This window comes from Phascolarctos cinereus, unplaced genomic scaffold, assembly GCF_003287225.1.
Source record: "Phascolarctos cinereus isolate Bilbo 61053 unplaced genomic scaffold, phaCin_HiC Scaffold_1;HRSCAF=81, whole genome shotgun sequence".
Lineage (NCBI taxonomy): Eukaryota > Metazoa > Chordata > Mammalia > Diprotodontia > Phascolarctidae > Phascolarctos > Phascolarctos cinereus.
Genome location: NW_027555514.1, coordinates 214,577,525 through 214,649,613, shown reverse-complemented (window position 1 = coordinate 214,649,613; position 72,089 = coordinate 214,577,525). Strand labels below are relative to the sequence as shown.

General features: G+C 42.3%; 2 protein-coding genes and 1 pseudogene across 2 annotated transcripts; 2 read left to right on the top strand and 1 right to left on the bottom strand.

The window, feature by feature from the left end:
* Positions 1–9,882: 9,882 nt before the first annotated feature.
* On the top strand, positions 9,883–20,994 carry LOC110194147 (keratin, type II microfibrillar, component 7C). Its single transcript, XM_020966325.2, has 9 exons — positions 9,883–10,266; positions 14,782–14,990; positions 15,846–15,906; positions 16,049–16,144; positions 17,290–17,454; positions 17,683–17,808; positions 18,132–18,352; positions 19,847–19,878; positions 20,496–20,994. The coding sequence occupies exons 1-9, from the start codon at positions 9,883–9,885 to the stop codon at positions 20,660–20,662; spliced, it is 1,461 nt and encodes a 486-aa protein (XP_020821984.1). The 3' UTR covers positions 20,663–20,994.
* Positions 20,995–39,549: 18,555 nt separating this feature from the next.
* On the bottom strand, positions 39,550–46,758 carry LOC110194114 (keratin, type II cuticular Hb6-like). Its single transcript, XM_020966278.2, is given in 10 exon segments — positions 39,550–40,497; positions 40,647–40,678; positions 42,009–42,229; positions 42,593–42,718; positions 42,896–43,060; positions 43,473–43,568; positions 44,284–44,344; positions 45,198–45,406; positions 46,368–46,549; positions 46,552–46,758. Coding segments are annotated over 10 exon segments (1,503 nt in total). The 5' UTR covers positions 46,739–46,758; the 3' UTR covers positions 39,550–40,273.
* An 11,079-nt stretch (positions 46,759–57,837) lies between these two features.
* LOC110194116 (keratin, type II cuticular Hb1-like) lies at positions 57,838–65,740 on the top strand (annotated as a pseudogene).
* The last annotated feature ends 6,349 nt before the right edge of the window (positions 65,741–72,089 follow it).

Below are 72,089 nucleotides of genomic sequence, written 5' to 3'. Positions count from 1 at the left end.
AACACCTTTCATCATAAGTCCTTCAGAATTGTCTTGACTGAAGAATTGTATTGTTGAGAATAGCTTAACAATATATTCACAGTAGATCAGGACTGCAATTATTTTCCAGTGGATTTTTTGCAAATACTTATCATGAGTACTGCAATATCAGATAACCAAATGTTTCATGAAAAGATGTTTCTTTTTACCTTTGGTTATATGGTAAAACCAACTAACCATTGCTTTTCTTTGCCTCTCCAAGGAGTACCTGTGAGGCATCCTTCCATTCCCCCCTTTTGATGTTTATAGTGAGAATGTTGAGATGGATATGATTCAGTTCATCCAGTAGTATGTCCATTCATTGAGTGTTGGATAATAAGCTCACATTTAGAGGAACAACAGCTAAGGAAAAGTTTATTGGATGGTCTAAAAGCTCGGTGATTCTTCTCACCCTCAATTCCCTTTTCTACCATACTGCCACTGTTATTGAAGAAACGAAAGGATATTGCATAGGACTGTGGCCATTTTGTATTTTGCTTTTTTTATTGAATTGCTGTGGCTGAAGAATCCTTCACCATGTATCTGCCATGCTGGTGATGAAACTCCATATTTATCTTAGATGGTCCTTATATTTGATGGTCCCATATTTGAACTGCCACCTAATTGCTACATAAAACCTTTCCAGTAGGGGGTAAAGATCCAGAGTTTACATTTTGCAGGCATAGCCTTGGAGAACCCAAGCATTGGAGGAGGGCTTGGTGGAAGGGAAAGATATTTACAGAGTAATTAAGTAAGAAGGAGTGGTTGAAACACAAAAATAACAAATCATTGAACAGACTTCCTTACTGGCTAAGAAGAGCCTGTAGGACTGACTAATGAGTTGCGTACATTATATCTTGCTAGGTGGATCCTAAACAGGTGGGTGGGAGTGGGGAGGAAAGGAAGGTGTTCAGGGAATGCCTAAATTCTTCCAGGGGCCGGCCCAGATAGCTCTGGAGGGGAAAGCGAGGCTGGTAACTTTTGCTCATCCTCCCTCACTTAAATCCAATTCACTTGCATGTCATGGCATCGCCTCCATGATGTCATGATCCTCTTCAAGAACAAAGGACAAACTATTAAACACCATATGGCAGGTACTGTGCTAATAAAAAACAGTCCTTGCCCTCAAGGAGATTGCATTCTCAATCAATAAACATTTATTAAGTGCCTACTGTATGCCAAGAACTATGCTAAACATTGGAGACACAAAAAGAGGCAAAAGACAGTCCTTGCCCTCAGGAAGCTTACAGTCTAATGACTTACAATTTTAATAACTTGCCCAAGTTCTCACATCTAGTTAGTCAATGGAAGACCTAGAGCAGATTTCCAGAACTCTAGTCTATAGCTATTTCCACTGTATGGCACTGCCACACCATCCTGGTTTGTTGGGTTTTGTTGTTTTGATGGGGGATAAGGAAAGGAGAATAGACCAGGGGTGGGGAACCTGCAGCCTTGAGGCCACATGTGGCCTTCTAGGTCCTTGGGTGCAGCTTTTGACTAAGTTCAAGTTTTATAGAACAAATCCTTTTATTGAGGGGATTTGTTCTGTGAAGTGTGGCTTCAGTCAAAGGGCTGCACTTGAGGACTTAGAGGGCCACACGTGGCCTTAGGCCACAGGTTCCCCACCCTTGGAGGGCCAAGCACTCTAGGGCCCTAGGGAGAACTCATGGAAGTTTTAAGGATTTGGTAGATATAGATTGGGATAGACTAGTAAATCCACCTTTTAATTATCTTACTCTCTTATCTCAGAAGGGACCTCTGAGACTGTGTACTCAGATAGGAATCTATCTTCTCAACACCCACAAGTAGTCATCACAAAGAACTCCAGGGACTAAGAGGATCTCTATGCCCCAAGGCAACCCCTTTCCCTTTTAGGCAACTCTAATTGTTAAGAAGTGTTTTCTTCTATCAAGATCAATCTGCCTCTGTATCTTCAGCTTATCAGGTTTAGTTCTACCCTCTGGGGACAAGCAGAACAGGTCTAATTCCTTTAGCTTCTGCTTCATGTAGTTGAAGACAGCTGTTATGGCCCATGTATATGATTTGTATACTTTTTTCTGCACCAACTGCACTTGTCTCCTGGAGTCTGGGAAATGTGAAAGCTGAAGGGAGAGAGAGACAGAGAGACAGAGACAGAGAGAGACAAAGAGGGAGACAGAGAGAAACAGAGAGAAAGAGGGAGACAGAGAGACAGAGAGACAGAGAAAGAAGGAGACACAGGAAGAGAGAGAGAGAGAGAGAGAGAGAGAGAGAGAGAGAGAGAGAGAGATAATGTGTATGTGTGTGTGTGTGTGTGTGTGTGTGTGTGTGTGTGTGTGTGTGTGTGTCCTCTCCAGGGCACAGAGCCAAGGAGGAAGCAGCAGAAGAGACTCAGGCAATCAGTGCTATAGCACAGAAAATCAGGGACGAAAAGAGCCAAGCAGACTCAGGGACCAAGGAGGACTGCTACCAGGTGAGGTTTCAGGAGCTGTGACACACAGATTGTTGTGATAAGGAATCTTCAGGCTAAGGGCAGCTTTCCCCAGATCAGTTTGTGAAAATAGCTACATCCCCCTGAGAAGATAATTGTGTACTACCCTTCAGGCCTGAGGCATAGGGCAGATCCAGACCTATAGAGAGAAGATCACTATCCAGAGGTAGCCTCCAAGATACAGCCTGGTCTTTTTATCTCCTTGCCTACCTATCATCACCTCCCTAGTCATGAGACATGGTGTCTCTCCTAATGTAGCTTAAAATCGCAATAGCTTTTTTGGCCGCCATGTTATTGGGAAGGGAAGGGAAGGAAATGGAGGGAAAAGAAAAGAAGGAAAGGGAAGGAAAGGGAGGGAAAGGAAGGGAAGGGAAAGGAGAGGAATGGAAGAGAAGGGAAGAAAAAAAGGGAAGGGAAGAGAATATGCATTTATTAAGCACCTACTGGGCACTGTGCTAAGTGCTTTACAAATATTTTCTCATTTTGATTCGTATTTAGCTTGTAATCTACTGTAACGCCATTGCTTTCACATATGAATTACTATCTAGTTATGCCTTCCTCATCTTGTACTAATGAGGTTGAATATTTGCCTTTATACTCATCCCTATTATATTCCATCTTATGAAACGTGGCCCAACATTCTAACCCATGAAGAGCTTTTTGAATCATGGCCTTGTGATGGCTCTCTTAGCTTTATGTCATCTGTAAATTTGATAAGCATACCATCTATGCTCTAATTCAAATGTAAGGGGGAAGATTTCATTTTCTGCCATCATCCCTCTGCCCCCAGCTCAGTTGTTGTAGTCATAGGATATAATCATAGATGATGAAGTAGTTTTTAATTAAGTTTTCTTCAGATCCAAATTATCTCCCTCCCATCCTCCTCACCTCCTTCAAAAATAGAGAAAACAAGAAAATCAAAATCCTACTATAAACGTGTATAGGCAAGAAAGACAAATTACTGCATTGCCTATGACCAAAAAAAATCTGATTCTGTACTCTGAGTCTGTCAACTCTCTATCAGGAGGTCAGTAACTTAATTCATCTTGAGTCCCCTAGAATTATGGTTTTGTGTTGAGATGATGAGATATTAATATAGTATAACAAGGTTTTACTTGGTGAACCCTTATTCACTTATTTGAACCCCCTTCTCTGATGGAATAAAAAGGAGCCTGGCCACTGGACAAGCGAAAAATTGGCCATTCTTGGGGACTTGAAATAGCTATGCCCTGAAGACAGCCCAGCCATTCAAGCAAGATGCAGCAGTAATCGAAAAACCCAGCTTTCTACCTCTGGGAGGAAGGAGATTTTCTCTCCTAACTCCCTTCCCCCAGTTGGAGGCAATAACCTCTAATAATAGCGCTACCCACACAGAGGAAGAAATTGCCACCAACAGCCAGAGAGACCATTTGAGAGAATTCAGTTGAAAGGAGGCACAGGTAAGGGAGCAGAGACACATACTCTGAAGACAAACAGGTATAATGAGGAAGGCATTGAAGGCTGGAGGCACTTAGAAGAACATGACCCTTGGCAGCAAAGAATAGAGTCATCGTATCACCATAAGAGAATTAGCCTTGGAAATTGAGACTTGTTCCTATGTTATCTTTACACATGTTTATCACTACCGTTGTACTCTTTCCCCGCTCTTCCTACAGATGCTATGTACATCTGTAGGAAGGTGCATCCCAGGTTGATGGGGGAAATGTTCTGTAGTTACTATTCTAACCACACTGTCTTGGAATAACTTTGTGAAGAGCAAATTGTGTCTACTGGTGATTATTAGCAGGAAGTAAACAAGTGGACTATAGTGTTAGGAGTGGATACCCACAGAGTACCCCTAGAATGCAAGGGTAGTTATCCTCCTAGGGAACCCAAACCTCCATTGTGAGTGTGAATTGGAGAAATATTCCCACGAGAGGTGCTGCAGAAATGTTATAAAGTAGAGTAACAAGCACAGATCTTTGGATAACTCCACTAGAAATCTCCTTTCACACTGACATCAAGTTATCTTTGAATCTGAATAAGTATTTCTGAATCCATCAGTCCCTGTCAGAGAACTAATACCTGTATGTAGGTAGGTAAATATATGCATGTATTATATATACATAAACATATGTTAGTATATGTATATGTGGATACACATGTATATTGTACATATATGCACACACACACTCTCTATATATATATATAGATAGATAGATACATACATACATACATACATACATATATATTTCTATCTTTCTCCCTACATTTCTCAATATGGCTTTAAAATATTCTTTTTGTTTCCTTAGCTTCAGGTCATTGTGAGCTTTAGTGTTCTGACACTATTCTTGTATGGCCCAAGTTCTTATATGAGATGATATATGTAAAGTGCTTCACAAACACTGAAGTTCTATATAAAGGTTAGCTGTTATTATTATTGCTGTGATTTGAGTTCATGGTTCATTGCCCGCTCTTGCTCCTATCTTTGGTAAATATCTAAGTCATCAGTGATTTACCCAGAGATTCAAATTAGTCTCCTTAGACAATTCCCCCCCTTTCTTCTTTGTTGGAAATATTTCTCTTTGTGTCTTCATAATTCTTCTTACTCCTCTTGGTCAGAGTTGCCCAGCACCGCTTTAGGCCACTGAATCCCACCCTTTGGAACCCTTTGAAATCCCACTTTCCTAAAATCTACAATTTATGTCAAAGTAGGCCTAGATGCTCTGTCAGAAATTCTAATGAGATATTTCACATTGTTTTCTATTTTTCATTCTTTCAGATCTGTTTTACAGTGTCTTGATTGCTCATAAAGTCACTAGCTTCCAATTGCTCCACTCTAATTTTTAAGGAAGTATTTTCTTCAGTAAAGCTTTTGGACTTCCTTTTCCATTTGGCCAATTTTGCTTTTCAGGGCATTCTTCTCCTCCTTGGCTCTTTGGACCTCTTTTGCCATTTGGGTCAGGCTATTTTTAAGGTGTTATTTTCTTCAGTGTTTCTGGGGGTACTGTCACAAATTCTAAGACCAAGTAATAAATTCCACCCAAAGTTCCCATCATTTCCACCCCATCAACCAGTTGTTACTTTCTGGTAAGAACCAGATACATAATAGAAATTTCCTTCATTGATTCTTCTACCTTTTAAAATATGAAATGAGCATGAAGGCAAATCAAACTATTGCTAGTTCCTCTTCTTTGGAAAGAGAGTGAGCTTCAGCAAATGTTCAGATAATTGAAATCTCCAATCGCCACTGTATCATGTCTCTGTGACAGAATCCTGATATCTATCTCCCAATTGCCATTTTTTCTATTTCTGTCTCTACTAACTTTCAGCCAAACATACTCTACCATGTATCACTCCTCTGGTCCCTATATTTCCTTTCATAAGTATATAATATATGTGGAAATATATTCCCACATAGACATATACAAACACATCCCTTCTCTCTTTAGGTTACATATTACAAAATCCTATTAGAATAGTACTTTTTTTCTGAAGTTTTTGGTCTAATTTGTATGAGAAACTCTTATTTGTCTTTCTTTAACTATCAGTTCTCAAAATGTCGCAGTCTGAGATAATTTTTAACATCCTTTTCTAATCTACTTCTGAAACTAAATCAGGATTTCTGAACTGCAGTATGTATTAAGGATCCTCAAAAAGTCTGGCACCAATAGAGTAAAACCCCATTAGGTGTGGATGAGGGTGGGGAGATGCACCTGGCTGTTTAAAGTGGCATGAATTGTCCTAGATGGGAAACCAGGTGGGCCAAAGCCAATGAGTACCAGAGGCTGCATCTTCAGACTGGGAAAGATAGGAAAACCCAGTCTAAAAACATATTTAGAGAAGAGGTCTGTAGGCTTCACCAGACTGTGTCAGTGGTAACCATGACACAGAAACGTATTAGGAACCCCTGTTTAGCAGGTCACAAAGTTACTATTCTGGTTTGTTTGTTTGTTTTTTAATAGGTTCTGTTGTCAATTTTCACCTAAAGTCTGTGACTATGTTATATCATGTCTTGAAGTTTTGGCTTTATTTGGGAATACTATAAATTGCAATTCCAAAATGTCTGGCAACTGAGAAATTTTCAGAGGTGTGGGGAAATTGTACCCCCTTGGACTTCTCCTTAAACAGAGGTGCTTAGAATTAGAATAATTGAATTAAGAAAAATTATCTCTGTCAGGCTTGTGAACAAAAAGCATAGGTTTTTTTTTTTAATCTTACATAGTGTTACTTAACTTCCACCCCAATCCATCCTACTCCTACCTACCTATCCTGTGCTTTTGAATAAGGCTTACTCTTCTGAAGCCACTCTAAGCATTCCTCTCAACCCACTAAATCCCAAAGATAGCCAGGATATAAGATATACCTCCTTGGATTGTTATCTATAGTTCATATTGTTGTTACCCATACTTGGTATGTTCACATATGGATATTATGAAGGTTCTTTTCTTGTATTTTGTCTCCTGTGAGTTGCAGGGCATATTTACCTCCTGCTAACCCAATTAATCTCAGAATGAACTGGAAACTCAAGCAAGCTAAAATCCTATACTCATTCTCCCATAGAATAATTCTCCAAAATGGGGGCAGATACACAATCCTATTTAGTCGTTCTGTAGGCATTACTGTGAATCCACATTCCCACTTGACACATCCTTCCCTTGCTCTCTGTTGCCTCACTGCTTCCCCAGACTTCCGTATCTACAGATGATGCCCTGGGGCCCCACGGACCCTGACTCAACACCCTTGGAAGGTTAACATACAGATACCAAAGAAGAGGGGTTGGGGAGACTCCATCCCTCTTAGGTTTGCTTCCCGGTTTCTTTTAAAGTCACTGCTTAATGTTTTTAATTTTGCGTTTAAGGCCTTTCAGGTTCCATAGAACATTGTGGAGCGTTCCTCTGTCCCAAGCCTCTCATTCGCTCCCCTCTTTGTCTGGAGAACCTCTTAACATGAGAGGAAAGAGAGAGAGTCAGAGCTTAGGCACCAGGCCAGATGGCTTCTGGTGGCTACACAGGATCCATGGTGGAGAAGTATTTTCAGTCCAAAGCACAATTGGAATGTGACAGTGACTGGTCCAGGAAACCCAGCAGTCAGCAACATCCCAAAACGTACAGGAGGCAAGAGAGACATAAACCAGAGGAGGTTTGTAGAGGAAGAATTTATAGGCTCAGACACTCAAGACAGAGAAGCTCTGATGATGATGATGACCAAAGAAAAACCTCCAGGCACGCTTCCATTGTCTGCATATCAAAGCTTGCTCCTCCCCTGGGCCCGTAAAGATAATTGGATGCAGAGCACTAGTTGACATCGAGGGCTAAAGAAGAGGCCCTGGAAAATAACTCTGAACATCTCAACCTATATTTGGGTTCAAATCTGCTGCTTAATTATGTGTGTGCCTTTAGATAAGTCCTTTAAGTCCTCTGGGCTGCCATTTTGTCCCCTAAAAAATTAAGCAGCCAGACTAAGTAATCTCTAAGGTTCGTTCCATCACTATATCCTATTGTCTATGATTCCTCATCCTAGATTTTCTTCATTTGGGGGAGGGGGAAGAGGAATAATCAGTTCCTCAAGGCCCTCAAATTCTTCACCCTTCTACTCCATCAAAGTCTTTGGGAACCAAAGTGCACCCCCACATGGGCCAATGGAGTAAGGTTTTAGCAGAGAAGGACCAACTTGGTTGTTAGGCATAGGGCTTGATCAAGGAGAGCTACTCTCCCCAAAGAAGTCTAGGTCCCTCTCTAGGAGGTTAGGACACAGTTTACATTTTTTCCCACCTGAGAAGAGTGAAAATATCTGGTTTTCAAAGCTAATGCAACCAAGATTAGAAGGGAAGCAGAAAGCTAGGAAACAATTTTTTACAGCCAATGTTTCTGGTAAAGGCCTCATTTCTAAAATATGTGGAGAACTGAATCGAATTATAAGAAATACAAGTCATTCCCCAGCTATTAAATGGTCAAAGGATATGAATAGGCAGTTTTCAGAGGAAGAAATTAATGCTATCTATAGTCATATGAAAAAATGCTCTAAATCACTATTGATTAGAGAAATGCAAATCAAAATGACTCTGAGATACCTATCAGATTGGCTAACATGATAAAACAGGGAAATGATAGATGTTGGAGAAGATGTGGGAAAATTGGAACACTAATGCATTACTGGTGGAGTTGTGAACTGATCCAGCCATTTTGGAGAGCAATTTGGAACTATGCCCAAAGAGCAATAAAATTGTGCATACCCTTTGACCCAACAATAGCACTTCCAGGGCTCTATCCCAAAGATATCATAAAAATGGGGAAAGGACCTACATGTACAAAAATATTTATAGCAGCTCTTATTGTGGTGGCAAAGAATTGAAATTGAGGGGATGCCCATCAGTTGAGGAATGGCTGAACAAGTTGTGGTATATGAATGTAATGGAATACTCTTGTGCTATAAGAAAGGATAAGCAGGCAGACTTCAGAAAAACCTAGAAAGATGTATATGAATTGATGCTGAGTGAAATGAGCAGAACCAGGAGAACATTGTACATAATAACAGCCACACTGTGTGATGACTGCCTTTGATAGACTTGGTTCTTCTCAGCAATGCAAAGGATCTAAGACAACTCCAGAAGACTCGCAATGGAAAATGCTATCCACATCCAGAGAAAGAACTATGGAGTCTGAATGCAAATGGAAGCATGCTATTGCTCTCCTTTTCTTTTGTTGTTGTTTTATTTCTTCTTTCGCGTGGTCCCTCTCATTAGTTCTAATTCTTCTTTACATCATGACTAATGTGAAAATATGCTTAATATGAATATGTAAGTAGAGCTATATCAGATTGCACGCCATGTTGAGGAAAAGGGAGGAGAGGAAGGGGGAGAAAATTTTAAACTCAAAATCTTACAGGAGTGAATGTTGAAAACGAAAAATAAATCATTTTTTAAAAAGAAAAAAAAAGAAACTAAAAAAAAAAAGAAAACATCCATTTTTCTCCCTCATGGGAGGGAGAAATCCTTATTCCTGGATGGGGGTGGTACTGATCCTAGTAATGGAGGGAGAAAGAAGAAGAGGGAAGGGTGGGGGAGCCAACTACAATTTCCAACTACTAGGAAGGCTTTTGCCTTTTGCACTTAGGTAGAAGAGAAAGTGTGACAGGGGAGGGGGGAAGCTTATAAAGGCTTTGAAGATGAAATGGGATCTGTGGGTCCATGAACAGTGATTGTTGACACAGCTGTACCAGAGAGGCAAGCTAAGTTGGTTTTTAAGAAGACAGGAGTGATGCCAAGCCAATAAAATGCACCTATCATCACCTTTTTGCTGCCCCCTTTAATGCAGCTCTCCCTGACAAATAAAAAGGCAGAGCCACTGCCTAGATCTCAGAAGCATTTGCTGGATTCTCATCCATCAGCACCAGGACCTTCTGCTACCTTCGCCATGACTTGTGGAATTAGCACTGTGGGCTGTGGATTCCGCCCCAGAAATTTTAGCTGCGTCTCGGCCTTCGTGCCTAGGTTGGGTGACCGCTGCTGCATCAGTGCTGCTCCCTACCGAGGAGTGTCCTGCTACAGGGGACTGACCGGCTTTGGCAGCCGCAGCATCTGCGGAGGCTACAGGGCTGGCTCCTGCGGCCGGAGCTTCGGCTACCGCTCTGGGGGAGTGTGTGGACCCAGCCCTCCCTGCATCACCACCGTGTCTGTCAACGAGAGCCTCCTGACCCCCCTCAACCTGGAGGTTGACCCCAATGCCCAGTGTGTGAAGCATGAGGAGAAGGAACAGATCAAGTGTCTCAACAGCAAGTTTGCTGCCTTCATTGATAAGGTCAGTGTCAGAGGCCCTTGGGTTCCCAAGCTTTCTGTGTGCTGGGCATTAAGGGAAGACCCAGATCAAGAAGGGAAGATGGCTGCTACCCTTGGGATACTTTTGGTCTGGTTGCAGAAGAGGTGAGAGTGAAGGTAGCATGGCGTAGCGTGGACAGGGACTTGTGTCTGACATCAAGGAAACCTGAATTCAACTCCTTTCCCCAGAAACTTAGGAGCTGCGTGCTGCTGGACAAGATACTTGTCCTCTTTGTGCCCATTTCTTCATCTGTCAAATGACTCAATTGCTTCAATGCCCTCTAAGATTCCTCCCAACACTAAATCTCTGATCCTAAAATACAGAGATGAGAGAGCAGGACAGAATGAGGTGCAGCTGGACAGAGCTCTAGATCTCAATGCCTTAGGCGGAGACAGAGAAAGAGGGGGATGGAGTTAGGATGCTAAGAAGCCTGGAGATCTGGAGAGTATGCTCTATGAGTTTGGGTTGGGAAGTGGAAATATCTGGTTTGAAGAAGAAAAGAATGGATGGGGGTGAACTGAGATGGTACGTGACTATGGACAAGTCACTTAACTCATGTAAGCCTCAGATTCCCCATCTGTAAAAATTAGGGGGTTGGCCATCTGAAAGTCCTTCCAGCTCTGGGCTTATGAGCCCATGAACCTCATTAGAGATTGGCATGGGAAAGAGGAACGAGATGTGTTTTGCTTGACCCCAGAAAGCAGAACGAGGAATAGTGGGTGGAAGCTGATGAGGGACATATTTCCGCTATGAAAAACGTCCTAGTGATCAGATCTGTTCCAAAGTCGAATTTTTGGCCTTTGGAAGGTAGTGAGTTTCCCATTTCTGGAGCTCTTCACAGAGAGGCTGAATGACCACCCATGGAGGAAGAGGGTATTGTAGAAGGCACTCTGAACTGGATATAAACTAGACAAGATGATCTCTAAGGCCCTTCCACTCCTCTGTCTATTGCGTTGTGCTTCAACCTTCCTGGGGGTGGTCACTTTCATCCTAGAGTTTACCTTTTATAAATCAGGAAGTGAAGTTTAGTGGTCATGTAGAAGGCAGCTAAGGCGGCTCAGTGGTTAGTCAGGAAGATTTGAAATCTGGCCTTAGATACTTTCTAGCTGGGTGACCCTGGGCTTAACCTCTGTGTGCCTCAGTTTCCTTATGTGTAAAATGAACTGGAGAAGGAAATAGCAAACCTCTCCAGTAACTTTGCCAAGAAAACCCCATGGATAGTATTGCCATGCTATGATCCATGGGGTCATGAAAGGTCAGACATGACTGAACAAGAACAAAACAACCATAGTGTTCCTGTGGAATCGAACTTCGGTTCATGACCTTGGGACGATCCTCAAAGCTCTCTTTAAGAGAGGTACCACTCACCTTGGCCATTTGAATGTGGGTCAAAAAATGTTTGATCCAAATATCTTTAAGCCAAATCAGAATGATGACAGAATGAGGAGGGGATCTATCCTTAAAGGAATCAGATGTCAAGAACCCTAGAAGCTTTGCAGGTCATCTAGTCCAATGTCTTCATCTTGCAGCTGAAGAAACTGAGTCCTAGTAAAGTGGAATAATAGCTAACATTTATATAGGGCTTTAAGGTTTGTTAAGTGCTATTATCTCATTTGATCCTTTTATTACCCCCTGTTTTACAGAGGAGGAAACTGAGATAGACAGAGGTTAAGTGACTTGCTCAGAGTCACACAGCTAGTAAGTGTCTGAGGCTGGATTTGAACTCAGGTCGACCTGACTCCAAATCTGGCACTCAAGCCACCATATGATTTAGCTAGGAATGACTTTCCCACACAGCCAATTAAATGGCTGAGTGGAGGTTCAGACCCAGATCTCCTCTCATACACAGTCCAGTACTGGAGCATCTTTCCCCTATACCTTGACTTCCTTGACAGCCTTTGGCCAGACCCATATTGAATTTCACTCTAGAGAGGAAGAGACTGCCATCTTTTGTCTCCACTGAGGACCAAAAGAAATAGCCTGAAACTGCAACATGAGGGTTTTAGAATAGATGAAAGGAAAGAAAAATTTACCAGAAGGGAGGATCATTAGACAACGGGACAGGTTGCTGTGAATCCCCTTCTCTGCAACAAGAGAGATTGTTATGTATTCAATGACTTAAATGGAATTCCATCTGGAACCAGGGGAGGAGGTGGGAGGAGCTGCTTTCAAATTTTTCATTCTACGGTTATTAAATGTAATGTTCTGGGAGTCTGGAGAACTGGGTTGTAGTTCTTCTTTCACTAAGGTGCTGTGTGACCTAAGGCATGTTGCTCAACCCCTCTGAGCCTCCCTTTCCAGCTCTGTCAAATGAAGGAGTTGGACTGAATCATCTTTGATGTCCCTTTCAAGTCTCACATTCAGTGGCTGCTGATTCTAATTGCATTATTATGAAAGAACCAAATGTTTTGTGCATTATGCAGCCTTATTATTCACCTTTTTGGCGTGGGTATGGGAGGAAGTTTACTCTTTGGTTTAATTGAACGGCATTATGTCAGCTCTGTGCTGGATGCTGGACATGCAAAGATGAAAAAAAAAAAACCTGACAGAGTTCCTCCTCCTTCTTCTCTCCTCCCCTCAGCTCTGATTGGTTGTTATATCTTGCTGATTCTGTCTTAACAATAAATCCCATTTAATAGAGCTTTAGGATATAAACCAAAATAGGATACCACAAATTGTCTTCTTCACAACAAGCCAGTGAAGCCCTGTGATGCCCATTTTACAGATGAGTAAACTAAGGCACAGGGAGCAATCTGCTCAGCATCAGACGTTTTAGACGTAGATTCTTCTCAAACCCAGGTCTCCTGACTCCACAATATGCTTTCCATCACTCTAGGCTGCCTTCTTCCTCGTGAGTATTTCTTAAATTCCTCTCTGTCTTTCTACTTTCTACCGGTGCATCTTAGCTCAAGCTCTTGTCAAGAGTCCCTGATTAGTGTTATATAGTGTCATATAGTCTAACAGCATTATATAGTCTTATAGTTATATAGGGTTACATAGTCTGCTAACAGTTTTATCTCCAGCAGTCCTCTCCCCTCTCCGAGTCAAGTGAACAAGCATTTATACATCACCTGCTGTGTGCTAGGCAGTCTGCTAAGCACCGGGGATACCAAAAATGAAGAAAACAATCCTTGCTCTCAAGAAGTTTGCAGACTAATGGGGGAAGACCACATGTAAACAACTATGTACAAATAAGATGCATATGGGATAATTGGAGATCTGAGAGGGAAAGCAATGGCATTAAGGGGACCAGGAATAAACTTCTTGCAGAAGGTAGGCTTTTACCTGAGAGTTGAAGGAAGCCAGGGAAATTAGGAAGTCTAGCTGAGGAGGGAGAGAATTCCAGGCACAGGGGGCAATCAGAGAAAACTTCTGGAGTCAAGAGACTGAGTGTCTTGTTGGAGGAACAGAAAGTCTCCAACTCATACCTTGTAGACCAACCAGCACAAGTCTGATCGTGTCACTTTTCATTCAGAAATCTTCCATGGCTCCCTATTGCCTAGAGGGCAAAATACAATCCACATCCTGGTATTTGAGAAGTGCCACAATTTGGCACTGTCTTACCTTTATATATTCTATACTGCAGCCAGAATGGATTAGGAGCTCTTCTCCAATCTCATTCTGGTTCCTTCTATCTCCTCACACTCTCAGGGACCAATCCCTCGTGCCTGTGATGTAGGAACAAGCTGCTAACCTCCACCTGTTGAAATCTTTCTCTATTTTTTGAGACTCAGTTCAGTTAGCACTTCTCTTAGGAATTTTCATACATCCCCAGTTGAAAAACTCTCCCTCCTGACACTTCTTTGGGTCCTTTACCTGGATCTCTCTTTCATGTCTACCATATTCTACCTTGTAACGTATTAATTTGTGTGCCTGTCCTGGCCCCCCCACCCCCAATCAGGTTGCACGTTTCCAGGCAGCAAGGATTGTGTAATGTTCAGCAACTACCTAGCACAGTGCCTTGCATGCAGTAGGCACTTTATAAGTGTTTCTTGAAGACTATCAGATGGCATAATGGATAAAGTGCTGGACTTGGAGTCAGGAAGACCTGCATTTGAATCTTGTCTCAGTTGCTTTCTGGCTGATGACTCTGGGCCAACGACTTGCCTCCTCTCAGCCTCAGTATCTTCATCTATAAAATGGAAATAATAATAATAATAATGTGAACTACCTCATCAGGTTGTTTTGAAAATCAAATGAGATACAAAGCATTTTGCAAACATTAAAATGCTATATAAATGTTAGCTATTATTAAACTCTGTGACCTCTAAGGATGACTTAGGCTTTAGATGCAGAAGCTGTCTCATTTCTCTTTTGAAGTAGCTGATGCTCTGAGATGCTAAAAGAGTTACCCAGGTCTACAGAGGCAAAAAGAATTGGGACCCAGATGCTCTAACACCAGATACAGTGCTCTTTCCATTACTTTTATCCGTGGTGCAATCACACAGATCAGCTCCCCAAAGGCACACGCTCAGACTTTTTGCATTGGCATCATAGGTACGATTCCTGGAGCAGCAGAACAAGCTTCTGGAGACCAAGTGGCAATTCTACCAGAACCGGAAATGCTGCGAGAGCAACTTGGAGCCCCTGTTTCAGGGCTACATCGAGACCCTGAGGCGGGAGCTGGAGTGCGTGGAGGCTGACAGTGGTCGCCTGGCTTCTGAGCTCAATCACGTGCAGGAAGTGCTGGAGGGCTACAAGAAAAAGTGAGTAATTCGTGAGAGGTGGGAAAGGTTCCTGGTATCTGATAAGAATGCGCCCCTAAATCAGGCTTGTAAATACTGCCTACATGCTCATTCCAGGCTTTACTAGAATTGGGGATATATAAGGGAATCTTAGAGTATCTGCTTCCAGAGAAGCACCTCCCTGGGGAATAGAAATGAGCCAACTTTTGGGGGCAGCTAGGTGGCACAGTGGATAGAGCACCGGCCCTGGATTCAGGAGGACCTGAGTTCAAATCTGGCCTCAGACACATAACACTTACTATCTGTGTGACCCTGGACAAGTCACTTAACCCCCATTACCCAACCAAAAAAAAAAACCCAAAAACAAACAAACAAAAAAAAGAAATGAGCCAATTTTTGTGATGTGCCCAGATCTGGACAAAAGGTTCCCAGGGCTATGATACCTATGTATGTGTTATCCTGGCTCCTTTCTTCTTTTTTGCCCTTCCAAACCACTCTACCCTGGTTCCATGGCTCAGCCAAAGGAAAAGCTGCATTGGGAATCAATGGATTTGAACCATCCTCCAGGCTCAGTGGCTCCTTACAAGCCACAATTCTGGGAATGAACGGAGGTGCCCTGGGAGATTGGGCCAACAGTCTTCTGAGGACTGGTCTTATCTGTTTAGACCAGGGGTGGGGGAACCTATGCCCATGAGGCCACATGTGGCCCTCTAGGTCCTCAAGTACTGCCCTTTGACTGAATCTAAACTTGATGGAACAAAGCCCTTAATAAAAGGATTTGTTCTGTAAAACTTGGACATCTAGACTCCAGGTGCTTTAAAGCCATTTTTTGAGATTTGTTCAGACAAAGCCTGAGCCTCTTCTCTCTCACCTCAGGTATGAGGAAGAAGTCGCTCTTCGGGCTACAGCTGAGAACGAGTTTGTGGCACTGAAGAAGGTGAGTGATTAAGAACCAGGGACGAGATCCTGATCCTTCCTGCTCCCAGCCTCTAGGGTCCAGGGGCCTGCCTCCATCTTTCCAGTCTTTTGAAAAAGTAGATAGACTTTGCTCAGTTATCTCCCCTACAATCTCTCAACAGGAAGTAGACTGTGCCTACCTACGAAAGTCAGACCTGGAAGCCAATGCTGAGGCACTGACAGAAGAGATCAACTTCTTGAGAGCCCTGTATGAGGAGGTGAGGGAAGCTGGTCATTGAAGGTCAGGGTAACCAGAGTATCATTGTAGCAGAAGGCTTGGCAAGCCAAGACAATGGGTGGCTGTTTTGGTGATAGGCACCCTACTGCTCCCCATTGTGTTCCCTACTGATCTTCTGCTCAGCCCTATCCCCCTCCTCAATCTCTACCCCTTTCCTCTCTCTCTCTCTCCTTCCCCTCCCTGCCCCACTTTCTCTCTTCCTCCCTTTTCCTCCCTTATTCTCTCTGTTTCTCCATGTCCCCATCTTCCTCTTCTTTCTTCCCTTCCCTCTCTTTCCTCTCTGGTTTCTCCTCCCTTATCTGTGGTCACCTCAGTCCTGCCCAGGCTACCCAAGGTCATTACAGCTATGACTGATGACCAGGTTCGAGATTGAAATATGGGTAGAAGTAGTGGGTGAAAATGTGGGTAGGGAGGGGAGAGAGTATTTCACTCTCTGGATCTAGTAACAAAAAGTCTAGGGCCAAGCAAGGACATTTCTCCCAAAGTATCAGAGACTGACACAAGCAAAACATTCTCTCTGGGCTAGAGCTAACTTCTTTCTCTGTGCTGACAGATAGGAGGAATAGCACGTATAATCTCATGCCATGGAAAATCTCCAGAGTAATTCGGTTGTGTTTAGGGAAAGTTAACCTGATTTCTCTGACAGTTTTTGCCCTTCCTAATTCTTTTGGGCTAAGAGAAGGTTAAGATGGGCCCATGAACACTGGCCTAGATGAAAGCAGTGGCTAAATCTAGAAAAGGTGTAGGGACAGAAAGAGAGAGAGAAAAATACAGAGAGACAGACAGACAGACAGACAGACAGACAGACAAACAGAGACAGAGAGATACAGAGAGAGAGAGAGAGAGAGAGAGAGAGAGAGAGAGAGAGAGAGAGAGCCAGTCTAAAATCAAACAACGCCAAGAAATAATTGGGATGAAACAAGGTCCAGAATAGAGATAATTGCTAACGAATGTTATTTGACCCGAAGAAAGTTTTCATTCTATGAAGAATGTTATATTGTTTCACAGAGATGCATCCCCCCCAGACATAGGTTGTTGGGCTCCGATGAGATAAGAGCAGTCTGGACCATGAACATGAAGCCCAAATAAATTGTTTGTCCTCTTCTCTCCCAATCCACTTTACAGGAGATCCGAATCCTCCACACCCACATCTCAGACACCTCCGTCGTGGTAAAGATGGACAACAGCCGAGAACTCAACATGGACTGTGTCATTGCCGAGATCAAGGCTCAGTACGATGACATCGCCAGCCGCAGCCGGGCTGAGGCCGAGTCCTGGTACCGAAGCAAGGTGAGTGGGTCTGGCTCCCTCAGGTCCTAGAAACTGCAGTGGGAGGAATCTGATGCATGGGGAGTAGATGTCAGAATGGACTGGACCTCTGTCTGTAGACACATCCCCAGAGTGGTTTATAGTCTTCTCTGGGGGTATTTGAAGGAGGCACAGATGCCTTCTTTAACTGAGATAGCATAGAGGCAAAGGCATGAATGTGATGACACATAAACTCCCTGCCTCCCGCAGTGTGAGGAGATGAAGGCCACAGTGATCCGCCATGGGGAGAGTCTACGCAGGACGAAGGAGGAGATTAATGAGCTGAACCGCATGATCCAGAGGCTGACTGCTGAGGTGGAGAATGCCAAGTGCCAGGTATGAACCCAACATTTCTCTTCTGTCCCCCCATCACCAGAAATGTGAAAAATTGAAGCCAGAGGGTTTCAAGTCAAGCACCATAAAGCTTTTTACAAAAACAGAGAGGTAGACTTTCTGTGGATTGTCCTAGGACAGTTGACAGACCACCAGACACTATGAAACCTTCTTTCTTGGAGTAGTCCTGCATGGACAGCCCAGGGGGATGGGGGAATAATTGGATTGTCTCTGCTGGTGTCATAGACTCTAGGTGTCCATGAGTCCAAGACAGTTCAATAATTCTCTTTTCACATCCTACCTATGACACCCCCACACCCCACCAGAATTCCAAGCTGGAGGTTGCTGTGACCCAGTCTGAACAACAGGGTGAGACTGCCCTCAATGATGCCCGCTGCAAGCTGGCAGGCCTGGAGGAGGCTCTGCAGAAAGCCAAGCAGGACATGGCTTGTCTACTGAGGGAGTACCAGGAGGTCATGAATTCCAAGCTGGGGCTGGACATTGAGATCGCCACCTACAAACGGCTGCTGGAGGGCGAGGAATACAGGTAGGAACCCCTAAACCAAGTTCCAAGGAATTTCCAAGTGTTGGCAAGAAAGAAATTTCTTTATTAATAATTAATATCAATATAATTAACACAACTACGTTTAAATGTAATTAATAATAATTAATTTAAATGTAATTAATAATGATAAAATTAAGTTAAATTTACCGTAATTAGAATAACAAGCCCTTAAAAAGAGAAGAGTGAGGGGAGAAGTGGTATCACCACAGATAGTAAATAGTCAAGTTAAAAATGGAGCCAGGTGAAGGGGGAAATCTCTGGTCACCGTTCTCTATGACCTTAAAGAGTAAAAGGACATTCCTCACAATAACTCTGTGCAGATAACAGCATCTTCATTTTTCCAGATGAAACTAAAGGTCAGAGACTGTGACTTTCCAAGGGTCAGACAGTTAGCAAATGGCAGTGTTTGAACCCAGATTTCTCTTGCCTCTATATCTAGTGCTGTCTGGGCATGTTAAGCATAAGGAGCTGGTAGGCTATCCAAGCAGGGACATGCAGGTCCTCACCCACAGTGAAGGTGATCCCCTTACAGAAGAACACTGACTTTGATGGCCTTTTTCTTGAAGCATCAAAGCCAGGATTGTAGCCCAGGCCTTGAATTCAAATCCTGTGTTCTGCCTACTATACCACCATGTTTTCCTCCTGAAAATGGTATTATTTTTATGAGCTGCTTAGGGGAAAAGATTGCCAGAGCTCAAAACTAGGCTTCCAATTCCAGTGCTCTTTGGACTACACTGGCCTGCCTCACTTAAAGATAGGGGCCTTATATCAGACTTCAGAGTGGTCTGCAGGCCTGGGTACAGGAGACATTAAAGACAGGTATACCAGTGATTGGGACAGGTAAATTAAGGTGGCTTATTATAGCTAATTTAACTCAGAGAATTATATCTTTCCCCTACCCCAGGTAAACATCAGAGAATACTAAGTCAGTGCTAGGGTATGGGAGAAGAGATAAAACCCAGGTTCCCAGAATACCCTAGTGAGGTCTTGACCATGCACTAAAATGACCCCCTAACTCGCACCAGCCAGGAAACACTAATCTAGAAAGCAATCAGAAAGGAGAGCAGGGTTTCAAACATCCCTGACATCAGCAGAGTTAATCAATCAATCAGTAAACATATATTAAGTGCCTACTATGTGCCAGGCATTGTGCTAAGTGCTAGGAACACAAAAAGAGGCAAAAAAAACACTCCCTATATTCAAGGAGCTTACAGTCTAATAAAGTTAAACTACTTATTTGCCCAAGGTCCCACAGGTAGTAAAAAGCAGTGTCAAGATTTGAGCCCAGGCCTAGTGACCCACAGATTCAGGGCTCTTTCCACTATGTGTACCCAGGTATCCTCCCCATCCCCCCAGCCCCATCTCTCTAGCTTCATCTAACTTTTTCCACATTCCTGGAAATTTATCAACTGAGACTGAGTGAGTTGGGATCCTATTCTGACATTTCTTTTCTCTCCTTTTCTCTCCCCTCTTCAGGCTATGTGAAGGTGTTGGTGCTGTGAATGTCTGTAAGTAATTTTGACTTTGAAAGAAGAGATTGAGGTTACATAGCAGGGAGGACTTCTTGCCTGGGAGAGTAGAGAGGCCCTGTAAGAGGCGCTTCCTCTAAGACCATGACAAGAGGGCAAGGGCCAACTCCAGTCAACCTGATCTATATCTTGCCACAGGACCCAGATGGCTCTGGAGGAGAAAGTGACGCTGGTGACTTGGCATAGCCCTCCCTCACTTAAATCCAATTTACTTGCAAGTCATGGAATCATCTTTGTGATGCCATGGTCCTCTTCCAGAATAGAAGGATAAACAACAATAATGACAAGAGGGAGTGCTCTGATCTACCATAGGAGACCAGACAAGCCCATGGAAGGGAAGTCCCATGGGGTTAGTCTCAGGAAGGACTTCTCAGATGGGAAAATGGGAAGACAACTGAAACAGGGCAGTGAGGAACCAGATACCATTTCCTTCCTGGGAAGTCTGGTCAAATTAGAGAGATTGTTACCAGAATGGCTTGAGACAAGAAATGACTGGTCTTGCTTGGAGTTGGGAGCTTGAAAATGTTGGCTTCACAAGCAGGAAATCTAATATTGCCCTGAACCCTCTTCCTTCTCCTCCTCTCTTACTTCTGCAGGTGTGAGTAGCTCCCGGGGTGGTGTCTCTTGTGGTGACCTTTGCCAGTCCGGCTCTCGACCCATCACCGGCAGTGTCTGTAGTGCCCCTTGCAGTGGGAACCTGGTGGTGAGCACCGGAACCTGTGCTCCCTGTGGACCCCTCAGCACCAGCTGTGGAAGATTCTAGAAGGAGCCAGAGAACCAGAGGTGCCCTTTCCATCATCTCCAGATGTGTTCTATTCCCTAACAGCCCCCCCCCAGATCTCAGCCTCCTAAAACAGCTGTTTTCCTACCTCGTGTTCTGAGAATACACCAAACTCCCCATTCCCTTACACCCATGATCTGGAAACATATCTCTGATGGTAGGGAAATAGATCCCATTTACAGCTCCTTCTTGGATCCTGGACCCAAAAGGGGTTTGTATACAGGGCATTGCTAATCTGCCTCAATCCTTCTCAATGCATATTGTCTTATGTTTATCCAATAAACTTTGGAAGCCATTTTTGGCCCTGAAATGTATGGCTTTCTTGTGGTTTCTCATCCAGGTGATGTCCATTGGGAATGGAACATTCCCACTGGGATAGCAAGCCCTCCTGAAGAACAAGACAAAGCAGAGGGTGTCACTGGTACGAGCACTAGTGCAGATTTTAGGGTTATAGATTCCAATAACAGAGAACTTAGAGATAATCTAGTCTGACTTCCTCAAAGATGAAGAAATCAAGGAACAGAAAAATAAAGTGAAGTGACTTGCCCAACATCACACGTAATTAGGAGCAAGGCTGAGATTCAACCCCAGGTTTTCTGGGTTCCAAATCCAGAGTCATTTCTGCTACACTCTTGCTGGGTTAAGAGCAACCTAGATACCAAGATGAGAGCTCATGGATCTTGTCCTGACCCACTCTCAGGAACATATAAAGTCTCACTTACAAGGCTTACACTTATATACACTATACAAGTTTTGTTGGGGAGGTGAGGGAGAGAAGAGGGTGGTCTTAGAGTGGCAAACAGCTATTGAAAGGCAACATAGCTCTTTACAAATTATCTTTCTTTATTCAACAAAAATTTATCAAGTGCTTACTACGTACAGATTGTGTAAAGTGCTAAGGAGAATAAAACCATTTTTCATAAAATGCAGCCCCTTCAACCAAGGAGCAAAAGAACAAGGGACATGATACCAAAACAGATCATGATAACTTACAAAGACTTGAGCCCTAATCCTCTGAGCTTTCCCTCCCTTTAAGGAAAAAATTATATCAGCCTATCACATCTCACGCCTTGGCAGAAGGTCCTAATGGTCTTCTAAAAGAATTTCTACCACTTAAATAGATTTAGGATCCTTACAGAATAGCCCTGACCTTAGGGATTTAAGAAGCCTAGCCTAGATAGCACTGAAGAAAGAACTTAGTGAAGGTCAACAAAAAAGTCATGTAACTGGGTGTTGAAGGGAGCATTATAGAGATGCACTTTCTTATTTTACCTCCTGACTTGGCACTAAAGGACTCTTGCACTTTGACATAATGAAGTAATACCTTCATTGGTTACTGAGAAGGAAGAAGTGATGACTCAGTAGGCCTTTAAAAAGAGAGTGACTTCATCTTTGGCTCACTCTTTCTTCCCTTCCCAACTATGGGGCTATTTTGAGGCAGCTTGCCATAGCCCTAACCTCAGTCCCCATGAGCTTGTGAGCAGCTGACAGCTCTAACCCAAAGATCCAGTTCTTCTCAGAAGGACGTGGGCTTTAACTAACAAGGCTAAGCAAGCCATCTAACTAACTCTTTCTACCATGTTCAAGGCACTGTTCTGGAAATACAGAAATAAATGTTTGTAGTCTAGGAAAGAGATAAAGCATGAATGCCAATAAGAAGACAGAAAATGAAAAGTACTGAGGAGAGATACATACTAAGTACTATGAAATCCTTCAAGAGGCAGATCATTCCTAGTAATCTCGGCAGTTAACTCCGCACCCTGGGCTTCTGGGCCTCCCTGCCCTCCTGAGCCTTATTCTTCATATCTCTTTGGTTTCCCAACTCGGACTCTCAGTTCTATCCAAGGAACTTGCTCCCTTCCTCCTACCACCACTATTGCAGCATACCTCCCACTTCTGAATCTTCCCACAGGCTATTCTCCCCTTGCCAGGCATAGGATATTCTGATCCAAACTCTACTAACCCCCACCCAGTTCAGCTTTCATCCTATTCCCCCCCATCACTGAGGTCCATCTACTCTCAGCTCTGTCTTTGTTTCTCTGTGACCTACATATAGTAGGACCTTAATAAATGTTTGCTAGATTGTTTTGTTTTGTTTTGTTTTGTTTTGTTTTTTCCTGATTCATGTCCCATCTCCCCCACTAGATGGAGAACTCTCTGAGGACAGAGACTGGCCTTCCTCCTTCCAGATTTCCCTCCCTCCCCAGTTTATCTCATTTTTCTCAGTCAGTCCTTATTTCTTTATCTCTAGCTCTGTTCTTCCCTCCCTCACATGCTCTCTCACCTCAAACAGGGATGTTCAGAATACTTTCTTCTTGCTTCTGCCTGGCTATAGAGTTATGTGTCAGAAACTATAACTCCCTTAGCATCTTTTCCATTTCTCACTGTCCTGAACCTTGTGGTTTGGGATAATCCAGAGAATTTAGAGAGGCAAGAAAAAGAGTGACCACAGAATATTAAAGATGAAAGGAATTTTAGATCATCCAATCCAATCTAATCATTTTAGAGATGAGGAAACTGAGGTCAAGTGACTTTCCCAGGTCACATAGATAGTAAGCAGCAGAGTTGGGATACAAATCTAGATCCTCTGACTACAAACACAGCTCTCTTCCAGCAGTCCCATATTGTTTTTTGCAAAGCAGTTTGCTCAAATTCCATAGTTAATAAGTGATAGATGGTTAGTAAGTAGTAAAATTGGAATTTGGCATGAGAGCTCCCCACCCCTAGTCTACTACTGTGCTATGCCAGATAAGTAGACTCTGGTCACAGTTGGCAATGTTGCTTTTTCCTTCTTGTCCCTTCACCTCAATTATCTAGCTTGCTGAGAGTCAGAAGAGGGGGTGGTGAGAAAAGCAGAGCAGTTCCTGACCATCCAGAGTCAAAAAGCCCCATCTCATCCATGGACTGTCTCTATAATCTTCCTCCTTCTTACCTGCCACATTTTCCCTACACTGGGAAATGACTCCTTCTTCCCCCACCCATTTCTAGTTCCCTTTTATGTTTTGTCTTCTACTCTTAAAATATAAGCTTTTTAAGGGCAGACACTATCTTGGCTGACACATGTAAGCTCTCGCTCTCTCTCTCTCTCTCCCCATCCATCCATCTATTCATTCATCCATCTATCTATCTGTCTGTCTGTCTGTCTGTCTGTCTATCCATATGTCTAATATCTAGATATCTTTCTATCCATCTTCACCAGAGTGGATCTGAATCTTGTATTCAAGCCCCTGAGGCATGAGCTAACTTCTTTTTTCTGAACCCTACCCCTAGGTCCAGCCATACAAACTCATTTTTCCAGACTCTGGTGGCAATTCACAAGTACTTTTGCTCCTCAACGGTGAACAATTCAGATGAGTTGTACAGAGAGTTGATGACAGGGAATAGAAGTAAGTCATTGGAATGCTATAGACACAGCTTCAAAGGACTCATCTTCTGGCCTCCATCATGAGGTCACCATGCAATATCAGCTCTTTGCCATTCTAGCAGCTCCTGAAATTCAACCTCACCCTCACTCTTTCCTCCAGGAAATCATTACAGATTTGTTAAAAGAATGCTGACTCAAGCTGTCCTTTGCCTAACCTATGATGGAGGACTCTTCTTTACCTCAATGATGTCTTGTCCTCTGACCTTTCCATGATTAGTGGTCCCCTGTCTGTTTTAATATTGACAGTTTCTATTCTATCTGGAAGTCAAGCACATATAGCCTTCAGAAAACAAGACTTGGTAGGAGAAGTATCAATGAATCATTAAAAAAAATAAACAGAAAAGCATAGTTCATTCAGAAGGGGACAGACAGAGTAGTGTTGGAAGTACCATGCTAAATTTGTATATTACAAAAAAAAAAACAACCAAAACCAAAAAACCTAAGCTGAGCTTAATGAAAAAAAGAACAACAAATGAGCAATTCACAGTTTTCATCCTTTTATATTATTCTTTGCATATTAAAATGTTCCTGTTTGTTGATATTTATTAAGTTCATTAAAAAATAGAAAATGTAATAAACTAAAGATTAAAATAAGCAGACAAAGGGCATACCTTAATGTCTTCCAATAGCAGAAGAGCAATCATGTGAAAGAATTAAATTTGCCTCAGGGAATAAACCCAAAAGGCAAGGGCAGAAAATGCAGAAAGTCAGATTTAGTCTTAAGGTAAGGAAGCTAACAACTAGAACCTAACCAAAGGGGTATGGACTGCCTTGAAGGTCAGTGAGCTCTCCAAAATTGGAGGTCCACGAGTAGAGATATTGTAGGTAATCTTGAGTGATTTGTGTTCAGGTTAAGATTGATGTAAATGACTTTTAAGAACTCTCTTAACTCTGAGATTCTGTGCTTCTGTGCCCCTTCCACATCCACCTATGACCATGTGTCTATGTCTGTCTTAGACTAGGGGATTCTAAAGGAAAATGTCCCTGGGTGTATAAGTAGGACCAGTCATGGGTGATATTTTAAAGCAGGCAAAGTTCCTTCCCACTGCCATGAACCACCACCACCTTACATCAGTGCTCTAATCAATGTATGATTTTTAAGGAAGAGACTCTTTCCAATAGTGAAAATTACAATTCCCAATGCCTTCTCATCCTTTATCCATTGGCAGAAGTCCACTCCATTGTGAAGGACAGGAGATCTTCTTTTGACATTGCCTGGATACCAATGAAGCACATGGGCTGTCCATCAGTTATTCTTTAATTCTCTACATACCCAGCATGGCTCATTTTCTGATCATACATTTGTTAAGTGGCGTCCTTCACGCCATTTTTGTGACAAATCTTTGGCAACGTTCTGAAGTCTACTCACCTCAACTATGTATCTCCTCACTGGCCTTTAGGTAACACTTATAATTTTAATTCTCCAGAGAGTGGCATATGACTCACAGCCGCATAGCATCACTGCAAAAAAATTTGTGTTAAAAGAAGAGGCCCTTTGTTTCAGAGAGAAACTTGAGCTCATTAAAACATTATGTAATTTCCCAAGTATAACCAAGCTTGATTTCCTCCTCTAATTCATTTCTTAAGACAGCATACCTCAAAGATATTGCAGGGTCAGTTCCAGACCACCACAATAAAGTAAATTCACAATAAAGAGAGTCACATGAATTTTCTGGTTTCCCAGTACATGTAAAGTTATGTTTATATTATATTGTAGTCTATTAAGTATGTAATAGTATTATGTCTCTTTTTAAAAAAAAAAAAAGAAAGCAATGTGCATGCCTTAGTTAAAAAATATTTTATTGATTAAAAAATGCTAGCCATTGTCTGAGCTTTCAGAGAGTTGTAATCATTTTCCTGGGGGAGCGTCTTGCCTCCGTGTTGATGGCTGCTGACTGATCAGGATAGTGGTTGCTGAAAGCTGGGGTAGCTGCAGAAATTTCTTAAAATAAGACAACAATGCAGTTTGTTGACTCTTCCTTTCATGTAGGGAGCCCAGTCCTCTAATTGAATGCTTAGAGGTCATTGTAGGGTTATTAATTAGCCTAATTTCAATATACTTGTGTCTCAGGGAATAGGGAGGCCCGAGGAGAGGAAAAGCGATAAGGGAACAGTCAGTCAGTTGGTGGACCAGTCAGAACACACACCCAACATTTCTTGATTAAGTTCACCATCTTTTATAAGCATGGTTTATAGCACCCCAAAACAATTACAATAGCAATGTCAAAGATCACTGATCACAGATTACCTTAACAGATATAATAATAATGAAAAAAAGTTTGAAATACCTCAAGAATTACCAAAATGTGACACAGAGACATGATGTGAGCACATGCTGCAGGGAGAAAAATGGCGCTGATAGACTTGCTTGACAGAGTTGCCACAAAGCTTCAATTTGTAAAAAAATTAAAAACGTTTTTTTTAATTTGAAATATCTGCAAAGTGCAATAAAGTGAGGTACAATAAAATGAGGTGCGCCTGTAGTGGATAGAGTGCTTATTGGCCTTGGAAGAAGACCTGGGTTTGTCTCACCTCTGACATATATTGGCTTTTTTCCCTGTACCAGTGAAATCATAGGTCCAATTCCTCTCCCGCTTCCTATACAGTATCTGTCCTCAATACATGTCCTTTTAAAGAGCAAATGAAAGAACACAGATAAAACACTTCCCAAACTTTAGGCACCGTGTAAATGCCAGCTGTTATTATTATCACTACTGACGGAACAGATCTACAGATGGACTGACTACTTATCTACATATCATAAGCTAGAGAACAAGCCAGATGTTTTTCATCCACTGCTTTCTCCTGTACTGATAGGTCAAACTCTTTTAAGTCATCACGGACCTTTTTTAGGATACGCTGGAGAGTTTAAGGACTTGATGCAGTCAGCACATTGTCATCCCCAAACAGGAGCTGAAAAACCTCACTCTCTATAGAGAAGCTCTCCTTCACATAATTATGACCCTATTCACATGTGTAGTCCAAGTCCTGGATGTCTTCCCTAATAGTAGCATACACTTCTGGTAAATGTATATCTCCCTGTTTTATACTTCACTTGAAACTTTTTCATCCTAGAAGATCCTTTCAGCCCTGGAGTTCACACCATGTAAGTATCCTTAGCCCCAGAGCCCAGTCCTCTAATTGGATGGCTTTCCTCAGAACTTTTACTTGAGGAAGGCCAACAGCCTCTTCATTTCTCACCAGGCTGCACTCTGGACTTCTGCAGCTTACTCTTACACTGGATACCGTGCTCCCTCACCTTTCAAATTCTCTTTATGTGTTGTTTACTCCCATTACAATGTAAGCTCTTTGAGTGTAGGGACTGTTTTGGGGGTTTTTTTATTTGTAATTCCAGCACTTAGCACAGTGTCTGGCATATAATAAGTGCTTAATAAATGTTTGTTGACTGATTTATAAGACAGGCATCAGACAAAGCTATGTTGCTGTATCTTTCAATGAATCTTGCATAATTTTGACATAATATAGAGAAACACCTTGCTGGAAGAGAGCTTTTAAAGTGGCAGCATAGTCTTTATAATTAGATATGGGTTGTTGTTATTTTTAAGTCAATAAACCATAATCACAGCAGGTTCTGGTACTCACTATGCTTATCAGTAAATTGTATGACTATATATGATCTGCTATGTTGTTTTTGTTGTTGTTCAGCTGTTCAATTGTTTCTGACTCTGTGACCCTGTGGACCACATCATGCCAGGCCCTTCTGTCTTCCAATATCTTCCAAGATATGTGCAAGCTCATGCTTATTGCTTCCATGACGCTTTCTATCCCTCTCATCCTCTGCCATCCTCTTATCCTTTTGCATTCAATCTTTCTCAGCATCAGAGTCTTTTCCAGTGAGTCCTGCATTCTCCTTATGTGGCCAAAGTATTTAAGTTTCAGCCTCAGTATTTATCCTTCCAAAGAATAGTCTGAATTAACTTATTTTAGTATTGCCTGATTTGACTTCCTTGCTGTCCAAGGGACTCTCAAAAGTCCTCTCCAGTGACACAATTTGAAAGCCTCAATTCTGTAGTGTTCAGCTTTCTTTATAGTCCAATTCTCACAGCCATACATTGCTACTGGAAAAGCCATAGTTTTGACTATACAGGCCTTTGTCAGCACAGTGATATCTCTGCTTTTTAGTTGCTGTCAAAATTTGACATAGCTTTCTTTCCAAGGAACAGGTGTCTTTTCATTTCATGGCTGTAGTCACCATCTGCAGTGATCTTTGAGTCCCCAAAATACAAAATCTGATGCTGCTTCCATTTCTTCTCCCTCTATTTGCCAGGAAGTGAAGGAGACCAGTTGCCAAGGTCTTAGTTTTTTTTGATGTTGAGCTTCAAGCCAGCTTCCACACTCTCCTCTTTCTCCCTCATCAAGAGACTTCTTAATTCTTCTTCACTTTCTGCCACCAGAGTGGTTATCATCTGCCTATCTGAGACTGGTGGTATTTCTCCCAGCAACTTTAATTGCAGCTTTTGATTCATCCAGCCTGGCATTTTGCATGATGTACTCTGCACGTAAGTTAAATAAATCAGGTGACAATACACTCCTTTTCCAATCTTAAACCAATCAGTTGTTCCATGTTCAGTACTATTACTTCTTGGCTCACATAAAAATTCCTCAGGAGATGAGTAAGATGATCTGCTTTTTCCATCTCTTTGAGAATTTGCCACATTTTGTTGTGATCACACAGTCAAAGGCTTTAGTGTAGATAAGTTTTTTTTTTAGAAGTAGATTTTTTTTTCTGGAACTCCCTTGCTTTCTCCATAACTTAGTAAATGTTGGCAATTTGGTCTCTAGTTCCTCTTCCTCTTCAAAAACCAGCTTGTTCTGGGAATTCTTAGTTCACATATTACTGAAGCCTAGCTTACAGAATCATAAGCATAACCTTGCTGACGTGAATGAGCACAATTGCTCAGTAATTTGAACATTCTTTGGAATTTCCCTTCTTTAATATTGGGGTGTAAACTGATCTTTTTCAATCTAGTGACCACTGTTGAATTTTCCAGATTTGGTGGAATATTAAGTGCAGCACTTTAATAGCATCATCTTTTAGGATTTAAAAAGCTGAGCTGAAATTCTGTCACCTATGCCAGCCTTATTGTTAGCAATGCTTCCTAAGGCCCACTTGACTTCATTATCCAGTATGTCTGGCTCTAGATCAGTAACCACACCATTGTGGTTATCATGATGTTAAAGTCTTTCTTGTTTAGTTCTTCTGTATATTCTCGCCATCTCTTCTTAACCTCTTTTACTTCTGTTAAGTCCCTATCTTTTATCATGACCATTTTTGCAGGAAACTTTCCCTTGATATCTCTAATTTTCTTGAAGATATCCCTTGTCTTTCCCATTATATTGTTTTCTTCTATTTCTTTGCATTTCTCATTTAAGAAAATCTGATCTCTCCTTGCTATTCTCTGGAATTATGCATTCAGCTCGGCATATCTTTCACTTTCTCCTTTACCTTTTACTTTCCTTCTTTTCTCAGCTGTTTGTAAAGCTTCATCAGACAGCAATTTTGCTTTCTTAATCTTATTTTTCTTTGGAATGTTTTTTGTTGCTGTCTCCTGTACAATATTGTGGACCTCTGTCCATAGTTCTTCAGGCACTCAATCTACCATATCCAATCCTTTAAATCTATTCATCACTTCTACTTCATATTTATAAGGATGTTACTTAGAGCATACTTATACAGTCTTATGGTTTCCCCTACTTTCTTCAATTTAAGTTGGAATTTTGCAATAAGAAGTTCATGATCTGAGCCACAGTCAACTCCAGGTCTTGTTTTAACCAAGTATATAGTGCTTCTCCATCTTTGGCTGAAAAGTATATAATCAATGTGATTTCAGTATTGACCATCTGGTGATGTCTATATGTAGAGTCACCTTTTGGGTTGTTGGAAAAGATTGTTTGCTATGACCAGGGAGTTATTTTGACAAAACTCTATTAGTCTCCATCCTGATTCATTTGTACTCCAAGGCCAAACTTGCCTGTTATTCCAGTTATCTTTTGATTTCCCTCTTTATCATTGCAATCACCTATGATGAATGTGACATCCTTTTGATGTTATTTCTAGAAGATGTTGTAGGACTTCATAGACTTGGGCCTCTTCGTTATTAGTGGTTGGAACATAGACTCGTATTACTGTGACATCAAATGGCTTGCCTTGCATCTGCCATAGAATGTCATTTTTGATAACCTATCTCCTCCTTTCTGGTATCTTAATCGAGCATATTCCCTATGTATGTAAAATGTTTTCAGCATCAAAAAGATGCTTTCTGAATCATCTTTTTTCAGCAGTAATGAGGTTCTCAATTTACCCCCCAAGCATTTTGCATTTTGCTCTTTCAAATGTTTGAGAATCAATCCCTTAAAGCCCATAAGATGTATTACCTCCAGCACGGAACTCTGCCGTGTATACTTTGGCTAGTCCAGTTGCTTTTCTCATTTTTATTTAATTTATTGTAATATCTACTTCCTCATGCAGTATATCAGTGATCATTAGAGTCAACACATAGTGACTCCACTGTCAATGATGGAGATCTGAACAAAACTCTTCCATTTAAATTTTTTTTCCATTTTCTTTCAGTTTCTTTGGTTTTATTTTTTAATAGTTTATTAATTGTTTTATGACGAGAAATGACCTCCCTCTTTTCTTGTAACAAAGAAGTATAGCTAATGCATTGGCTGTAACTGACAAGGTACAGCTCATTCTTTATTTTAGTCCATCTGTTAAGAACATGTAAGTCTGTTTCATCATCCTCTGAAGTCATAATTAGTCATTGACCAAAATTTTGATGTTTTGCAAGATTGTTTTTCATTGCTCTCTTGATTCAGCTTACTTCCCTTTGCATGAACTCATGAAAATACTCCCAAGCATCTCCAAATTCCTCATATTTGTCACTTCTTAAAGCATAGGAATATTCCATTACATCAGTAGATTGTGATTTCTTCAGACATTCCATTGTCATTGAGAACCCACTGTCTCCAGGTTGTTGTTGTTTTTTTTTTCTTGGATCACTATGCTATGATAGTGTTGTTATGGGATGGAGGGATAGTAATTGTACTTTTGCTTCTCACTTTGACCTCCTTGGAGTAGCTATCCATTAATGACGTCACTGAGTCAAAGGGTATGAGCAGTTTAGTGACATTTCTAGTATAATTCCAAATTGTTTTCCCAAAGGATTGGACCATTTCATAGTGCCACAATCAGTTCAACTGCTTCCCAGCTATCTACTCTGTTCTTTTGCTCAATTTTTCTTTTTTTTTTTAACCCATTTCTTTGCTTTTTCTCCCCATTGTTTCCCTTGGAATTCTTGACCCTGTGTTCTTCCAGAAGAATTTTATTAATTTTGTCTTGTTTATAAAATGCCCTTTGCTATTTTGATTGTTATGACACTACAGGGATAGTGTGACGTAGTTGAAAACATGATGAATTTAGAGACTGAGAACTTCAGTGCCGCCATTTTACTACCTCACTTAACCTTATGGGTACTTGATGTCTTATCTGTAAAATAAGAGGGTCAGACTACATGGTTTCTAAGATCCTATGCAACTCTAAATCTATGATCTGATGTCTATAAATTAATTTAGGAGGTCTGAAGTCTATAAATTAATTTGGGAAGTATCATAATTTTTATTATATTGAGGCAGCGAGGTAGCATTAGACCTGTAATCAGGAAGATCTGAATTCAAATTCTATCTCTGACACTTTCTGGCTATGTGACCCTACATGACCTCTCTCAGCTTCAGTTTTCTCATCTGTAAGTGGGGATAATAATAGCACCTACATCACAGTATTGTTGTGAGTATTAAATAAGATAATATATGTAAAGCACTTTGCAAACTTCAAAAAATTATATAAAAACTATTATTACTGTTATTATTGGTGAGGCCCAGCCATGAACAACGACTATACCTCCAATTATATGTTTTCCTTTATTTCTTCAAAGATTGTTTTCTCTGAGTTTTGAGTATGTCTTAGTAGGTTAATTCTGAGATATTTATGCAGTTTGTTGTTATTTTGAAAAGAATTTCTCCATCTCTGTCTATCTCTTCATGTCAGATTTTGTAAGGAAAGGATGATTATTTTTGTAGGTTTTTTTAAATTTCCTGAAGTTAATTTATCAAAACTAATAGCAGCATATAAAATAAATCCTTCTAGTTCCCTTAAATGTTTTCAAAATGATCTGGCTTAACACATGTCTCACCAAACTTTCTATAATTTTTTTAGCCATTTTTTGTTCTTTTATAAGATGATGCTCTCATAATCTTGTCCCATGCCTCTACGCTTTTAAAAACAACTTTATATTCAAAATTGATGCTGTCCTTGGCAATCATTTATTACCTTTTCTCAAATCCTCATTCTCCTTGACCTCTCTGCAGTCTTTGACAGTGTTGATCGCTCTCTCCTCCTTAATGTTCTTTTCTCTCTAGGTTTTCAAGACACTACTGTCTCCTGGTTCTCCTCCTACCTATCTGACCACTCCTCTATCTCCACGTTTATGCAGGTCATGCCCACTGATTCTAGATGTCCACAGGGATCTGTCCTGGGTCCCCTTTTCTTCTCCACCTATTCTTTTTTGCTTGGTGATCTTATCAACTCCCACAGAATCAATTGTTATCTCTACACTGATGCTTCTTAGATCTATTTATCCAGCCCTAACCTCTGCTGACCTCCAGTCTTGCATCTCTATATACTTTTCAGATGTTTAAACTTGATGTTGCATCAACATTTTATACTCAATATGTCCAAAATTCAAATTATTATCTTTTCCCAAAAATTCTCCTTTCTTTCTAATTTCCCTTTTACTGACAAAGGCACCATCATCCTCCCAGTCTCCCATGCTCACAATCTAGGTGTCATACATGATTTTTCACTCTTGTCCCCTATATGCAATCTGTTGACAAAGCCTGTCAATTTCCCTTTAGTAATTAATACCTCTCAAATATACTCCCTTCTCTCCTCCAATATCACCACCACCCTGGTGCAAGCCCTCATCTCTCCACACCTGAACCACTGAAATAGCTACTGATCGGTTGGTCTGTCTACCACAACTCAGTATCCATTCCAGTCCATCTTTCACTTAACTACCTAAAGCACAGATCCAACTACGTCATTATCCCTTCTCAATAACTTCTAGTGACTCCTTATCACTTCCAAATTTACAATCCTGTTTGTCATTCAAAGCCATACATGACCTAACTCCCTACTTAATTTTTCCAGTCTTCTTATACCTTATACGTGCACTCTTTAATACACTGACACTGTACTCTTTGCTGTTCATAAAACAAGACACTTACTCTCCCAAAGCTAGGCATTTTTACTAGCAATTCCTCATGCCTGGAATTCTCTTCTTCCTCATCTCCACCTCCCGGATTCCCTGGCTTCTTTCAAGTCCCAGCTAAAATTTCACCTTCGATAGGGAGCCTTTCCCAATCCCTCTTAATTCTAGTGCCCTCCTTCTGTTGACTATTTCTTATATATCCTGACTATAACTTGTTTGCACATAGTTGTTTGCGTGTTATCTCCTCCATTAGAACTCCTTGAGGGCAGGATTGTCTTTTACCTTTCTTTATACCTCTTGACAGCTAGGTGGTACAATGGATAGAGTGCAGGCCCTGGAGTCAGGAAGATCTGAGTTCAAATCCAGCCTCAGTGTCTTAATAGCTATGACCCTGGCAAGTCATTTAACTCTGTTTGACTTAGTTTCCTCATCTGTAAAATGAGTTGGAGAAGGAAATAGCAAACCATTCCGGTGTCTTCACCCAGAAAACCCCAAATGGGGTTGTGAAGAGTTGGACATGACTGAAAAATGACTGAACAACTTATATCCCCAGCCCTTGGTCTAGTATTTGCCACATAATAGGTACTTATTAATGTTTATTGACTGACTGACTTGGAAACATCAAGTGCTTTCTTGCTAAGGCAGGTTCTAGGATCTCTTAGCCCCATCTTTTCAATAATTAATTTACTCATTTAAATTTCTTCAGGAAATAATTAATTATTTATTTTTAGTTCTCAACATTCACTTTTGTAAGATTTTGAGTTTTAAATTTTCTCCTCCTCCTCATCCCCCCTCCCCAAGGTGGTGTGAAATCTGGTATAGGCTCTGCTTATATAATCATATTAAACATTTTCACATTAGTCATGATGTAAAGAAGAATTAGAACTAATGTGAAGAACCATGAGAAAGAAGAAACAAAACAAAACAACAAAAGAAAAGGAGAGCAAATAGTATGCTTCCATCTGCCTTCAGACTCCAAAGTTCTTTCTCTAGACGTGGACAGGATTTTCCATTGAAAGTCTTTTCGAGTTGTTTAAGATCCTTGCATTGCTGAGAAGAGTTAAGTCTATCAAAGTCAGTCATCAAACAATGTGGCTGTTATTGCATACAACGTGCTCCCAGTTCTGCTCATTTCACTCAGCATCAGTTCATATAAGTCTTTCCAGGTTTTTAAATAATGTATTGTAGGATTATGGTTCTTAATCTACTCTGCTATCCACTTCAATTTTATGGGAGAGTTCATCCCATTCACATTTATGGTTATAATTACTATCTGTGTCTTTCTCTCCATCCTATTTTTCCCTGTTTATGCTTTTCTCTCTCCTTTCTCCCTTTCCCTCATCACTAGAGTTTTGCTTTCAACCACCACCTCCCTCAGTCTGCCCTCCCTTCTATCAGCCCCCTCCCTTTTCTTCCCCTTTACCATTACTACTTCTTCCCTTTCTTCTATCCACTCCCTCCTATTTCTTTTCCCTTTCCCCTCCTGCCTCCTATAGGGTAAGTTAGATTTATATACCTAACTGACTATTGAGCCAAATCTGATGAGAGTAAGGTTCAAACAATGCTCAACTTCCTCCCTTCTTTCCCTCTACTGTAATAGGTCTTCGTGCCTTTTCATGTGATGTAATTATCTATTTTCCTTTTTAACTTTTTTTGTCAATAGTTTATTTAATCATTTCAGTTTGGAACAGTTTTAATTGCACACCATGTAATCCTATTTTTGTTCTCCTAATTTGGCATTGATTTGGGTCCTCATTCTAACAAGCCAATGGTCTGATGATTCATAATAGCTCCCACATTGGTAACCAGTTATTTCCTATCTGAAATCATAGACAATTTCATTTTTCATGACACTATTTAGGGCTTCCTATTTCAATGTCTCTGAGTTTTTTTCCTGAATAAAAGACTCAGGGTGTCCCAAACATCTAAAGCTAAGACTCTTGGGACACCTTGTAGAGACATGAAATTTCTGAGTAGCGTATAAGGCTTTGGCATCTTATGTTCATTATTTCTGAGCATATTCTCCAGCATACTTATGACATCTTCCTCTTTACCCATCTTTGCCTTGAAGTCACTGAATATTAAAGTATGTGTTGATTTATTTTGGAAGGCCTTATTCATTTCTTCATACAATTTCCTTTGCTCTTTATCCCCAGCAACAAATGTCACATAAGCTATAATTATCTTCACAGAAATCCTTTTATAAAAGCTCATCATAAGTAATACAATACAAAATGACAAAGCGTCCCGTGAAATGATATTTCATGTTGCAATTGGATGCACAATAAAAACCAACTCTACCGACTCCTTTGTTTGCCTCTCCAAGGAGAGAGAACCTGTGAGCCAGCCTTCTGTTTAGCTATGACTCCCTTTTGTGTTCTGGTTTCATTTATAGCAGAATGCTCATATTAAAATTATTCAGTTTCTCCATTAGAATGTCCTTCTTTGGTCACTGAGCAAAGGTGTCACATTCAGAGTCTCCACAGTTGGGTCTATATCTGTGTATAATTTAACAACAGTGTAGTTCTTACCACCTTCTCCCCCTTCCCCACCTGTCTCTACCCTTCTGCTGCCATCACTACAAAAGCAAAAAAAAAGGGGCAAGATAGGACTAAGGCCTGTGGTTTTTTTTCTTCTGCTTTACAGGTTGCCATGATCAAAAGATTCTTGACCAAGCAGCCAGCCTACCAGTGATCTGCCTCTGGGAAAGGAGCCCATACCTGAAGTTTTCCAATGTGGTAGAATCAGTAGCCTGTATTCTAATAGCTTAGCCTTTGAAAACCCAAAGTCACCTTCATGTCATGATTCAACAATAAAATAGTATTTTATAGAGGATTTAACAAAATATTTATTGAATGCCTACTATGTGCTAGGCATGGGAATTACAATGAGTTAAAATTTTCATGGGCCCACTCTCACAAAGTTCATAATCCATATCTTGTTTCAAAACTCTCTCTTACTCCTTTCATGGTGACCCCACTTCACTATGAACTCCCCATTCAAAAGATGAAGTCTGTTCTTCCTCAGATTTTTTCAACAAAAGTATGTAAGATATCACTTGACACTTAGGTGGGGTGTTTGCCCTTGCTGACAAAGCAAATGATTTGTGACTCTCAGTATATATCTCATCAAATGTTTTTTCTTTCATTGCCCTTCCCACCACGGACTTTCACATCCCAGTCCCAGGACAGTCCCTATCCCACAGTGTACACCACACATATACACCACATACTACATATACACACACACACACACACACACACACACACCCCTTGAAACCCTCCTAAACTCTGGGAGGAATGGACCAAAGAAGAATAAGCAGCCTCTGAACTCCTTTCTAGCCTTGAGATTCCACAACCTCCCTGTATGGGGAGCTCCCCATGCTAATGAAGTCACAGGTCTCATTCCTCTCCCTGTCCCAAACTCTTCCTGTTTCTGCCTCTATCTAACTCTGGCCAGTTTGTTGCAATCACCAAAAAATACTCTAATAAAATATTCCAAAAGTCTTAGAGCACTTTTAAGTTTCAACAGCTTAAGGCTGCACTAAGATATAGGCCACTTTGGTCTCCAAGGCCTTCTGAACATTTTTCTGGAATTCTCCCTCTTCAGTCTCTTGATGCCCTCTTAAAACCAGTGTTGAACTTCAGTTAAGAGGCTGAAATATAAATATAATAATACTAGATCCCATTTATTTAATGCATTAAGCATTGTAAAGCACTTTTCTTCAAACAACGCCATGAGGTATATAGGAGAAGGATTATTTTCCCATTTTGTGGATGAGAAAACTGGGGCCTAGTGAAATTATGTATTCCTGGTCTCATAGCTAGAAGGAAAATTTGAAACCAGGTCTCCTGAAGACACAGATCTCTTTGTACTATTCCACAAATTACTTTCTAGATCTTTATTTGTGTCCCTAGTGATAGATACAGTCCCAGCTCTCTCTGTGTTCCATGCCCCATCCCCTGCTTCCTATTCCTAGTGCCACCACCACCCCAGGCTAGGACCACCTTCTTAGACTGGCACACAGTCTCCTTTGCAGGCTTTTGTGCTTATGGTATATGCCCCCAGTCCAAGCCATCTTCCATACCACTGCCTGAGTTATTTACCTTATGCATGAATTTGGTCATGCTGTTCCACCAGTTAAAGATATTCAATGGTTCTCTGCTGCTTAAGGAGTAAAGGTCAGATTTCTTTGCCTTAAATTCAAGAACCTTCCCAATCTGACAATCCTTCCTTTTTCTTCCAGTTGTTATTACCTTTCCAACCATATCGCATACTATGCCTCTCTCGATGCCCCCAGCTAAACTGATATAATTCTCTTTCCCCATCCCTATGCCTTTGCTTACACTGTTCTTATGCCCAAAAGACCCTTCCTCCCCTTCAATTGTGGAATTTTTACCTGTTCTTTAAAATCCAACTTAAAAGCCACTTTCCCCAAGAATACTTTGATTCCCCAGTCAGCAAAGACCTCTTCCCTGGGACCTCAAATAGCATTCTGTTCCACCCCTATCTCATATACTAGCACTAATAATAGTTAGTGTTTACATAGCACTTTAAAGTTTGTAAATATTATTATATTTTATTCTCACAGCAATTCTGGGAGGTAGGCACTGTTATTCGTCTTCATTTTACGGATGAGGAAACTGAACCAGACTTGCCCAGTGAACTCATCTTCTTAACTCCAAACGCTATCCACTGAACCACCTAGCTGCATCATGTATCCAGGAATCAGAAGACCCAAGCTCCAGTTCTTACTTTGCCACTTAATTAATTGTGTAACCCTGAGGGAATCATTCTTCTCTCTCAGAGCCACAGGTTTCTCAGCTATTAAATGAAGAGACCATTAGAAAGCCTCTAAAGTCCTGTCAAATATCCTAGAATTCTATACTTCTAGGAATCCAACATTCTAGAATTCTGTAATTTGACCTCTGTGTAGATCTGTGGGACATAACACTGGCCTGGAGAAAACGCTTCAATTTCAAGGACAGGGATTGCTGTGACATCTAAAAAAAATCATTAATAATCAGGAAAACTCAAAGATGCCCATCCCAGGTCAATTTGACCCAGGGGGTACATAACTTAAAGATGCAGCCAGATGGACTGAAAACAACGGTGGGTGTTGAAGTGGGCTTATTCAAACACAAGTCTTAGTGTTGGAAAGAGCCCAGGAGGATAAAGAGACTTGCCCATCCTCATGGGAATCAATGATAAAGCCAGCAATCCAGGTCTCCTGTGTCTCTTTAGACCTAGATCTGTGATCCTATGATTCTCACTTCAGTGAGGGCCACTCAGTGTGGCCCTGGCCCCAAAGATTCTTAGCTCTTTTGTGGGTTAAAAGGAAAGAGAAACCAAGTCCTGAGTCCCAGAACTCTCTGTAACCATTGCCTGGCTTCCTGGAGATGGTGTTGGTAATCATATTTGAGATTTTGAGAAACATAGACCAAGCTTTACACTAAGATGCTCTAACTTCTGGAAAATATACAAACCATGTGGACACACTCATACAAGAAGGTGTGTACATATCCATGTCATTATCCTTAAAGGTCAGATCTATCCATAACAAATAACCCAATAACCAGCTGACCCTCCTGTTTCAGGAGCTGTTCAGTTTTACACTACATGTAACAGGAATGAACAGGAAGTCCTGATCTCTTGAACCTCCAATGGATTTGCAAATGAATATTTTGGCTCAATGGGGAGGGATATACTCAGCAGAATATATTGGGAAAGAGTCTTCTGTTCACCCTTATATAAACAAAGGGAAATGGAGTCTCTTATAAATGCAGCAAACTTGAATTGGTCAAGTATGGCAAAACAGGTTGGTAGAATTCCTTTGGGGTTAGGGTCTACCTTAATTAGTCACTATCTTTATGTATGCATCCATTCTCCACCATTGGGAAGGAGGCAGATCTAAGCAGCCTGCATTATTTAGGGAGAGTATCCTACCTTTGAAGTCCTCTCACCCACAGACAGATAATTAGGTTTGAGCTGACTACCAAATGGAGAATTTCTTAACTTGCTCCAGTCCTGGAGTACTTGATAAGCCTGTAAGGCCTTCTATGAATCTTCTTACTCACATATGTGAGTCAAGGTCACTGGTACATTCAAGACCCTTAGCCAACAGACTTGATTCACTACATTGAGTTTATTGGAGATACAGAATGAAACAAAGACAAACATACAAGAAATTGAATTATTGGCTTCCGGGGAACTTTTGGGTACAGACAAGGGAAGGAAATTAGATGGGGTACGAATACCATAGAGTCAACTGAAAACAAAAATACAGCAATGTTTCTCATCTTTCCATTCCAGAGGCAGCAGCCACAATAACATCCTAGACAGGGTGACAACCAAGGATCATCACCTAAAGCTACTAGGAAACCCCCTGCTTCCACATGGGGGTTTCTCCTCCACCCTCCATAGACCTTGGTGTTGGTATAGTAATAGACCCGCCAGAGCCAAATAATCCAGCAGAAGACAGACAGACAGTTGGAAAAGAAGAATGTGAACCCATAGTACAGTGAGATAACTACTAGGAAATAACTGCCTGGAATGAGCAACAGATTCGGAAAAGGAGCCATCCACCCATCCGAGAAATAGATCCGATTGGGTATTATGATCAGGCCATCCAACAGCTACTGAGGTCTGGGTTAAATAAGGCCATCAGGGAGTAGAAGAAGAAGATGGAAATCCCTGAGAAATTTCACGTGGAGGCATAAAATGTGCAAGTTCTCCTGCTCTATTGTTGGAACTGTGGCTGGGCTGGTGGAGAGAGGATGGGGCTGAGGAATGCATTGCTGTCCAAGAGCAGTAGAGAGATGTGGTCAGATTCCAGTGACATTTCTGGGGTGAAGTTTAGTTCTGTTTCCTCCTGACCTCCTAACACCTCTTGGCTCCACAAGAGCTGGCGCCGCAAGAGCGGACACTGTAGCCTGAGCCGACCCCATAGCCTGAGCCACCCCCACAGGGGGCACAGGCATTAGGGGCGCTGACCACCACGCTGCCGCCAGAGGGGCCGCTGCTGCCGGTGCTGACAACACGGGCACCAGAGGTGCCGGTGCAGAGATCGCCACAGACGACGCCACCTCGGCTGCTGCTGACACCTAGAGAGAAGACAGGCAAGAGAGAAACGGGTCAAGCCTGGGCTACATGTACTTTGGTCCACTTCATAGCATCCAGAAAGCAACAACCACCACAAGAGACCCTCTAGCAACCCCAATACGAGCAAAGGGGGAAAGCAGAAATTACTTACAGACATTCACGGCACCAACACCCTCACACAACCTGTGTTGGGGAAGAAAAGGAAGACAGGTCAGTCTAATACCAATAAAGCCCCTCAGTCCACTCAATGAAGGGGAAATAAAACTCAAAGTCATTCAATAGGCACTGAATTTAGAATCAGAAGACCTCTGTTTAAATTCTAGAACTGCTACTTCTAAATGCTGGGGCCCTAACTTCCACATTAGACTGGAAGCTGGCTGAGGCAGAAGCAAAGTCTCTCCCAACTTCCCTTCCCAATGCTCATAGAAAAGAGACGCCCAGTATGGAGAGTTCTACTACTGACTGGCTTGACTGGCTGGCTGAAAGACCCAAGAGGCCCGGACCATACTTGGTTTAAATTTCTCTGCCCCATCTCCTAGTGATTGACCCAGCCAGAGACACTAGAATCATTTAGTCCATTCCCTCGCCTTCTACAAGACTGTATTTTCACCATCACTAAGAGTTATCAATTCCTTTTGTAAAGATCTATCTAGAAGAGAACACAACCTTTGAGTATCTGAAAAGAAAGTTCTTCTTAGTGTCTGGCTGAAACCCTTGCTTCCATTATTGATGCCAATTTGGGGAACTCAAGAAATCAGAGGGCTGTGGACAAGCCAATGAAAGCTTCCCATCAAAGCCCTCAAGTATAAAAGACAATTAAATTGATAGAAATCTGGGGCTGGATTTGCTAGAAAGCTGGGGTCAGACCAATGTGATTGAAGCCTTAGAGCACCTATAGGGACAGAGAGAACCAGAGATAAAGGGTAAAGTGCCAGGGATGGGATACCCACAAAATGCCAGGGCTAGAGGGTTAAATATGAGGTAAGGACAGGCTAAGCACCATTGGTGGGAGTGGAATGGAGATGGAGTAAGTGTCAGGGATGGGAAGCTAAAAGCCTTGAGTGTGCTAACCATCAGGGATAGAGAGGACTAAGTACCACATTAAAGGGGTGGTAGAGTTCTAGGAATAGGAAGGGGTTAAGTGCCAGCAGTGGAGGTGGGGAAGAGATCTGGGAAGGAAGTGAAGGTTATTGATACCAGATTCAAAGGATCAAGGTTCAAGAATTTGACTCTGCTACTTTGCTCAAGAAGCTACAGACAAAGCCCTGCGTTGAGGACCCACACCTACAGTCAATGAGTCCAACTGAAGACCCCCCCTCAAATGCTTATAAGAGGTGGGAAGAGTACTCATAGGACTAAGTTCAAATTACCTGTCCAGTGCAGGATGGGGGGAAGATTGTAAAGGAGAGTCGAGTGATTGTTTCCTCTGCCCTAAGTCGGAATGGTTAGGTACAAAGCAACCTGTGAGACCTGGCTGGATTGGGAAGAAGGAAAGATTGTCCCAGACACCCACCTTTGCTCCTCGCCCTCCAACAGCCGTTTGTAGGTGGCAATCTCAATGTCCAGACCCAGCTTGGAGTTCATGACCTCCTGGTACTCCTTCAGCAGACAAGCCATGTCCTGCTTGGCTTTCTGCAGAGCCTCCTCCAGGCCTGCCAGCTTGCAGCGGGCATCATTGAGGGCAGCCTCACCCTGTTGTTCAGACTGGGTCACAGCAGCCTCCAGCTTGGAGTTCTGAAAGAGGGGACAGGAGCCAGGGAGGAGAAGGCAAGTTAGCAAAGTGTTCTGGAACCATGTTTCCCAAATAAGACCCTTTCCCTGCCTTTGTGCATGATTCTTCCCTCATTGATCCATCTCTCTCTCTCTCTCTCTCTCTCTCTCTCTCTCTCTCACACACACACACACACACACACACACACACACACACAATGTAGACCATATAGAAAGGGGATTCTCTAAGGAAAAATGTTCTATAGCACTCCCTCTATCTTTTGTCTCTTCTGGTTCATTGGGAGTTCCCCTTGGTATACATACTGAATCCCTCTTGCTCTGGAATAACCTGATTCCTTTCTATCCAAATGTGATCTGTACCCGTACCTGGCACTTGGCATTCTCCACCTCGGCGGTCAGCCTCTGGATCATGCGGTTCAGCTCATTGATCTCCTCCTTGGTCCTGCGCAGACTCTCCCCGTGACGGATCACTGTGGCCTTCATCTCTTCACACTGTAAGGGGAAGAAGAGGAAGAGGGAAAGCATGTACTAGAGAAAGACAAAACACTGGGAAAGGCCCTGAAAATGAGTGTCTCCGGATAAAAGGCAAGCCATTCCTAAAGCCCACCCACCAACCTTCCCACTGTAGTTCCAGGTGGGAGAAAAGGGAAGGAATTCAAGCCCACTCACCTTGCTGCGGTACCAAGATTCAGCCTCAGCCCGGCTACGGCTGGCGATGTCATCATACTGAGACTTGATCTCGGCAATGACACAGTCCATGTTGAGGTCTCTGCTGTTGTCCATCTTTACCACCACAGAGGTGTCTGAGATGTGGGCCTGAAGAATGCGGATCTCCTACAAAGTCAGGGGAAGGGGAAAAGAAAGAATGATCAAAAGTTGGTTGAGAATGGAATTCTGTCTCTCTGTATAACTCCTTCCCAAGATTCCATCTTACTTTCAGACATGTCTCATACCTCACTTCAGACACATAGTCCCAGGAAAGCCACACAGAGAGTCAGGAATCATCCAGGGAATTTCCATTTCAATTGATCCCACTTCCTGATTTCTAATCAGACCTACGGATTCCTTGCTTTATCCTGACATATCCAGCAGGCTTGCTCTGATTTCCCAGTTACTTCCACTGTCTTCAGAGCTAGCCCATTCCTTCCTCCCAAACCTCACTGGTCCTGGCTGCCTTCTCCTATCCCTGGCCTTTCCTCTCCCTCATGGGCTATGCATCTCCAGGAGTCCCCTCTCAGCCTCTCACCTCCTCATACAAGGCCCTCAGGAAGTTGATCTCCTCTGTCAGAGCCTCGGCATTGGCCTCCAGGTCAGATTTCCTCAAGTAGGCGCAGTCCACATCCTATTGGGAAATGGAGAAGGAAGACTGAATCCACAGAAATGAAAGCTTAGAAGTTATCTAGTCCTTATTTTATAGTTGAGGAATCCGAGGGTCAAACAGATATCAAGATGCAAAGTGGGACATAAATCTAGGTCTCTTTCTTGGCAAATGTATTTCATTCCCAGTTTCAAAATATGTTCTTTCCCACCTCTAAGATTTCCCATAGGCCATTTCCCAGTCTGGGACAATATCCTCAGGTCTGTTCCTCCTTTTCTTTTGAACCAAGCATTCACCTCCTTAACTCCCTTCCTATCTCCTAAGCCCTGATGTATATGTTATGTCCTACTACTCCTAGTCATGTCTTTGCTGATGGATCTGATTGGGCAAGACCTTTTAGGTTCCATCTCCAAAGTAAAAGAAGAAACTCAGAATAGGAAAAGATGCAGATGTAGAGATGCTTTCTTTGTTCCAAGACTTGGCAGAACCTCCACCCCTTTCCAAAGCAAGAGGTCAATTCATACCCATCCCTTCCTTGGAGCTGGATACCACTCCCTGATCAAACATCACCTCCCAGCTTCTAATCGTGCTGCTCAGTAGCCTGGCTTGCTTTGGAAAGATCATCTTACCTTCTTCTGAAGATAACAGATATCTTACTCTGAAGAAAGCTTTGTGGGTACATATTTCTGGGCATTCTCCCATCTCTCTCAAGTCAAGTCCTATGTTCAGTGTCACTCACCTTCTTCAAAGCAACGAATTCATTCTCAGCTGTGGCTCTCAGGGAGACCTCCTCCTCATACCTGAAATAAATTAAAGGAGAGGGCATCCAGATCAGTGGGAGGAAGACTGCAATCCCTCTGAGGGAAGGGGTGGCATGTAAACTGGGAGAAATCACGTGTATTAGACTGGTATCAAAAAATGGAGACCTAACTCTTGGTTCTCCATATCAACGAAGGGTCCACTAGCAATGCAGAATTTCAAATAATTGATCATTTAAAAGTCATCCTCTTTTTGAACCTGAGACATGTTTTTGTCTTTATATGTGACCATTGGCCATGATGTGGGAATCCACAGCACTTCAGAAAGCTTCCCTGTGTAACTGTCTTGGGAAGAGTTAAAATATGTCCATCTTCCTCAGTTTATCCATGGCTTCATTTCCCTCTTTCTCCATTTTAAATTAGGGAGATGAACAAAATCAGCCTGTGTGGAGTTGCCTTCTGTCTCTGAGCCAGCTGGCTGATTCATGCCTTCCCTGGGCTACAAGGGTAGATAATAAAGCAGTAACAGAAGACTTTTCTTTCTAGTGGCCAATTGATCTATAAGATTCTTTGGGGCAGGAGGATACTCGGGGAAATGAGAGCTGACTAGAGTAGTGATGTCAAAAGAAGAAGTGATTGAAAGCAAATCCAAGATGGAGAAGTGATAAATATCCAGAAGGCCCTTCTTTCCTCCCTTTCTAGTGCCCAAACTGAGGGAGTTCTAACACCCTTGCTTCCCCCATTACCAAGTGCATTCATTGTATCCATACCCCATGTACCTGAATCTCCTTTCTGTTGAAAGTCTCCCTGTCTTTATGTCCCTGTCCCTAAGAACTTTTACTATTGAGAAGTTCTTTAATGGAAGCTTATTTCCTTTCTTTTGCTAAACACTTACTTCTTCTTGTAGCCCTCCAGCACTTCCTGCACGTGGTTGAGCTCAGAAGCCAGGCGACCACTGTCAGCCTCCACACACTCCAGCTCCCGCTTCAGGGTCTCAATGTAGCCCTGGAACAGGGGCTCCAAGTTGCTCTCGCAGCATTTCCGGTTCTGGTAGAATTGCCACTTGGTCTCCAGAAGCTTGTTCTGCTGCTCCAGGAAGCGGACCTACAGCCCAGGGAGGGAGGTGAGTGGTCAGGGTAGTTTCTGGTTATTCTCATATTCCATGGAGGGTGTTTCAGAGAAAGTTCAGCCAGGAACTCAATAGGGGAAAATGAGGAAATATCTTGGGGAGGGGAGGGCATGAGAAGGAAGGGGAAGGGAAGGGAAGGAAGGGAGGAGGGAAGAAGGAGGGAAGGCAGGGAAGGGAAGAAGACAACCAATAGAAGACTGCTCCTATGAACATATGTCCTGTCAACTGGTCCTATGAACATGTGTCCTGTCCAGATGAGAAGGCAACTAATAAAAAACCAAATCCCTGAATGTTTTCACCCAGCATGGTAGGCAAAGCTCTGGATTTTGTAATTCCAAGGATGGCTAGTGGGAAATATCATGCTTTTCTAGTCCAGAAAGTATCTAATTATTGAACCTTTGGATTTTCCAACACAGAGAGGACCCAAGAATAGGAGAGGGGAGAATATAAAATCTAGAGCCAGAAGGCACTTTCAATTTTAGTACAACCTTCTCACTTTGTAGATGAGAAAACTGGGATTCGCAAATAGAAATATCTGGTTCTCTGAGTCTCAGTGAGAAGACTGCTCTAGTCCAAAGGCCTCAGCTTTCTCATTCTAAAGGCAGGAGAAGGTAAGCTCCTAGTCTCAGATGGGACTCCCTGGTCCCCCTATGCTTACCCTGCAAAGGACAGATTGTAGGCAAATGGGAAAAGCTTTGAGGAAGGTGGGACTTCTAGGGATACCTGTGCTGATTGGGATCTCCTGGGGCAGTACAGAAAGGGAAGCTAGCTGGTAATCCTTGCCCCCTTTTGTCATGGCTCAGAAACAGCCCCATCCTACACCAGATTCCAAGACTTCTCCCTCTGTCTGCATTCTTCCCCCTCTGTCTGCATTCTTCCCCCTGCCTCCCCCAGGGCATTCCCCACAGAGCAGAGCTCAGTTCTCCTATCACCGACCTTGTCAATGAAGGCGGCAAATTTGCTGTTGAGACACTTGATCTGTTCCTTCTCCTCATGCTTCACGCACTGAGCATTGGGGTCAATCTCCAGGTTGAGGGGGGTCAGGAGGCTCTCGTTGACAGACACGGTGGTGATGCAGGGGGGGCTGGGTCCGCACACTCCGCCAGAGCGGTAGCCAAGCTCCGGCCGCAGGAGCCAGCCCTGTAGCCTCCACAGTAGCTGCGGCTGCCAAAGCCAGTCAGTCCCCTGTAGCAGGACACTCCTCGGTAGGGAGCAGCGCTGATGCAGCAGCGGCCAGGTCGGGGCCCACAGGCTGAGGCACAGCTGAAAGCTCTCACAGAGCCTCCACAGTAAGATCCACAAGTCATGCTGATGCTTCTAGGCACGGTTGTCTAATGAGAAGGAGAGGAATTGTCAACAAGATGTCAGCCTGTGGGTGCCGTGGTCCTTTTATACCTGTGGAAGCCAGGCTTGGCCCCCGTCACTGGGTCAAGAGCAATTAACAGCCTTTATGGGCTTGGGGCATTTTGCTGCTTCAGCTCCTCCCTTAATTTGTTTAATTGGGGGCCAGATGCAGCACAAATGTTTATGAACCTTCACCCCAAAATGCCCGCTTTTCATCTTCAAAGACCCAAACACCATCCCCTCCCATTATGCAGGTGTGGAAACTGGGAGATTGGAGTGACTCAGGCCAGGGGACTGAGGCAGGGCCAGTAAGTGTGACTGGGGTTTCTTCTTTCCTTCCTCCCTTCTCTTCCCTTCCTGGATCCAGAGCTCCAAGCTCTGAGGACAGGGGTCCCCTCTCCTAGAAATGTTTTCTGTGCTAAGCTGGGGGATCAGGGGTGAGGGGGAGAATCTTGAATCAGACATTATTTGGGGGAACAGGAGAGGATGTTAGACCTTTTTTCATGGTTCTCTGTGACGGCTCCTTCAGCAACATATAGGCATTACATGTACACAAATGCATATGCCAGCACACTACCTTCCATGCCCACTCCCACATAAGATCATGTACAATACACACACAAAGCAAATTTATAAATTGCCTATACTCCTATGAATACACACACACACACACACACACAACTACAGGATTTAAAGCTAGAAGGGACCCTGGAAATCCTCTAAACCCCTCATTTTTTTCAGATGAGGAAACCAAAATCCAAAGAAGTAAAATGGCCCGCCCAATGTCACCCAGGTACTACAACACAGAACTGGTAACTGAACCAGGGTCTTCTGACTCTAAGTCTTTCTGCTGCACCAAATACTTCCTGCTCCCCAAAGTTTTCAAATGAGACTCTCCCTCCAAAAAATGTAAAATCAGACCCTGTTCAAGAGTTCTAGTAGTAAAGAGTTCTCCAGAGACTGGACAGTTCTGTCTTTCAGCTCCTCCTAAGAACCTAAAGACCAATAGCCCCAATAGTCCACTGACCAATAGTCAGTGTCCCTTCCAAACTATCTCCCAGGTGTAGCTGCACTGTCCTACAGAGCAGAGGGGGAATTTCGAAGTGTCCCAGCTGGAGGATCCTGTAGACAATCAAACCATAGAACCCCATTCTTTGATCTGCTCCTACCTCCCCCCCACAACCACCCCCTTTTGGTGACACGGCTGCTCCTTTGTTGTTTTAAAGCCCCTCTAGGCATGGAAGCAGCGTGGAGTCTAGGATCATGGACTTAGAGCCTGAAGGCACCTTAGAAGTTACAGGATTCTACCTCCCTTTGCCTTACAGTATAGGGGAAAGAACACTAGGACTCCTCCAAACCTCCAAGTTAAATTTTGAGTGTGACTATTTACACCTCAGAAATTAGCATAGGCTTTAGATGAGTTATTTGACCTATTGTTTTGTTGATTGTCCAGCCTTAAGAAAGTGATGGAGAAAATGTTAATAATGCCAATTTAAGCTTTTGGAAAGTTAGTTGTTAAATATTCACCAGCACCCCCTGGATTAGATAATCTTTAAACTTCTCTCTAACTCAAAATCCTGTAATCTATGAACTGGCCTCTCTCTCCACCTCTTCTCCAAACTCTCCTTCCATCCTTTGTTTTCCATCAGCACCTAAAATGGCTGTTATTCCTATATAGAAAGTGTCCCCCCAAAACCCTGACTATCTAAATCCTCCTTTAGATACTCTAGCCTCTTCTCCAGAAAGCCTTCCCTAGAGGTAATTGTTCCTAAATGATAATCAACCAATCTACAAATATTTGCTAAAGTTCCAGGAACTCTAGGGTTACAGATGCAAAAGCAAAACAGTACCTGCCTTCAAGAAGCTTAAATTCTACTGGGAAGATTCAACATGTTCACAGATAAGCAAATGCTGGATATAGATAGATGGAGGTGGGGGGGGAGGAGGACAGTGAGAGAAAGAAAGAAAGAAAGAAAGAAAGAAAGAAAGAAAGAAAGAAAGAAAGAAAGAAAGAAAGAAAGAAAGAAAGGAAGGAAGGAAGGAAGGAAGGAAGGAAGGAAGGAAGGAAGGAAGGAAGGAAGGAAGGAAGGAAGGAAGAAAGGAAGGAAGAAAGAAAGGAAGAAAGAAAGGAAGAAAGAAAGAAAGAGAAAGGAAGGAAGGAAGAAAGAGGAAGGAAGGAAGGAAGGAAGAAGGAAGGAAGGAAGGAAGGAAGGAAGGAAGGAAGGAAGGAAGGAAAGAAGTGGAAAAAGGGAGAGAAATGAAGGAGAGAGAGAATAAACATAAAGTGATGAGGGGGGACAACAGTGACAACTGGGGGAATCAGGAAAGGACTCTTGAAACAGCTAACACTTGAGTTGATACTCAAATGGAGGTAGCGATTCCAATGGGAGATCATTTCATGTATGGAAACAGCCTATTCAGAGTCACAGATTGGGAGATGGAATGTCATGTATGAAAAATAGCCAGCAGTCCATTTTGGCTTGACTATTAGGTGTATGAAGGGGGATTGATATGTAAGCATAATACCAAGATAGACTAGAGCCAGATTGTGAAAGGCTTTAAATGACAAAGAATTTTGTATTTTATTCTAATGGCAGTAGGGAGCCACTGAAGCTTCTTGAGCAGGGGAGCTATGAGGTCATGCCTGTACTATAAGAAAATCACTTTGGTATCTGTACAGAGGATAGATGAGAAAGAACAGAGGCTGGATATGGGGAGACCAATTAAGAGGTCACTGTAATAATTTAGGCTAGAGATGATGAGACTTAACTAACTTAGAGTATGAGTGGAAAGGAGAGGACAGATTCAAAAGATATTATGAAGGAAGGATTGATGAGACTTGACAACTAATGAGATATGGAAGCAGAGAAATTCAAGAGCTGAAAATGACCCATAGGTTATAAGGCTAGGTGACTTGAAGAATGGTGGTAATAGATGGAAATGATGGGTTTAGGGGGGACTTAAGTTTTGTTTTAGACATGTTGGTTTTGAGATTCTGATAGAACATCAAAGGAAATATGTCTAGCAGGCAGCTCAGGAGAAGGATTGGTACATTTAGGAGTCATCTGCATAAAGATGATAGTTAAATCCATGGTAGTTAATGAGATCACCAAGAGAAAGAAAAATTGGAGTGGAAAAAAAGAGAGTCCTAGAAAGAGCCATTGGCTCACAATTACATGGTGGGACATCGATAATAATCTTGTAAACTAAAAGGGACTGTCCAGAAAGGAAAAGAACCATGCCAGAGTAGTGTCATGAAAACCCAAGCATATCAAGAAGGATTGAGTGGTTGATAGTGACATACTCCACATAGATGTCAAGAAAAATGGGAAGTTTAAAAAAAAAAGGCCACTAGGTTTAACAATAAAGAGATTGACATTGGAGAAAGCAATTGTAGTTGAATGCTGGGAACAGAAACTATGTCAAGGGGTTAAGCAGTGAGTGTGATGTGAGAAAGGGAAGACATCAAATGTAGACCCCTTTGCCTAGTTTGGCTATGAAAGGAAGGGGAGGGAGAGAGATAGCTAACGCACTGAATGACAGAGTCCGGATCCAAAAAATCTTGACAGGCAAGAGCATTGAGCTCAGTCCAATAAGATGAAATATGATAGGGATAAATGCAAAATCTTACACTTAGGTTCAAAAACAACTTCACAAGCACCAAATGGGAGAGATGTGGCTAGACAAGTTATTTGTCTGAAAAAAAATACAGAAGTTTTAGTGGGCTGGAAGCTCAGCATGAATTAGCAATATGATGTAGCAGCTGAAAAAGTTCATGTGATCTTGGGATGTATTGAGAGGCATGGCCCCAGGGATAAAGAGGTGGTGGCTCTTGTAGGGGGAAGAAAAGGACATCCTGTCACTGGATATGCACTCTCTCCTCCAACTTATAATGCTTTGTTTCCTTCAAGACTCAATTCAATCCCACCTTCTACATAAAACATTTCTGAGCCCCACTCTACCCCCAGCTCCCAGAGCTTTCCTTCCCAAAATAACCTTGTAATTACTTTGCATATTTTCTGTATACACAAATTTCTGTATGTGCTTAGAATCTAAGTTCCTTCTGAATGCATTGTTTCATTTTTGTCTCTATATTTCCAGCAAGTAGAATGATGCCTGGCACATAGCATGTCATTAATATATGCTTATTGCTTTATTAATTGATAGCTTGATGAGATGGTAAGCCCAAGCAAAGATTATTTTAAGAACAGGGGAGATTTGAACATGTTTATAGACAGCAGGGAAGATGCCAATTGATAACAGTCTGCAGATGAGGCAGAGAGAGGTTTCCACCAACCCCTTTTTATTCAGGTTCACAATACCCTGGACAAGTCCCTTATGCTGACCCTGCTCTTACACAGCCTTACAGGGTGTCTTCACCACCCTTCTCTCCAGTTCCCATTTTCTTCTCGGTCAAACACCAGTTGAATGCAATTATATTTTTGTTACTCTGGTTCCAACAAGGCTGGAATTTTGAGGAGCACAGTTTTTGCCAGAACAGGCCATTGTACCATAAGCCAGTCCAACTGGCCTCTGTATATAACATCTAGTTCTCTGTGTATAACATCTCATCTCTGACCTCCATGACTCTGCACAGGCTGAACCCCATGTCTAGAATGCTCTTCCTCCTTACTTATTCCTCCAAGAACCCCCAGGTCAATTCTAGGCTCAGTTCGGGTGCTATCCCCAACAAAAGGCAACAATTCCCACAGTTGTGAGTGCTTCTCCCTTCTTCTTCAAATTATTTTATTTTTATTTTTTGTGTGTATTTATAATAACTTTTCTGAATAGGGATTGTTTCCCCTCAGCAGAATATAATCTCCTTGATGATAGAGACTTTTGTATGTTTCCTCTTAGTCTAGCACAATGCTGGGCACATAGTGGTGATCTAATAAATGTTTGTTGAATTGAATGACCCCATACCACCTCTACAAAGGGCTAATCCCTCTTTTTCCTGCTGCCCCCCCAAAAAAAAAACAATCCTGGGCTTTGTAAATGAAGGGATGATAGTCTGAAAGCAACCATGAACCCTCACTTCCCAGTTAACTAGGGTAGTCATCCCTTCTCCCAGAGAACCAGGCCACAGACATTCTTTCTCTCTCTCTCTCTCTCTCTCTCTCTCTCTCTCTCTCTCTCTCTCTCTCTCTCTCTGTTTGAGAAAAAAAGGAAGAAAGGAAAGAAGCATTTATTAAGTGCCTACTATGTACTATATGCCAGGCACTATGCTAAGCAATTTGCAAATATTATCTAATTCGATCCTCACAACAATCCTAAGAGGTAGATATTGTTATTATTTTATAGTTTCAGAACTGAGACAGGTAGCTGTTAAGTGACTTGCTCGGGGTCACACAGCCGGTAAGTATTTGAGGCCAGATTTGAACCCAGCTTTTCCTGACTCCAAGGCCAGAGTTCTATCATGCAGTACCTAGCTGCCTAGAAAGTGTGCAACAGTCAAATTTTCACCATCTCATACCCTTCGGAAAGGACCCCAATGCCTTAGGAAAGGCCTCATTTGACCTCTTTCAGATAGATGGAAAATGCTGCTAATAGCATTACTGGAAAGGAGCTGAGGCATGAATAATCCAAACATTCTGGATATTTCAAAACAATGGATGATTCATAAATAGCTATTATTTGGTTTTGGAATACAATCAGAAATAGTCCAATAGATCAGCAAGTAATGAGTTCTCCATCACAAGAGGTCTTCTGGGACTGGATGATCCCGTTTAGGAGATGTTGTAGATAATAGGAGTCCTGTTCATTTACTTATTGAACTAAGTGACTTCTATGGTCTTCTTCAATTCTGAGATTCTATCACAGATACACTCAAATACACTCAAATTCACCCTCCTTAGCCCCTTATCCTGGTTATCACTGGGATATCAGCAGCCCAGGATCTAGCTGAATGGTAGAGGGAAGGATGCTGAAGATAATTTCGAAAGAGGTAATTCTTTCATGGATAATCAGGAGCACAGTCTTGGTCCAATTGATGGCAAATATTGATGGTACAGGACTCTTTGCCTCTCAGTTAAGAAATTATGTTATACCTATATCAGATTGCTTGCCATCTTGGGAAGGGAAGGAGAGAAGGAGGGCAGGAGGGAGAAAAATTTGGAACTCAAAATCTTATAAAAATGAATTTTGAAAATTGTCTTTACATGTAATTAGAAAAAAATAAAATACTATTTAAAAATTTTTTTTAAAAAGAAATTGTGATAAGCACAAGGTTTCCATCCTTTAAAGAGATGAGCTTCAAAATGAGTAAGAAAAGAGAAGGCTGAAGACAGGGTATAAGAGAATGGAAGAGGTTTGACTGAACTGGAAGCCTCCTTAGAACTCTGAAAATCAGTCATCTCCCTGCCTGGCTAAGTCATGTTTTAAGGAATATGTTCAACAATATTTTTTGTGGTCTAACTATATGCAGAACCCTTTCCTGGATGCTGCAGGGGAGGAAAGCACGTAGGAGACTTGGGAGCCTCTCTATCATTGGGGAACCCCTAGTCCAATAGAGGAAACAGGACACACTGAAAGCAGAACATTTACAGAGGAAATGGCAATCAAGTGCAAAAATCAAGAAGAGTTGACCATGAGTTTTGAGGGGCTGCTGAGTGATTAGTCTTGTGTCATTTGATGGGCTTTCTCCCCTCCCAAGTCAGGGAGGTTTATCAGGGAAGGCTTCCTGGAGGAGTCTTGGACTATGTTTTTAGATATAAGGGGGAAACAGGACTTTGAAGAGGGCTTCCCACATGAATAAGAATCTATGATAAAAGTCAGAGGTGAGGAGAGATTATAATACCTTTGTGTAGGATTAGGAATCCATTAAAGAGTGAAGGGTCTGGGTAAGTAAGACAAAGGAAGGGAGGGAGGCAGTGGCTACAATTTTTGGAGAGGTTTTGCAGTACCTCTCCTCACACTCCCCATACCCCTATTGTAGCCAATGTAGCCTTTGGAGACCTATAAGCTTTAGTCAGAAAAATTTCCCATCACTGAGAGTGGAAAGGGCCATGGATGCACCCACATCCGAATTATGGCCAAAGATCTTCATGCTGGGCACATAGGGGCTTCCAGGACTTTGCCATTGCTCTAACTCTGAGATATGACTGCTGAGCCCAAAAATCCAGCTGATGAAACATGGCAGTTAGAGGTTGGGCCAAAGAGGGGAATGTGCCTAGGTCCATGTTGTGAGGAAGCAAGGATGGTAAGCATTATGACAGTCAGAAGTAGCACTTGGGCTTTTAAAGAAGGAACTTCAAGGCCTAGCCCGTGGATGAATCAGGCTGTGAGGTCCTGGGCTTCTTAGAGACCGACTGGGGAGCCCCCTTCTTCCCCTACCACATACATCCAACCAATCAGTTTGGTAGTCACAGGATAGAGGAAACCCCATTGAGTGGGGGGGATGGATGGGGACTAAAGGCTACAGGTGGGGACCCTCAGGTAAAGAACCTTGACTCAGAAACCCTGCCCTCCCCCTCTTCCTCCCACAAACACAAGAGCAGCAGCAGCACCACCACCATCACTCAGTCAAGCTATAAACTTCCCAACAAAAGCTGGGGCCGCTGTAATAGCTGGGGATGGGCCCACCCCACCCTCAGCCACTGTTTTACACTTTGGCCAAAGGAAGAATCATGACCACAAAAAGGAGGAGCCTCAAAGTAAATCCTGCTTCATTTTCCCCAAGATAAACAATGTTCCTTTTAGGGTCACTGAGCCAGGAAGCACATCGGACCCTGGGCACAAGAGTCTTCTTCTTCTCCTCTTCTCCCCCTGAGTCTGTCCCCAGCTATAGACTTGGAATCAGGAAACTTTGATTTGAATCCCAGCTATGACATTTACTAGTTAGATGACCAGAGGCAGGTCCTGTCACCTCTCTACGCTTCAGTTTCCTCATCTGTAAAATGAGAAAGTTGAACTAGATGGCCTCTGAGATCCATTCTAACTCAAACTCTATGGCGCTATGACTTTTACTGTCTACTTCACTTCTTCAAGGAAAACTAACAAAAGAGTGTGGAAATGTGGGCTATTATATGCCCCTTGACCCTTGGGTTTATAGGATCACAGATGGGATTATCCCGTCATTCGACAACTCAATTGACAGCTCCCAAGCTAGGAAATCAATGACAGTGACAGCTGGGAAATCAATGACAATGACTTCTTCCAAATTTATTGAATAATAAATAAGAACCATTTTGGCCCAAAGGAGAAAATCTCATGACAAAATTTCTGCTTAGGAGCAATTATTAGTAGCAGTGTGTATTTACTGAATTAGTAGCAAGATGTATTTACAGAATAGTAATGCTTTCAGAGTAAAATGGAAAGGAGAAAGGTGGAGAGAGGGAATAGCCAGTGAATGAACATATACCAAAAGGAAAGAAAACGTCTTCTGGAATTGGGCTCAGAAAACTTGGGTTTGGACCATCATTCTGCCCTGGCTAGCTGTATGATTTATTTGCCTCTCTGAACCTAATCTATAAAAAAGGGGGAAGGAGGCAGTAAGCCCTCCCCTGCCTACCTAGCAGGACTGTTGTGACTATTCAATGAGATAATGAATATAAAACAGTTTAGAACCATAAAGTCTATAAAAATGTTCACCATAGATTTGCTGAGCTATAAAAAGTCTGAACTATATATAGCAGCTCTAAATGTGATCCCCTGATTAATTGATTGAGTGATGATTGATTACAATTGAAGGAAACATTCTGAGAAATTACTGGGAGTACTTTGGAGCAAATGTCTTCTTTGAGAAAATGTAAGCACTTTTGATAAGGGGAATTTCCCTAAAGGCCTGAAATCCTGGAATAAGGGACGTGGGGCAGTGTATTTGTACCCAGAAGACTAGGTTTCAAGGAAAGATTCAAAGTAAGCTTTCTTCTTAGTCTAGAATAACGTCCAGATTGGATCAAGCAGTCACTGAGAATAGTTAATGTTTACTGGGAAAGGAATGAAACAAATGAGGGAATGAAAAAAAAACACATATTAAGCACTTACTATGTACAAAGCGTCATGCCAAGCATTGTGGCTACAAGTGGATGAGATGACTCCTGACCTCAAGGAGCTCACATTCTAATAGTAGGAGGTAATAATACATATAGGCAATTTCAACTTCAAGTGGATGGCAATGCATTTTCTTTAAGGGCATTTCCATTGATAAAATTTTTGATGGTACCAAGTACTTTGATGGTAAACACTTTGTTTCCTGGTTCTTCAGTAGATGTGGCTGCTTCAAGGAGGAAGATGGGATATAGCATCAGTAGAGGCAATTGCCTCCCATGCCTGGAATGCTCTCCCTCTTCATCTCCACCTACTAGATTCCCTGGCTCCCTTCAAGTCCCAACTAAAATCCCATCTTCCATAGGAAGCCTTTCCCAACCCCTCTTAGTTCTAGTTCCTTCCCTGTCTTCTTCATTTCCTATTTATCCTGTATGTAGCTTGTTCACATATATTTATTTGATTATTGTCTCCCCCATTAGATTGTGAGCTCCTTGAGGGCAGGGACTTTCTTTTGCCTTACTTACTGACTGGCACATAGTGCTTAGTGAATGACTTATTGACTGACCTGCCAAGCCATATTTCCACAAGAATTGCTCCCCTGGAAGATGGCTTCAGTGGATGGCCTAAATGGAAGGCCAGTGGTCTAGGTGGGGCTAGTGGTGGTGTTGGTACTGATGGTAGTGAGAGCCAACCCAGAATCAGAGTGATCTGGAGGTGATGCTACTGTTCCCAGGGCTTATGGCTTAAATTTGTACTTAACATTTATATTTCTTTAAAGTTTGCTCTTAATTGGGTTTTTTTCTTTCAAATTGTTAGGGAAATGTTAGTAATGAATGATTAGATAGTAGTTATGCTTATTATTTAAATAGTTTCATTGTATCTTGGAGGTGACCTTGGTGGTCAACTGACCCCTGTCACAGAAGCCATTTACAATGTGGTGGCAGGGTTGTAATTTTGAATTGATTGGGTCCTTGAAGTATTAAGACACTTTAATAAGGATTGGTAGAAGGAATTGAGTTGACTGAAGTATGTTTGACTCAATTATCCAAGCCACCAAAGTTCAGTTGTCAGCAGCTACCTGAATTGCAAGCACTGTTCAGGGGAAATAAATAGACTCTAAAATGCCAGTCTGGCACCTCCAAACCTATAAAATAATAGCAAATGTCACCCTCCCTCAACCACCAGATGACCCACATAATTCTTATTCTTAACTTCCCATCTTGACAACCCATTTTCCCAAATGCATCCCCAACTAATATGTCCCTCTCTAGGTTCCAGTTTCTTTCTCCTTCCATCATTCCCATCCTCCACAGAATCCCCTCCACTCTTTGGCGATGGCTTTGAGCTTCCCGCCACCTTTGCCCTCAAAGAGTCAAAGATGTCCTAAGCCAGCAGGGAGTACCCACAGCCTCAAAATACTTAGGTTTACCTCCCTACCCAGAGACCTCCAATGGTTTGAGCTCAGCCTAAACTTTGAAATAGCCAAGAGAATGTTGGGGCTCAACCTATCCTTTCTCCTCATTGGTGCTCTTATCTCTAGCCACACCCATCACTCTTCTGGTTCCCCTTACCTTTCAAAGTCTAGACAGCCCCCTGCCCCTCCCCAATTGCTTTAGTGTCTCCCAGACCCTAGTATCTCTCTTCCTCTACCAAGACTAGAATAGAGGGTTTGCCTGCCCCCCACCCACATTGATCTGTGCACCCTCCTCTGAAGCATGGCCAACCTCCTATGCTGCCCCTAGTATTTCTGCTGTCCTCAGTGCAGTGCAGGGCAATGGCTGGGTGTGGGAAGCACTTTGAAGATGAAACATGCTAAGTATTTATTTGCACCTGGTTGTGGTGCCTGGGTGGGTCCCACACATTCAGGCAAGAGCGGTGGAGCTAACCGCCCAAGCTCATAAAGGACCAAATTGTCCCATCACCATATGCATAACCAAGCCTTGGGTGGGGGAATAAATAGGGAGCTCAGGAGCTGAGGAGGCTACTAAGATTGATCCCTGGGATCCCCAAATCTCTCCCCAGCTCTTTTCTTCTTTCCCTCCAGCATTTTGTAGCCCTACAGTTTCCAAGCACCATGACCTGCAGATCAGGATTTGGGGGCTGGGCATTTAGCTGCATCCCAGCCTGTGGACTCCATCCTGGCTATGGTGCATCAGGGCTGCTCCCTCCTGAGGAATGTCCTGCTACAGGGGACTAACTGGCTTTGACAGCCGCAGCATCTGTGAGGGCTACAGGGCTGACTCCTGCAGCTGGAGCTTCAGCCACCACTCTGGGGGAGTGTGAGGGCCCAACCCTGCTTGGATCACCACCGTGTCTGTCAGTGAGAACCTTCTGTCTCCCCTCAGCCTGGAGATTGACCCCAATGCTCAGTGCATGAAGCATGAGGAGAAGGAGCAGATTAACTGTCTCAACAGCAAGTTTGCCGCCTTCATTGACAAAGGTCAGTTTCAATCCTTCCTGACCGGTTCCTGAGTTTTGCCCAACTAATATGTGCAGAGGCATGTCTTCCAGGGGGAGGAGGAAGAGGCCTGGGCCTTATCCTATGGGAATGCCTATTCAGATGGGAAAGATAGGACACACACACACCTACAACACAGAAAGGCACAGAGAGAATCCATGAGAATTTAGTGCTAAGGGGACACAGGCAGAAGAAACCCTCCAAGAAGGTTTGTTAGGAGCTTGGGAAAACTGGGGGAAATGGGGCTCCTTCCTAAAGGCCCAAATAAAAGGGCAGTTCAGGGTAATGTCACTTTCTAAACAATAACAGAAGAAGATAAGTAGATAGACCGGGGAAGGTAGGAAAGACTGGTGTTCACCTTCTTTCCTAACCCTCTGGTTGATATGCCATCAGCACCAAACCTTGGAAGTCTCATCTTCCTGGAATTCCCTCCAAATAAGTTTATTCCAGAACTTTTGTCCTTCCCTGGGAGAGGCTGTTCCATTTGGAGCAGGCATCTGTCAATTTCTGCCCTCAGAATGAAGGTTAGGAGCCTTTGGATAGAGCTGGTCTCACCAGTGACAAGCCTTTAAAATTTTACCTGGTTTGGAACCTCACTTTTCTAACCTATACAATAAGAATGGGGATTAGATCAGGAGTTCTAAATCTGGGGCCTATGAACTTATGGTAGATGGACAGATAGATGATAGATGAATAAATAGAGACATATACATACTTATAGCTATGTATGTATGTGTGTATATGTATATGTGTGTATAAGTATCTGTATGTGTACATGCATATATGCATATACGTGCAGATATAAAACCATTTCAACATATCTGTTTTCCTTTTTACTTCTATTTGTTTCATTTTATGCATTTAAGACCATTATCCATAGATTTTGTTAGGGTTCTTGGGCACAAAAAAGGTGACAGACATCTGGACTAAAGGACATCTAAGGTCCCATCCAGATTTAAATCTTGTTACACTAACTGGAGCAGATTGACTTTCCTATCTTCTTCACTGACCTTTCCTCCAGGTTGGAATGTCCAGATGTTCAGTTGCTCATTAAATATGTTTTCGATGATGAAACAGATCCTATCTTTGGCCGGCAGCCCTCTGAATTACAAGATTCATTTGTTCTTCAATCATCTGTGACAGATCTGTAGCTAACACCCCAGATCAGAGAGGTCAGACGGTCAATTGGGTACCCTTTGAATTGGACAGGGAAGATGTTGCTATGCCTCCCCCAGACAGCCTTCACTCCCTTGTGAGTTCTGAGACCCTAGACTGGAATTGTTACCCCATAGGTCCCTCTAGAAAAGAGGAATAACTACCCTGGGAACTACCCTGACCATTCATCTTCTTCCCTGGGCTGTAGGTGTGCTTCCTGGAATAATAGAAAAAGCTTCTGGAGACCTAGAGGCAATTCTGCCAGAACAGGAAATTCAACAACAGTGACTTGGAGCCCATGTTCTAGGTGTACATCAGCTACCTGAAGCTAGACTTAGGAAGCATGGAGGCCCAAAGTGATCATCTGTCCTCTGAGGTCAACTACCTGCAGGAATTGATAGAGGATTACAAGAAGAAGTAAGTACTGGGGGCAGGGAGAGCTGTGATATCTGACATGAATGTTCCCCAAAATCAGGCTGGCTATATGTAAATACTGCCTGCCTGCTCATATTAGACCAGGGGTCATGGAAGTCAGGAAACTTGGAAAGAATTCCCTAATTGTGCCGTTGTGCCCCTGAGTACTTCTCAGGGGAATAGAAATGCCACAGCCCTTGGTGATGTGATAGCCATGATCTACCAGGGATGGGTTATTTGCAGCCTTGAGGCCACATGTGGCCTTCTAGGTCCTTGGGTGAGGCCCTTTGACTGAGTCCAAGTTTTATAGAACAAATCCTTTTATTAAGAGGATTTGTTCTGTGAAGTTTGGATTCAGTCAAAGGGTTGCACTTGAGGACCTAGAGGGCCATATGTGGCCTTGAGGCCACAGGTTTCCACCCCTGGTCTAGACAGAAAGAAAGCTGTTAACCTGAGGCTAAAGTTCCTATGTAAGAATTGTCCAGAACTACTTCCCTCTATCCCTGTCCCTGTCTGTCTCTCAATTTATCTTTCTCTATCTTGTTCTGTCTTGGCTCTCTCTACCCCAAACTGCTTGTGATTCCTAACGGAGGGGCTAGTCCAGCATCTTCCCCCCAGGCTCAGTGAGCCTGTATGAGCCACCCCACTTCCAAATTGCTGGTAGTGAAGGAAAGTGGAAGCCAGTGGCCAAAATGAAAGGCCCTGGTTTTGGGGGGGGATATCTATTATACAGATTCACTGTAACTTGAGTAACTCTAGGGAGCTGCATTAAATACTAAACAGATTCAGACTCTCAGTGGAGGAAAGGGGAGCCTCCTCTTTGTAAAGCTGAGTACCCAGTTCTTCCAACCCTGGCCTAGTTTCCAGAGTAAGAGCCTGGCCCACTTTGGGGAAATTGTCTCATTCTAGGCCCTCACCTTCCTCCCATTTATAAATACCTGCTTTGGAGAAAGGAGGAAAATCTAGTAATGGCTTCTCCCCTGATCTTGCGGTAGGTATGAGGAGGAGGCAGCCCTCAGGGCCAAAACTAAAAAGGAATCTGTGGTTCTGAAAAAGGGAGAGCCCATCTCCCCAGCCACATGCGACTTGAGTTATTCCCTATGGGATTATTAAGGGGACCTAAAGGAAGGAGATACTGGGAGTTCCTGCCTTTTAGAAGTCCCAAGTCTGAGACATTGGGACATAAACTCTGGACCCAGATTGGAAAACAGAAAAGCAGAAACTAGGAAGACCCAGATAGTTGGGATATGAATGGGAGCAATGGAATTATAAGTGGATCCAAGAAGGCTTCCATGAAGTGAGGAAATAGGTAGATAGATACATACATGCATACACACATACACATACACATGTATATACATCCTTGCACACATACATACATGCATACACATACATACATACATAGACAGATCAGAATTGTAAGGAGGATTGAGACAGATGGAGAAATGGGGAATGGAAACTGACACATTCAACTTGACATTCAATCAAGAATGTACATACACTCCAGAAGAACACTTTTCTCTGGAATGATGTGTATGTATTCTGGGACTTGAATTTTTCAGTCCATTGTAGACTACTAAACTTGAAGAAATAGGGGGAGGTCCTTATATGATCATTTTAAGGGTCTGGCTTCCAAGAAGACTGCAAAATAAAGCTAGAATGGACTCAGATTCGAATATAGACTGTAGTATGATCCATGAGTCTGGTATATAGAACTGCTAGAGGCAGAGAGATGGATGAGATGGCCTTCCTGAGGTTGCTCTTTGAACCTGATTGTATGATTCTCTGTTGTCCCTACAGGTAATGGATTATGATTATCTTGAGGAATCAGATCTGGAGGCTGATGATGAAGCCCCTGATGGAAAATACCAGGTTCCACGGGAAACTATATGAAGAGGTAAGGGAGAGGATCTTATAAAGAGAGAAGGAAAGGTTGGGAGGGCAGAAAAGGAGTTGATAGTGACCATGAGAAAGGTCAATTTCTGCCATCTCAGCTACACAAAAAGCCAAAAGACACACAGGGAACATGAGATATGGCAGAAAGAGGACTGGACTGGAATTGTAGTCATCACATTTCACTAGCTGTGTGATAATTTGGGTAGCTTATCTCACTTCTGGGCCTCAGTTTCTTCACTCATAAAATTGGGAGAGAGGAGGAATTAGATGGTTGCTGGGGTCTCTTCCAGCATTGAATCCTATGATTCTGTGATCTGAGATAGCCCTGGAAATCTACCAAAGGCTAGACACTACCAACTGACCCAGACAAAGCCAAATAAAAAGAATGCTCCCCAGTCATGTTGAATGATTCCACCTAATCCTCTCTCCATGCTGAAAAATGAAAGAAACCATTACATATTCTCAGTGATCCAGAAGGAAGAGTGGTATCCAGGTCCTTTAATCCCCTCAACCCCTTCCACAAAGGAAAAATGGGAAGGAGCAAGCCACCAATGGGAGGGGATGATGCTCTGTGGGAGCAGTTGATAGGGAAGTCTGAGAACTCCTGCCTTTTCTGTAGATTTGAGTTATCCATGTACCCTCACCAAGGGAGAGAGGCTCCACCTGTTTGACCCTAGGACCAACTTGGATAAAATTTATGAGATGCTGGCCTGTCATTGCTCTAGACACATAGGAGACTGGGAACATGAAATCAAGGTTGAGGCAGACCCTGTATAATGTCAGGGAAACCCTCAAAGCACCATCCTCTCTAGCATTCTCAGACAGCTGGAGGAGTATCCACCCAGTCCTAAGGATGCTCAGTAGTGATGCAGTGAAAAGAACCATGGATTTAGAGTCAGAGGACTTGGGTTCAAATTCTGGATCTGCCATGTGCAACCCAGGATAAGCCATTTGACCTTGGGAGTGCTGGACCTGGAAGCAGAAGACCTTGGTTCAAGTCACGGCTTGCAGTCATGACTTGCTTGCTTACTTCGCTTCACTTCGTGTCTCTAGGCTGGAACTGTTAAATGAAAGGATGGGACTAGATGATTTTGAAGGTCTGTCTCTTCCATTTCTAAAATCTAGGTTCCTATGCTATACAAGATGAAGGGATTGTTTTAAGGTCCTTTCCATCTCTAAATCTTATGATCCGATCATTAATTAGGCCTGACAGCACCCCTGTGTAGCCACAAGCCCAGGGGCCAGACTCTGATCATGTATCTGGGTTCCTCCCCTTTATCCGAGAGGATCATACTATAGTCTATATTCTAATCTGAATCCGTTCTAGCTTTATTTTGCAGCCAAATCTGTGATGCTTATGTCATAGTGAAAATCGAGAGCTCAATATGAACTGTGTCATTACAGAGATCAAGGCTCAGTATGATGACATTGCCAGCCACAGCCGAGATGAGGTTGAGTCCTGGTGCCACAGCCAAGTGAGTGGGTCCAGTTCCCTCAGTTCCTAGAAACTGATCAGGGAAGCCTTCTCCCTCTGAAGACTCTAACCCCAAAATAGTTGCAGAGTATCCCTCCCTGAGGATATTTCAGGGAGAGAAGAGGGCTCTTGGGCTGAGGTGTCATGGAGGCAAAGGGATGAACCACTCCTGTGGCCCTGTGTGAGTCACCAATCCTGCTTCTTTGTTTCTTGCAGTTTGAGGAGATGAAGGCCATAGTGATCCGCCATGGGGAGAGTCTATGTAGGACCAAGGAGATCACCAAGCTGAACTGCATGATCCAGAGCGAAAAAACCAAGTGTCAGGTACAAGACCCTGGGGATTTAATTATCAGAGCATCCCCAGTGGGTATTGATGCCATGGACATCAGACAGAAGGCACCTTTGATTGGTATTCAACACAATGGAACTCCAATTTCTAGCCTACCCTCAATTACCCATCTCTGTATTTGAATTGCTAAAAAGAATTAAATGTTGGACTAAATGAGGTTATATGTGATCTGTTAATTCTCCAGGGATATACTCCACACACACACACACACACACACACCCAAGGCTCTCTGGTGCATTCTTAGAGGTTGCTAAGCCTTGTTATTATTCCACAAAACACAAATCAGAATTAATCAGGGCTGTCTGGGTTCTAAAGACTGAAGTTTTGAATCATTCATGTTTTGAAATAGTTCACCCATTTGGGATCCTTTCTCCTCCATTAGCATGAAGAATTGGGAGAGATTCAAGGATTTAGAAAGGAGAGTTTAAGTTTCTATAGTAAGACAGCAAAAGATGTATGCCTGAGTCCTTTCTGTCTCCCAGATATATTTCCTCTTGTCCTCTGGCTATCATTCCCTACTCACTCACCCACTAGACAAGCCAACAATACCCATACCTGAGCTCTGTTATGGGAGAGTATAAAAGGATCCAGATGAAAGGAGACTAGTTGATAGAACTTCTTAGACCAATGATCCAATCCACAAAGACCATAACACTTTCTTCTCCTCCCCAATTTCTATGCCCCTAGAATTTTAAGCTAGAGGCTGCCATGGCCCAATCTGAGTAGCCCTCAATGATGCCCACTGTGAGCTGGCTGAGCTGGAGGGCCCCCTACAGAAGGCCAAGCAGGACATGGCATGTCTACTGAAGGAATACCAGGAGGTCAGGAACTCCAAGCTGGGGATGGACATCGAGACTGCCACCTATAAACAGCTGCTGAAAAGTGATGAACATAGGTGGGAACCCTCTGCTTCCATACTCCACCTCAGCCTAAACCACATATATTCAGTACAGATTTCAAATTTCATCCCTTATACACCAGCACCTATTGCCCCAAGACATTCAATTATGATGATGTCCAGTGCCCAATTTTGTTTAAAACTGATTCCTCAAGGGGCAACAATGATTCACCCCATTCCACAGATAGAAAAACTGAGTTTCAGAAGTTGTGACTGTCCCAAGGATGCTCAGTGAGTGAGTCAGGAAAGCAGTTGAGAAGGGAAACTTGAGGTCCTAACTCCAAGTGACCAAGTGATAGGGGATTATTGCTTGGAGATAGATTCTGACAGGTAGCCAGACACTTATATATCAAGCTCTCACTCTGCCCAGGTACAGAGAGCAATTACCGCCCCAGGGTAGAGGACAACTGGGTTAAGAGGCCGGGATGTTGAGGGAGCAGAGAGGAATCTTCCTCTTTGTATCATTTGGAGATTAGAAGTTAGTTATGCCATAAACCCCCAGTTAGTAGCAGCTGTGCCACAAAAACCCAGGCCTACAGTCCCTTGGTCTAACCTATCAGGTATAAGTACAACCTGCTGGGAAAATTTTTTTCAAGCCTGGTCCCCCTGGCACCTTTGTCCAAGGCCCCGGGGGCAGCTGATACCTAATCTCCAATATTGTCCTTTTCTCCTCCCTCTACTCGGGCTGTGTGAAGGTGTTGGTGCTGTGAATGTCTGTAAGTAATCAAGGCCCTAAAAGGAGAAATTCAAGTCTAGCAACAGGGAAGGTCTTCCTTCATGGGAAAATGGAAAAACCCACAAATGAGACACTGACATCTCAACAGGAGAAGCTGAAGTTAGCCTTTGGAAAGAACTTTCTAGCCTTGCAGTGAAGGGATCCTAGAACAGGAAAGGCCCCTGATAAACCACTTAAGCTAGGGGGAAGGGCTTTCTGATGACAACCTTCTTTAGCGCAGTGCCTGACACACAGTAGGTGCTTAATGTTTATTGATTGATAGAATGGATGTTAGAGCTGGAATAGAGCTTAGAGTTCACTGAGTCCAATCCCCCTCATTTTAGACATAAAGAAAAATAAGGCCTAGGGAGGTGGGGAGTGAGTGGTAGAGCTGAGACTCAAAGAGTCTTTGTTGTTCTTTTCCATCACACTCCTCCTGCCCCTTAGTGTCTGGATCTCTCTTACTGCCTAGCATAGTCCTCTGCACATAGTAGGTTCTTGAGACATATTAAATGGGAGATTCAATTGACTCCACAGGGATCTTGATACTCTTTTTATTTTCCTTTTCCCCTCTCAGATGTCAGCAGCTCCAGGGGAGGAGTGGTCTGTGGGCCCTGAACCCCAGGATGTCAGGGACCTGGCCTCTATCTGACATCTCTCAGGCCTGGCAGGTGTGTGGAACCTTTGCGCAATCACTTGATTTGCATTTTGAAACTCTTTCCAGTTCTGACTTCTGTGAGGAACTCCCTCCTCCGAGACTCCAGCCTCTGTTAAGCTGGCAAAGGATGCCCAGTGGAAGCAATGCCTGTCTGGAAGTCCTCATGGTAAAGAGAGGCTTAGCTGCCCAGCATTCAGAGCCCAATGCTAAGCTAAACTTCCACCCTCTCCCACTTCAACCCCTTCCCATCTCTTCCCTTCTTTTTCTGTCTTAGATATCTTTTTCTCAATCTGTGTTTCCAATAAATTAATGTAGCCATTCACAGCTGCTGTCTATATCCTTATTCACTGGGACCAGGATGGGCAAGATCTCTTTTATGCTAAACCTGGAATAAGATTAGATTCTCTTTCTGTCAATGCTTGCATGCACAGGGTAAGCACACACACGCACACACACACACACACACACACACACACACACACACACACACACAAAACCAGCTTACCCTTCTAAATACCTCTTGGTATTTAGCCCTCCTCATACCCAGGGCAGGGCTGAGAATATTGGAAAATACTTTCAATAGAGCCATAAATCCCTGGCCACATTTGGATAAACTAATGGAATCTATTATAAAGTCAAGTCACCAAACTCTTAAGCAATCATGACCTATTTTCTTCCTGCTAAGATGAAATCATTTGGAAAGAATGCACAAAGTTCTTTGCGGGCACACACAGGTATGTGGACAAAAGCAGACACAATCTATTTAGACTTTCAAAGGACCTTTAACAAGGTACCTTACCAAAGGCTAAAACTGAGTCACTCCTGGCTTAGAAGGAATGCTTTATGTGTGAGTAGGAAACTGACCTGAACCTGAGAAACAAAAGGCTGGGAGAACCTCTCCCTTCTCTGCCCAGGGGAATATAAATGGAAGGGTCCTCACAGATCAGTCCGGGACCAGTTTCAGTTCCTTTTTTTTTTTTAAATAAATGAACTTAAACATAATGAATTTTCAAATCTTCAAGTAGCAATAAGCTCCTTCAGACATTGATATTTCAAGTGGACAGGGAGAAAAGGTGTTGTGAGATGGGCCTGGAGTGGGGTGGGTGTGGATGGAATCATATCAGAGTGATTTCACCATGGATAAGATAATGAGTTTCAGAGGAAATAATCCAAATAGTTAACCAATCAATCAACATGTATTTATTAAATGCCTACCATGAGCTAAAACTACATGTATATTATATATAATACAATATTATATATGTAATATAGATAGTTATAGATCTCTCTGCCTCTCTCTCTCTCTCTGATCCCTCTCTGTCTCTTTCTCTCTCTGCCTCTCTCTCTGTCTCTGTCTGTCTGTCTCTGCCTGTCTGTCTGTCTCTGTCTCTCTCCCTGTCTCTTTCTGTCTCTGTCTCTCTGTCTCTATCTGTTTCTGTCTGTCTCTCTATCTGTCTCTCTCTGCCTCTCTGTGTGTCTCTGTCTTTTTCTGTCTGTCTCTGTCTCTGCCTCTCTCTGTGTGTCTGTCTCTGTGTCTGTCCCTCTGTTTCTCTCTCTATTTGTCTCTCTCTCTACTTCTCTCTGTCTCTCTGTCTCTGTCTCTCTCTGTCTCTGCTCTCTCTCTTTATATATATATATGTATGTATATATATGTATATATACACGTACATACATACATACATATATATGTATGTATGTATGTGTGTATGTGTATATATACATACACACACACACACACATATCCCATACTCAGGGCTGGTAATATTGGAAAATACTTTCAATAGAGCTCCTGGCCACATTTGGATAAGGCTCAAAAAAAATATTTGCCCAAAGTGACACAATGTCATGGCAAAAACCATAACTCACAATTTAGGATATAGGTTAAAGGCAGCTTTATTCAGAAACATGTGGGTATAGAGGAATTCAGAAGGAATAATCTGTTTTTGGAAGATACAAGCTTTCATTGTTATTATAAGCTGCGGTGGGACTGGCATCTGTTTGTACATAGACTGAGAAGGTTTTCCTTTAAGGAGCCAAAGAGGATGTTCTGGGGATGCAGCTGGTCCAGGCAACTAGGGCTTAAACAATCAGCATTGCTGTCTTGACACTAGAGTTATAAAACATCTGAATTATAAGGAACCAGCACCTCAGAGGATTAGCAGAATGCCTGCTGCCCAGTGATTTGCATTCCTGATCCAGCATTACTGCTCTGGATAAGGGGTTGCAGTGTCCATTTGAATCAGGAAATTGCATCTTTTTAACTTTATAAGTACACATGTTACTTTAAAATAATTTTAATTTTTTTAATATAATCATAGTTTCTCTCCAGTATTACTCCTCCTTTTGAGAGCCACCCCATATAAAAAATAGTGTTTTTAATGACAAAAAAGAAGAAAAATCAATATAACTAATCAATAAATTAGAATAGCCTGAAAATATATATGATATACAGTGCTTGTAGATTTCCTAATAAGCCATGTTTCTTGTTTTTTTATAATTTTGCAACATTCCCTTCTGACATATGTGCATGGTCATTTTTTTTTCCATTTATATTGTTGTAATCATTGTGTATATTGCCTTCTTGGCTAAAATTAACAGCTGAGATTTCTTGCCCTGAATTACTGGACTGGCCCTAGCTATGCCAAGCCTAAAACATTTGATATTGGTTGTTGGAATTGAATCAGAATGATCTCATGGTTCATTTTCTGATTGTATTGGGCAGGGGAGAGGCACATGCAGGAAAGGGAGCCTTCTGTAACTGGATGGCCAAATACTTGAGTCTGGTACCTGTAGTTGTCATGCTTTTAGCTGATTATGAGGAGCCCTCTGAATGGCAGAAAGCACAGGGGCCTACTGGCCCTGTAGGATTGGCCTAATGGAGGCTTACCAACCTTAAGCAGGAAGATAGGGAGCAAAAAAAGTATTTCGAATGTTAGTATCCTCTGACCCTTGCTTAACTAAGGTAGAAAGAGATTAAGTGACTTGCCCAGAGTCACACAACTAGTATGAATCTGGAGCCATATTTGAATCCACGCCTTCCTAGACTCCAAGTCTAGCATCTTCTTCCATGTTGTCCCTCAATCCCTCAGCTTGGACTTGACCATCTTTCCTCCAACTGACTGCCCATATCCAATCTTCCACCTGCCAAGTTCTCCTCTCTTCCTAACCCTGTTCTTCTTTCTCCTTTCTTCCTCCAAGAAGTCTTTCATGACTAGAGAAATAACAGCAAAAATAATAATGATAATAAAAATAATAATAGCAAACATTCATATAGTTCTTGATATGTATGAGATACTGTTATGTGCTTTACAATTATTATCTCATTTGATCCTCACAACAATCCTGGGAGGTAAGTACTCTTATTATCTCTATCTTACACAGAATAATAAATCCTCAAATATCAGCAGCATTTCTTTATAATAACAAAACACGAAGAGCAGTAATAGAAAGGAAAATCCCATTTTGAATAAGTACAAAATTCAAAACATATCTGTGGATCATCCTCCCAAAGACGACGAACGACATGTATAGATTCAATTTCGAAGTGCTCCTTGAAGAAATAAAGAAGAACTTGAATAGCTAAAGGAATATTCAGTGCTCATGTCTGGGCTGTGCTAATATAATAAAAATGGTAATGCTATCAACGTCAATTTGTACTTTTAATGCTACACCGATCAAATTACCAAGGGAATACTTTACAGAACTTGATAAAATATTAAGAAAATTCATTTGGAAGAACTAAAGATGTAGAATATCAAGGGAAATTATGAAAAGAAGTAGGGACAAAGAAAGAACAGCACTTCCAGACTCAAGCTACATTCTATAGCAGCAGTCATCAAAACCATCTGGTATTAGTTAAAGAATAGAGAGACAGTTCAATAGAACAGACTAGATAAGAGAGATTGAGAAACAAGAGGACTCAATAACCCAGTGTTTGATAAAGTGGAAAACATGAATTACCTAGGGAACAAAAACTGTTGAGAAAACTAGAGAGCAATCTGGCAAAAATTAGGCTTAGACCAACACCTTACACCATATTCCACAATGCATTCTAAATGTCTACATGACCTTAATATTAAAGAGCAAACTATAAAAAAATTAGAAGAGAAACAAATCATATACCTCTCATAGCTATAAGTAGGAGGTGTATTCTTAACCAAAAAAGAGATAGAGGCAATTACAAAGCAAAAATAGATAATTTTGATTACTTAAATCTGAAAAGCTTCTGCACACATAACATTAATGCACCTAGGATAAAATGAGAAAAAAAAGCTTTGTATCAAATTTCCCTTAAAAGGGTTTGGTATCTAAGATATATTAAATGGGGTCTGTGTGTGTGTGTATGTGTGTGTGTGTGTAACTAATAGCCATTCTTCAACAGATAAATGGCCTCAAAGGATATGAACAACAGTTCTCAAAAGAACCACAAAATATTCATAACCATATGAAAAAGTACCAAATCACTAATAAGAAGAGAACTGTAAATCAAAACAACCTTGAGGTTTTACCTCACACTCTGAAAATTGGCAAAAATGACCAAAAACATAGCAACAGTCCATATTAGAGGGGTTATGGTAGTATAGGCAAACTAATACATTGTTGGTGGAGCAGCGAAATGGTACAACTATTTTGGAAAGCAATTTGGAATTATGCAAATAAAGTTACTAAAATGTCTCTTGAATCAGAGACTCTATTAAGTCCTTTTTGTGATAGCTAAGAACTGGAAACAAGGTAGATTTCCATTAGTTGGAAGACAGTTAAACAAATTGTGGAATACACAAATATAATGGAATATTACTGTGTGGTAAGAAATGATGCATGTGATGAAAATAGAGAAGCTTGGAAAGATCTCAATGAACTGATGCAGAGTGAAGTGAGCAGAGCCAAGAAAACAATATACACAGTGACTACAACAATGTAAATGGAAAGAACAGCCACAAACCAAAACTCAAAAGTAAATGTAACAAAATTATAAAGATCAAGCAGTGATCAAATAAAGAGAGATGAAAAGACACCCCCAATTACCCCTTCATGGAGGTGGAAGGTGATAGGTGGGAATGTGCTTTCAGTCTTTTTCAACGTATCAGTCAGTTGTGCTGGCTTTTTCTTTCTAAAAAAATAATTTTTTACATATGGAATGGCTCTTGGAGAGGGATACTGTGATGTAAGAAATAGAAAACATCAATTAAGTTTTTTAAAACTATAGGGTATATATTAATATCAGTAATATGTTGGTAATATCTACTAATATTATATATTAATATTATTGATATTAATATATGTAAGTCCATGTACATGACACACCAAATTCCACCAAAACCAGAGATACAGAACACAAATCAGAGAATTGAAGTGAAAAATGTGAATTTTATGTGAGAGGTGATGAGTTTATGGGGCAGCTAGGTGGTGCAATGGATAGAGCACTGGCCCTGGAGTCAGGAGGACCTGAGTTCAAATCTAGCATCAGATCAGACACTTGACACTTACTAGCTGTGTGACCCTGGGCAAGTCACTTAATCCCAATTGCCTAAAAAAGAGAGAGAGAGAGAGAGAGAGAGGTGATAAGTTTGAGCTGGGAAGGCCATATCTCTGGCTAATGAAGTGCTTCTTGAACCACTAAACTATTTTTGCCCTGCCCAACAATGTTGTTATTGTTGTTTGGTTGTTTTTCAGTCGAATCCGACTCTCCTACTCTTCATGACCTTTGGTTGATTTGAAACAATCTAGCTGAGGGAGTAAGCAGTAAATTGCATAACTCTTCCATAATCACATCCAGACAATCATCAAACAGAGCCCCAAAACAAATTCTGAAACAGCAGAACCGACAAAAAGATGGGGTGAAACAATCTTTCAGCCCAAGAAACTTGGAAGATCAGCAAGAAAGATCTGTCTCATTCAGGTGAAAGGGGAACGCAGTCCAGAACAAGAAGTGTCCCAGCAAATCAATAGCAAGCCCCACCTCAACAAACCAGCAGGAGAGTCTGAGCCCCAGTGTGGTGGAGCAGGCAAACACCAACACCAGGACCCCCACATGCCTCAGGATAGCTAGCGGAACAGGCAAACTCCAGCTCCAAGAGCCATCGCATACAGCCCCAGGCCAACACACAGCTGCCAGTGCCAGACCGACACATGCTTCAGTATAGCCCTGGGGAAAGGCAGAAATACCCCACCCACACACCAAATACCAACACTAAGACCCAGGCTCAGCACCAGGTAAGCTGTCTGTAAACACCTCTTCAGTCTCTAGCAGTGCCAGCCACCCCCTCACTCCACACCTCAGTGCTGCACCAGACACAAAGGTCCCCTGTG

Excerpts from the sequence above, each read along its gene's own strand:
- LOC110194147 (XM_020966325.2), top strand. The coding sequence starts at position 9,883 with ATGACTTGTGGAATTAGCACTGTGGGCTGTGGATTCCGCCCCAGAAAT. Across the intron at positions 14,991-15,845 it reads CTGGAGGGCTACAAGAAAAA|GTATGAGGAAGAAGTCGCTC; the intron begins GTGAGTAATTCG and ends CTCTCACCTCAG. Across the intron at positions 17,455-17,682 it reads AGTCCTGGTACCGAAGCAAG|TGTGAGGAGATGAAGGCCAC; the intron begins GTGAGTGGGTCT and ends TGCCTCCCGCAG.